The sequence below is a fragment of the Papaver somniferum genome, chromosome 3 (assembly GCF_003573695.1).
Source record: "Papaver somniferum cultivar HN1 chromosome 3, ASM357369v1, whole genome shotgun sequence".
NCBI classification, from domain to species: domain Eukaryota; kingdom Viridiplantae; phylum Streptophyta; class Magnoliopsida; order Ranunculales; family Papaveraceae; genus Papaver; species Papaver somniferum.
In genome coordinates, this window is record NC_039360.1 from 3675640 (window position 1) to 3739257 (window position 63618).

A 63618-nucleotide genomic window follows, 5' to 3' on the forward strand; every position below is an offset into this window, starting at 1 on the left:
ATAAATGATTCCGCTAAGCCATTTTGAATGTGTACGTGAGCGATGGAGTGTTCGACATCAATGCCAATTTACATGCAATAATCATTGAATATTTTAGAGGTAAATTCACCAGTATTATCAAGACGAATAGTTTTAATAGGGAAATCTGAAAACTGAGCTCGTAGCTTAATAATTTGTGCAAGAAGTCTTGCAAATGCAACAGTATGAGTCGAAAGTAAGCAAACATGTGACCATCGTGTTGAAGCATCAATAAAAACCATAAAATAACGAAATGGTCCACACGAAGGATGAATTGGTCCACAAATATCACCTTGAATTTGTTGTAGGAAATTAGAAAATTAGGTGATTCGATGCCAACTTTCATCAACGATGGCCTAATAATCAATTTTCCTTGATAACAAGCGATGCATGGACAATCATTAAATGATAATACTTTTAATCTTTTTAGAGGATGTCCATATGAGTTTTCAATAAGTCGATGCATCATAGTTGATCCCGGATGACCTAAACGGTCATGCCAAAGTTTAAAAACACCGGGATCAGAAGTCTTCGGATGACTCACTACATGTGATTCTATTAGTATAGTGTGATATAATCCATAAGACGGAGATGAAAGCTTTTCTAGGACTTGTTTCTTACCTGAGACAATGACAGTAATGCATAGTTACTCTTTGTTAGCATCATTTGTTGTCTCAATATGATACCCATTAAGACGAATGTCTTTAAAACTTAACAAGTTGCGTTTAGATCTTGTTGAAAATAAGGCATCATGGACATAGATTTTTGTACCATTGGGGAGCATTATCGATGCTTTTTCATGTCCCCCAACAAGATTAGAAGTCCCTGAAATTGTAGTAACATTAGCTGTAGCTAACATTAAATGGGAGAAAAACCTCTTGTTACGAAAATTTTTGTGCGTTGTTGCACTGTCAACAAGACACATATCTTCGTCACTTGTTTTCGGCTTTCCATTGGCAATATCCATATCCCTTTAGAAAAATAAAGACAATAATATAAGTTATGGAGAATAAATACTAAGAAAATAATTTCATTACTAAAAAGAATTTCAATAACTAATACATTAAAATCAACTGCCTAAGAAAAACAATCTCTAAAAAAAATATGAAAAAATGTTGTCACTTATTCAAACCAAACTACTACTCAATCTACTAAAAATAACTGATCATAAAAACAGATAAACTCAGATATCCTTGAGGAAGGAATCCATGTCTTCAAACTCATTTCCATCATTCTTGAAGTAAAAAATATCAAGATGAGCCATATCCATTGGTATGTCATATTGGGCAAAATTGGGTTCAGCCTTATTTTCCTTTCCTTTAATAGACGCCTGATAAAGATCAACAAGTTGCCTAGCAGTACGTCAAACATTTTCCCAGTTCCCTGGTGAACCACAACGGTGACAGAAAGATTCATGGTGCTTTGAATGGCTTTGCGAGCTTTTTTCTTTGTGTTTTGGGAACACATTCTTCTTGTCCTTCTGACGATGGGAATTATTACCAGTCTTCTTTTTGTTGGGCTTCTTAGGGCCTAACCAACGTCCGTGTCCTTTTCCACGGATTTCAGGAACATTGCCACGACTTTCTAAAGCGTTCACCTCTGGAGCAGCTGTTGAACCTGCTGGGTGACTTTGATGGTTCTTGAGTAATAACTCATTATTCTGCTCATCTATTAGAAGGAAATAGATAAGCTCGGAGTATTTCTTAAACCGCCTTTCACGATATTGTTGTTGAAGCAAAATGTTTGAAGCATGAAAGGTGGAGTAAGTCTTCTCCAAAAGATCAGCATCATTAATTGTTTCTCCGCATAGTTTTAAGCGAGATACAATTTGAAATAAACCGAGTTATATTCACTTACGCTTAATTTTAAAATCTTGTAAGCAGAGGTGCATACACTCATATCTAGCTCTTGGAAGGATGACCGTTTTTTGATGGTCAAACCTATCCTTCAGCTCTGTCCACAGAGTGTACAGGTCTTTCAACGTAAGATACTGGGACTTCAAAACTTCGTCTAAGTGATGACGAATAAAAATTAATGCTTTGGAGCGATCTTCGTAGGACTCCTTATTGTCCTTAGTAATAGTCTTATCAAGTGAGCTAGCACCCAGATGTACCTCTGCATCTAGAACCCAAGACAAGTAATTATTGCCGGATATGTCAAGGATTTTTAAGTTCACCTTTGAAAGAGTCGACATGATCTGAATATTAATAAAATAAAAAATGATTAGTATTTTATAAAATGATTGGTAGGTTACCCATGAGGCTCGTTGGTAGGCTAGCACAACAACCTGTTCAATTAATGTAGTAGTATGTCGTTGGAGCTTAGCTTGTTAGGCTTCCAACTAGTTTCATGTAATAATTGTTATCCAATAATATAATAATATTTAAAGATTAACTTGTTAAAAAAAAATAATAATAATAATAATAATAATAATAATGTTTAAGTATATTGGAAATAAGAGACAAACATAATAGAAGCAAAAGTATAGGAGAAGGAGAATCATAGAGTTCCATTCATTTCATTTGTCTTGTATACGTTATATACATAACACTAAATTCATATAGTAGTACAGGTGTTGGGATAATGTATGACATGTGTTTAGTGGGAAAAGAAAACAAAACATGTGTCTAGGAGAAAAGGGGAGGTGCACATGCACTTTGCCACATGTGGTCAGACATTATTCCCTACATATTCCTACAACACTCCCCCTTGGATGACCACCATTACAAACTAACTGCTTTGTCAAGACCTTGCCAGAAAATTTCGTCGAGGTAAACACTGGTCGAAGGAGAAAGACGATATTTGAGCTTCAGGAATGGTGTCAACTGTCAAGACTTTTCTCCTTTGTAGAACTGTGTCAGGGAAAATATTTTGCACAAAAACCTGAACACTCGTAAGGAGAATAACAACCTCAACCAGAGTTGTATTACTAGTGTTTTTGATGTCTCATTAAAAACTTTGCCGAGTAACAAAACCCCGTGGGAAAAAATAACCTGGTGAAGGAAAAGAGTACAACACACTTTTGGCGTCATCATTGTATCGTTGGATACTCCCCCGATGATGACATCCCCATGATTGCATTTCTTGTCTTAGAGTTGTCTCATTAAAACCTTTCCAAGTAACAAAATCCTATGAGAAAAAGTAACTTCGGTGAAGGAAAAGAGTTCAACATTCCACTAGATGTTTTCCCTGACATAGGAAAATTTCTTTAGTCCAATACATTTATGGGAGCTTGGACAATTCCATTAGTCCTATATGGTCGGACTTTTCATTTAGTCCAATGCAGTCAGACACTTCCTTTAGTCTTTTGTATTCATGCAAACACGGAAGTCGGACAATTACTTTAGTCCGGTGCATTTGGGAAATTCCTTTAGCCCTCTTTATGTCAACATCACATCGTTGGATTCTCCCCCTGATGTCGACATCTCCTCATGATTTGCATTTACGGTATTACTGTTGTCTCGTTAAAAACCTTGCCGAGTAACAAAACCCCGTGGGAAAAAGTAACCTCGAAGAAAGGAAAAAAGAGTTCAACGTACATTAGAAGCTCCCCCTGATGTAGGACAATTTCTTTAGTCCATAACGGTCATGGGAGTTTTAGACAATTTCTTTTGGTATTACGCATGCAATCACGAGTTTCAGACAATTCCTATAGTCATGTACTTTTCTCATGTAGTCATGGAAGTTCACACAGTTTATTTAGCCCTATACTTCTCACATGTTTTTCAAATGTGGACTTAGGTAATGACTTAGTAAATAAGTCTGCCACATTTTCGTCAGATTTTACTTTACCGACTTGAATGTTTAGAAGACATTGTTGTTGCTGATTGTAAAAGAACTTTGGTGTTATATGTTTCGTATTATCACCCTTAATATACCCTTACTTCATTTGTTCGATGCAAGATGCATTATCTTCATAAATGCAAGTTGTCTCTTCTATGGTAGAACTCAAACCACCGTCCCTCGAGTATATGTAATGATAGACCTTAACCATATACACTCACGAACCGCTTCATGCAAGGCAATGATCTCAGAGTGGTTCGTGGAGGTATTCACAAGGGTCTGCTTGGTCGATCTCCAAGATATCGCTGTATTCCCTATAGTGAACACGTATCCAGTTTGGGATCGACCTTTGTGTGGGTCTGAGAAGTACCCAACATCAGCAAAACCAACCAAAACATTATTTGAGGTTTCGGTGTAAGGAGTCGCAATTACATTAGCATATCTCCTTTCGTCTTCATTGGGATAAAACAAACCCAAGTCAATGGTTCCATTTAGGTATCTTAAGATTATTATTTATACCAATCCAATGACATTGCGTTGGTGCTGAGCTATATCTAGCTAACAAGTTCTTTGAGAACAAGATATTTGCTCGAGTACATTGCGTTTCTTTCCGCATTCACTAGAGGTCACATATATGTAATCAATTGATAACCTAGTGATATCTTCACCTTGTTGAGTTTCAAGGATATCCGTGCTAACCTCATTATGTCGTGATATAAGGTGCACGACATTTTTGGTACGTCCCTACTTGCACATATTGATCTTAGTTTTGCAGAAACTATGGCCTGTGTGGAGTGAATCAGAGACTACGAAAGATCAAAATGCACCACTTACCCCCATGAATATAATTTCAAAAGGTTTTTTCTTCTTTCCATGGTTAAATAGATTGTTTTGCAAATTCTTCTTTGGGGATTCGATCCACTAAGTAGCATATGCAATGCAGCCTACCAAGTAAAGTTTCTTTGAAAGACCCAATACAGTCTAACAAGTGAAGTTGCTTCGAAACACCCACCTGAGTTTCTTGTCTAGTTACTGATTGGCGTAACACACCATGATGGTGCAACATTGCACCCGGCCAGCCTCCAACTGGCTAATGCACCATGATTGTGCAACGTTCTGTCCTGGGTCAACATGTCCTTATCGCACAACACAAGCTTTGAGATGAAGATTCATCTCATGCCAATGACACATATTTGAGCATACGCCATGCAAAAAGTATGGGTGTTACAACACAACTCTCCGGGTTTTCGTTGGCTCCGGAATGTTATTCTTTATTGTTGGATTCTGTCTGCGAAGACTTTTGGTTGGTATCTCTCCCTAACTCGTTGTTTTCTATTTCTCGTACCTGGGATCTCCATATGCGGCATTAATTCGTTTAGTCATTCCATCACCAGGCCTCTTTCTTCCAGTATCACCTCATTCTAGTTGATTGTCTGCTCTGGTACCATCATGGTTCGTCTTTGTGCAGTAATTCTCTGCTCTGCTTTCTTTCTCGTAGGAAGTTATTTCTTTGCCAGATATGTTATTTTTCCTGCCTTTTCCCCCCATTGTGTAGTCATTCGGGCTTGGACGACGTATCTAGTCACGGCGTCTCTGGTTGTATGTCTTGAATCCTCTTTTCTTTGTTACAGTGTTGATCTGCATCGTTATTGCATGCATTGCTACTTTCGTTGGTCGATCCGACTTTAACATTCCACTTCGCGCTGGCCTTCCATTATTGTCTTCCGCATCATCGTCTCAGCTTTCTCCCTCCTGTTTTCCCTCTATAACTATGGATTTTCCTCCTGATGGGCGTCCCATGCTGATGGTATTTTCCTCCGACTACTAGCTTTCCCGTTGTATCATTCCTTCTAACATCATGACTTAACTTGTGAAGGTGTTGGGGGGTTTTCACTGAGATTGTTTTTGGTTCTTTTTACTCTTTATAGGTTCGTAAGTTTTTTCTTCTTTGCGTCTTCAACCAAGAAGGATCAAAGGAATTTTTCCCAATTGCATAGGGTTAGGTCGTAAGATTTCTTAGTCGGCGCCAAAAAGTAAATGCTTAAAAGCTAACGACTACACCAAAGTAGAGATAAACTCTATGACACCCCAAAGTTTTTTCTGGGGTTTAACTCAACCCCTGAGTCAAATTATGCACTAAAAATGCCTAGAACTTTGATATCAAAGTGTCATTAACACTTTTAGTTTTCTTTTATAATAAATGTTTGTGCCTAAATATAAATGCCTGCCCTAATTGAAATTTTAGGTGCCTTAATAGGTTGTCATTGAACTAAAACACCTCAAATGCACACATGTCAAGTAGAGAGGGTTGAGGGGCTAGTATTGTGGTGGCTAGTATCCGACTACTCTGGAAAGAGATACGATGTATCCTCCCGGTAGAAATAGGGAAATCATTTATCCGATTCGATGACTCTTGTAAACTTGGAAAATCTTGTGAAAATCTGAGTATTATGGTATCAGGCATATGCTCAGAATATCCGAAAAGCTTGATTCCTTATTTATCGATTGACGTATTGGGAAGTTAGAGCTTTCCAAGAGGGTCGTAAACCGACCCATTTGGAACAAATTTTTTTGGTCCGTCACAAACTCACTACTAAGCTAAAACATAAATAAATTCTAGAGAAAGAACTTGTGTTTCATTCATAGAATCTTCTAGTTGGGGTCTAGTTTATATAAAAAAACATGCTACTATTTGGGTGGTATTTATATTTTATAATAGGGGTCCAAAGAGAACGCGAATTTTATTTTAATCTCCATCTCATTTTTACTATCATCGCTAAGTCATAATTCTCAATATTTTGAAACCCTAAACCACCATTTTAAAGAGATTTTAGATAGAATACCAAGGTTTTGAATAATGTTTTTTTTTTTTTTTCTTTTGTACTTGTCACCAAAACAGTCTTTTTGTAACTTGGTCAAGAGTGATAATTTTTTTCCCATATATAATATTGGAACAATTCATTTTATAGACACAGAGAAAAGAGGTCATCGATTTAATCACATAATAAAATTTTCAACAACATTAAGGTATTTTTTTTTGACCCTAAGTACTTGTATAAATCTAGGGAGATGATTTATTTTTACTCCAAAAGTTTGTTTTACATCATGTCTGTTTCACGCTTCCATTTTGTAGTAATACTAATTATCCTAAATTTTTTCCAACTGACCAAAACATGCAACCTTCGCCTCATATGAAACACTTTTCTGATGATTTAATACATTTGTTATTTCTATTTGATTTTCTATTTGATTTTCTGCTTTTGGTTCCAGTTCAATGCTAGACCACCCCCATCCGCATCCCGACAACATGATTCACTATCCTGAACAAACTCAGTCAGCTATACCAGTCTTATTACTGATCCAATCATCATCCTAACAACACGATTATTATCTCACTCAGAAAAGAAAAAATATGGGATCAGACCCTTACTAGTGGGACTCGATCCCCTATTTTCTGAACCTCGCTATGGATCATATGAGGTGTGTTATCCGTTGAATTGTTTTACTGGTAAAAAATAAATAAATAAAGAGAACTTAGCTCGGGGGACTCGAAACGTTGCTGAAACCCCTAGAAGTCTTATCCTAATTCCCCCCTTATGTTGGGAACCATTCTCCTAAATTGCATCAGGAAGACAATCAAAGCAAAAACAAAGGCATGCATGTACAAAACTTCATCCATAGTCGAAGCACAATTGATAAAAAGCAACACAACATGCATGGAAAAATGATTCAGGAAAAGCAAGAAAGCAAAGAAATTACTAACCTCTTGGCAAAGACGAGGCGAAACAAAGAAGAAACTTCCCAATTTCAGGCAAAAAAGATGAACAACTGAGAGAGACGGAGAAATTCTCTCAAAAATACAGAAGAGGAGAGCGACAGTGGGAGAAGAAAAGGTGATTAATGTTTTATGCTTCCTTAAAGTCTTCCTCTTATAGGTGGCTGGGAAATCCAAAATTATAGTTGTCCCTGAATCCAAGGAGTAATTATTATATGGAGTACAAGTGGAGACTACCAAAACCATACGTGCAAAAGTGACAGCTTAAAAGAAGATTTTATTTCTCATCATATCCGGGATGAATATGAAAGAAAATGGGAAACTGTGAATAGCAATTTCTCTTTCAAACGCGTCACGATATTGGCGTCCCTATGCAAGATAGCGAAATAGCCCCAATGATATACGGGATGCTGAGGAGTAACAGATCCCTTCTCAATCCACTTTATCTTATCTTGAGGAGGCTTACCTCGACGGTGAAGATGAAAGACTATGCCTTAGACTAAGGATATGGCAGCTGGCGAGGGGACAAAGGCAGTTGACATATCTAATCAACATTAATTGAAATAAAGCAAATCCTTAGCGTGTGGTTAGGAATGAGATGGAAGGGTCTGACTGGAGACGTCTCGCGGCGAACGAAGGTACAATTTGACCGAAGTTTGGGCAATCTTTGAGGGCACATGGGCTAATGAGGTGGCCGAATCTGGTTCGAGAAGGATGCGGTTGACGAAGGTACCATATGTACGGAGGATACATCAGAACTCGATGAGCCTAAAGACAACGAAGATGTCCCTGAGACCGAAGAGACTATAAATAGAGAGCTTCACCAACACATAAGGGGCTCAATTCATCAAGGAAGATCTAGTCTTAAGCTTATACCTCTTTGATGTCTACAACTTAAGTATTTACTTCAACTTGAGTTATATTTATTACTTTGGGAAGCATTTAAGATCCTCGTAACACCACAATATAATACAAAATCATCACTCATTACCCCTTGGACGTAGACAAATGTCGAACCACGTAAATCATTGTGTCTCTTGATAACTTAACACCACTTACATATTTGAGTATTTATTGTTATCTTGAGTATATTTTATTATTTAGCTTTATCAGTTCAACTGAGATATTGTTACTCCTTAGTATTGGATTCTCAGAACTGTTCATATCACGTAGGCTATGGGAAAAATAGTAGTCACATTTCCAAACATGAATTAAAAGAGAATGTGAATTTTCATCCATCTCATCTTTGCTATCATCGTTAAGTTATAGTTCTCAATATTTTGAAACCGTAAACCACCCTTTTTAAGAGGTTTCAGATAGAATACCAATATTTTGGATTTTTTTTTTCTTTTTGATTTCACCACATTCATTCTTGTCACACAAACAATCTTTTTACAACTTGGCCACATATTTTATCATCATAACAAAATTTTCAACAATGTTAAGGTATTTTTCTTTTTGAGACCCTAAGTACCTATATAAATCTAGGGAGATAATTGCTTTTTACTCCAAGAGTTTGTTTTATACAGCATGCGGTCTATTTCACGCTTCCATTTTGTAATAATAATTATTATCCTAAACTTTTTCCAACTGTTCGTGCAACATCGCCTTACATGAAACACTTTTCTGATGAATTTAATGTTTTTTTTTTCCTTTTTTGATCCCGCACATCAAGGCCTACTTTCCTGAACAAACCCAGCCAGCTAGACCATCCCGTTGTTGATCCAACCGTCGTCCCAACAACATGATTCACTCTCCTCAACAAACTCACCCCCAACTATAAATCTAGGGAGATGATTACCTTTTACTCCAAGAGTTTGTTTTACATCCTGTCTATTTCACGCTTCCATTTGATGTAGTAATAATAATTATCCTAAACTTTTTCCAATTGACCCAAACGTGCAACCGTTGCCTTACACGAAACATTTTTTTGATAAATTTAATGTTTTTTCTTTTTATCCCGCACATCACGACCTATTCTCTTAAACAAACCCAACCAACCAGACCAGCCCCAATATTTATCCAACTGCCATCCTCCAACATGATTGACTCTCCTGAACAAACTCGACCAGTTATATCGGTCACATTATTGATCCAACCATCATCCCAACAACACGATTCTTACCTCACTCAGAAAAGAGAAAATATGGGATCGAACCGATGGGCCCTTATTAGTAGGTATCGATCCCCTACTTAGCTCGGGGTATAACATAAGAAATTATTAATGGTATGTTGGGCACGGCTACGATGTGGTTGGGCCACATACTTCAAGTATGTGGCCCCTCTTTAAATGCTGACACCTCATAAGTAGGAAATTTTTTGGAAAACTGTTTTATTACCTAACTGTTTTGCTTTTATCTTTTCTCAACTTCCAACTTTTTCTCAAAAAGTGAAACAGTTAAGGGTATTTAGAGGGGCAGGTGTTTTGGTTGAATAGGTGTCAAAAAAATAAAGAGGGGCCACATACAAAATGGATGTGGTCCGACCACATCGTAGCCAGGGCGGTTGGGCGACTCGAAACGTTGCTCGCTGAAACCCCTAGGGGGCTTAACCTAATTTCCCCTTCTGTTGGTTCCCATTTCTTCTTGTCTTGCGTTTCCTCACTCTGCTGTCTAGGGTTTAAGGACTTTGGAATTAGGGTTTATGCTTCTTCAATGGCAGGTCCAAGTCTCATTCACAACCATTGATTTCCAAACAAGAATTTCTACTAGTATGTGGCGAAACATTTCAAAAGGAGCAGTGACTTCAAGGAAACTAATGAAATCATTTGGAAATTCCATCATACAGGTAAATAATAACACACATTCAGATTTGATTCCGATTCATCACAATGGAAAATCCTGTTCTCAGTGGTTTAGGTTTAATAATGCCTCATTTAGTTTTTCTGAGATGTTGAGTCGTCCTAAAGGTTATGCTAGTGTTGCCAAGGCCATTCCGAAAAGCGATACTGAGGATGATATAGAAATCAAGGAATTGGTGGGAGAGAAGGGTCGAGAGGGATCGAAAATGGTGTCTGGAATCGGAAATTATAAGTATCGTTTACTTAGACGGAGACAGATTAAGATTGAGACGGAAGCGTGGACACAAGCGACGAATGAGTACAAGGATCTTCTTGCAGAGATGTGTCAGCATAAATTGGCACCAAATCTGCCATACATGAAGTCATTGTTTCTTGGTTGGTTTGAGCCGTTTCGTGATTGCATTGCTAATGAACAGGAGTTGTGTAAACAAGAGAACAAAAGGGCTAATTATGCGCGTTATTTTGGTCAGTTGCCGGCTGATATGATGGCGGTTATTACAATGCATAAGTTGATGGGATTGATGATGACATCGGATTATCATGGTAGTGCTAGGGTGGTTCCAGCTGCTTGTGTTATTGGTGAAGCCATTGAAAATGAGGTTAGGATATATAATTTTTTGGAAAAAACAAGAAAGAAGAAGTTGGACGAAGAAGATAAAGCGAAAGAAGGCGGCGAAGCTGATCCTGAAGCCATAAAGCAAGCACATTTGAGGAAAAAAGTAACGAATTTGATGAAAAAGCAAAAGCTACGGCAAGTGAAGCACATAGTAGAGGGACAAGAGGGTTTCAAGCCATGGGGACAGGATGCTCAAGCTAAGGTTGGGAGCCGTTTGATTGAATTGTTGGTTCGGTCAGCTTATATACAACCACCTATCGATCGATTAGATTATGGTCCACCTGATATTCGACCAGCATTTAAGCATTTTGTCAAAGTCGGAAAGAAAGATGCACAAGGATCTAGTAGAAGGTATGGAATTATTGAGTGTGACCCTCTGGTTCGCCAGGGAATGGAAAGAACAGCAAGGCACATGGTGATTCCTTATATGCCCATGTTGGTGCCACCAGAAAATTGGATCAGGTATGACAAAGGGGCATATTTGTTTCTACCATCTTATGTGATGCGCACACATGGATCAAGGCAGCAGCGTGAAGCAGTCAAGAAAACACCACAGAAGCAGCTTGATTCAGTATTTGAGGCCCTGAATATCCTTGGGAATACAAAGTGGCGGGTGAACAAGGTGTTACTTGACGTAGTTGACCGTATATGGGCTAAAGGAGGCAAAGATGCTGGTTTAGTTGAACGTGCCGATGTGCCTCTACCAGAGAAACCGACAATAGAAGATGAAGAGGCACTCAAGATCTGGAGACAGAAATTGAAAGGCATCAAGAAAGAGAACAGTGAAAGGTATTCTCAACGGTGTGATGTGGAACTCAAACTTGCTGTAGCCCACAAAATGAAGGCCGAGGATGGTTTCTACTATCCACACAACCTTGATTTCCGAGGACGGGCATATCCCATGCACGCGTACTTAAACCATCTTGGATCAGATTTATGCCGGGGTATCCTTGAATTTGCGGAGGGACGCCCTCTTGGAAATTCAGGTTTGCGGTGGTTGAAAATACATCTGGCCAATTTGTATGCTACTGGTGGTGTTGATAAACTATCTTATGAGAGTCGAATAGCTTTTACAGAGAGCAACTTGGATAACATATTTGATTCTGCAGACAGACCACTCGAGGGTAACCAGTGGTGGTTGAAGGCAGAGGATCCATTCCAATGCTTGGCAGTTTGCATCAATCTGTCAGAAGCATTGAGAAGCTCTTCACCAGAAGCTACTATATCACATATTCCTGTACACCAAGATGGTTCATGTAACGGCTTACAACACTATGCTGCTCTCGGAAGAGATAAATTGGGAGCAGCTGCAGTAAATTTATTTGCTGGAGAAAAACCATCAGATGTTTACTCAGGCATTGCCGAGAGAGTTCGTGAAATTATGCAGGAGGATGCCCAGAAAGATCCTGGTGCTTACCTGAACGCATTGCATGCCAAACTGTTAATTGAAAAGGGGTTGGTGAACAGGAAATTGGTGAAGCAGACTGTGATGACATCAGTGTATGGTGTTACTTATGTAGGTGCCCGTGATCAGATCAATAGGAGGTTAAAGGAACATGATCCAGCCACTGATAATAAAGAGCAGTTTACTCTAGCTTGTTATGCAGCAAAAGTCACCTTAACTGCCTTAGAGGAAATGTTTGAAGCCGCACGTCGTATCATGAAGTGGCTTAGTGATTGTGCAAAAGTGATTGCCTCGGAAAACCATCCAGTGGAATGGATCACTCCTCTTGGACTTCCTGTTGTCCAGCCGTACCGCAGACTGCGAAGGCATAATATTAAAACTTCCCTTCAAGTTTTAACTTTACAACGGGAAACTGACAATGTCATGATTCAGAAGCAGAGAACAGCTTTTCCACCGAATTTCGTCCATTCCCTTGATGGGTCCCATATGATGATGACAGTACTTGCTTGCAAGAGAGCTGGGATAAACTTTGCAGGAGTTCACGACTCATATTGGACGCATGCATGTGATGTCGATGAAATGAACAGGATACTCCGTGAAGAATTTGTCGAACTCTATGAGCAACCTATACTAGAAAACTTACTGGCGAGTTTCCAGAAATGTTTTCCTACAGTGGAATTTCCTCCTTTACCAGAGCGCGGAGACTTGGATTTAAAAGAAGTTCTAAAGTCACCATTTTTCTTCAACTAAGATGCAGTAGCCAATGCAGTATAGTTTGGAGTTGATATGTAAAATTGGTGCTTGACATATTCTACTATCTATATGGGGATACATTTATGGGTCTTTACAAGTGGCCTGAAGAGAATATTCTCTTGTCCGCCTTATGAGATTAAAGTTTGAAGTGTCAAGGAATGCAAGTTTATGGACTCCAGAGATTGAGTTGAGAAATTTAGGGTTATGCATACATCTGGCATAGAGGCTAATCTGCCACAAGACTTTAAAGATAAGCTTGGTGGTGGAGTGGAATTCCCAACATTCTCAAACTTGTGACAACCATAACCATCTAAATTGACAGAAGTACGCTCGGGTCCTAGTGATCGAATTGGTAACATTTCAGCGCAGCTTGTTAGTTGGTAGTCTTGGAGTGGCGATGGGGGAATCTTTGAGCAAATATCAGGTGAGTTTTCATAAATTTTTTGTGTTCTCTTTGATCTATATGATTATTTATATAAGTGTATATACAAAGTCAATTATGCAGAGTGAAATATTTGAAATATTATTGGCCAGTTCTGGTAGTTTGGCGTTTGTCAGTAAATTTTTATTCCGTTTATTTCAGTAATTACTTGGGGTTTTTCCCACTCAAATATGAAGATATGTTTCATTTTAAAAATCTTCAGATGAATGTTTGGATCGCCTTGGATTCGAAATTGAGTCAAGGCCATTTGGCTGATTTGCGATACTCTTGGGAGTTTAACAACCATGTTAAGGGTAATGGTTAAACTCATTTATTGTTTTATATTTGATTACTGCTGAAAATCAGGTTTTGAGCTCTTTTCTCAATCTGTTTTCGGCTTTATAGTAATTAAGTCAAATCTGAGTGTGTTTTATCTTTTATTGTACAGAGGTGGCAGGCCAGGTCTGGGAGATCTTGAGTGACAATCCACTCGTTGATTTCATAACGTAGCATCTAGCAACTCACTAAGAAGAAGTTCGATATAGGTATTCATTCTCCCTAAATAAGGCCATTTATTCGTGTTCTCGTGTATACAACCTGTCTCCAAGTGTATCATTCAATATCTGAACTTCAGTTCTGGTAGTGAAGGTGATTCTTGCGAGTATAAACCTATCACGAGTGTGTCAACTCTATCCCTGATTATCAGTTGTAGATACTGTTATTCCCGACTATATCAAATTTGAATTTTCACATAAAAACCTTTCAGCTTTTTAATTCATTGCCTGCCTAAGTATCGTAATGTGACACTGTCACTTCAGGTGAGTGTGCTTCTAATTTTTCTATTGGTTTGAGCACGGATGGAATTCACGACGTTCTGCCATTGAGGCTGAGTGGATCGATTCTCTTCACACAAAATTTCCCTTTTGAATCTTCAAAATGTGTTGGAGACATTCTGAATTATTGCTCACCCAGTCAGAGGAGTACCATAAATCTTGCTCAGAGGGTAAGGAGTACCATCTCTTGGTTCAAAGAAGGTTGCATCACACACGGGAGAATAAGGTGACTGGGATGCCAGTACAAATTATTTTCCCTTCATGAAACTATCATATGATTTTGAGTCGTCCCTGCTCCATGACAATATAGTCGTACCATCCACCTATCACCAATGTATGAAGGCTATTCATGAAGGTAAAGTAATTCGTATAATGGAACCTATCACCTGTCATATGATTGCATTTCAGTCAACATTCTCCTGTGTATGATGCAACCTTCTTAAAACCAAGAGATGGTACTCTTAACCCTCCGAGCAAGATTTACAGTACTCCATTGCCTTGATGGGCATCAATTCAGAACTCTGCTGATCTACCGTCTCCAATGCATTCTGAAGATTCAAGGGGAAGAAAAAAGTAGTTTCGAAGAGCATGTTTAATTTTCAGCCTTCTATTTCTGACATTCACCAGCAACATCTCTACTCTCCAAATCTACACAAGTTACTCTCTTATGCTAAAACTAGCTCTTCTCCTCTTTTGCGGCTGGCGAATACTTGAACGGTTCTTAGGCAAGTGTTTGATATCAATCTCTTGTAACCCTATAAACCCTAACTTCAATATCCTTCACTTAAAGACAGATGAAAATTCCAGAGAAAGCATGGGAACAAGCTGGACGAAAGAGTATAAGGGCCTTTTTTTTTTGTGGGTTCTCGCCTTTAGATGATTTCTGATGCTCTCCTCCCGTCTCTTTCTTACCTGAAAGGCTGAAACCATGTAGATGAATCCTGACATCGAATTTTTGTACCTTAAGACGGAACCTTTTATTTTATTGTACTCTATTAACCTCTATTTGTCATCTGTAGCTTGCAAGTTGGAGTGTGAAGGTGGAGTATGCCAGATGTGATAGCTTAAAAAAAAGTGTACATGCCAGATGTGATGGCAGCATTGTGACTGCATGGTTGGTATTGGAGCGGGGTTGCAATTGAAATTGGATACTTAATTTAGCTTGTTCAAGGAGAAATTGGGTATGGTATGGTAAGTGATGCTCTTTCGTACAAGTTTCCTTCTGCATTTGCGCGGATGAATCATTTGAGCGGAGGACCATTATTCAGAATTATGCTCGAGGTACAAGTCATTTACTGGTATTTGTTCTTTACCTATTTTTTTGCTTTAAAATTTATCAAATTTGAGTTTCAGTGAAGCTCACATTAACTTCTTTTAATATTCCTACCAGATTGGCGTTAAAATGATCACAAGGGATTGCTCACTAAACGTTGGACACCTTCCCATCAACATGCAGCTACTCTGACGCCGTCTAAGATAAAAGTTATAGAAAGGTATTCTTTTGCTTTGCATGGTGATTGTATCCAGTAAGATAAAAGTTATAGAAAGAAAAGTTGTTTCCAGTTCCCTGATAGAGATATTAAGAGTACATCAGTCTTTATAGAATTTGGAGTTTCCCAACACAGGCTAAACTATTTAACAACAAGTTTGGGCTTATGTGCCTCTTCTTCGTCTCCACTTTGACGATATCAGGACTTCATCTTTCTCTGTTCATAGCATCTTCATAGTAGCCATGTTCTGAAATAAGTGTCTTTGTTTGTGGTTTTATAATTTTTACCACCACTATTTTGCATTCCTATTAACATGACCACACCAATTTTTTATGCGATTAACCGTCGATACTTAGAAGACACGTAGGGTCACTCCATCAAGTTGGCAAGAGTGTCATGGTAATGTACTGAGGTGCGGGGAGGAATCATAATGGGTCATTTGACTCCTTTCCAGACCTCCAAACTTAGAGTCGTCTCTGATGATTATGTGTTGAGTTTTTGGAATGCCCCCAGGGTTGGATTTCTTTGCACCTCCAAATGCTTGACATAAGCAAAGCAATTATCTGAAAAGTTAGGATTATATAGTTTAAGTCATATCATATTGTTTAAGGTCAATTATTGTTTGGCTATACATGCGAATGTCTGAATCATTGAACGAATGAATGTGACTTTTAGTTGGTCCCAAATGGTGCATAATCATAATGGGTTTCTTATACACATTATAGTGTTTGTTTTAAACTCTGTAGGGATTCTCCACCGCTCTTCTTCTTGTGACACAATGGATTGATCTTGTCTCTTATATTATATATAAGCAGATATTTTGTTGTCCTAGGACCATATAAACAAGCAATGTATAAAAAAATCAATGAGATGGTGCAGAAATATGTAATGCAGTTAATTGATAATGATTGTTTTAACACTGTCCACGACAAATAATAGAGTAATATTTAGGTCGATGTCGGATATTAGAATTCTGTCGTATTATCTCTCTTCTTTTATTCCAACCTAATCTGATCTCATTCACTACTGGAGCATACTTCATTTAGTATGGTGTGCATTCTTAACTAAAGGCCGATTGCACATGGATACCCGTGCTTAGGAGCATCTGGGCGGTTGTTCCCCAACTTGTCAATGGGGGTGGCCTATCTTTTCTATCTTTTAATTCATTGTTTGCTTCCTGTATGCTCCTTCCAAAATAAATACTTTGATCCTTCCAGAATTAATGATATGCTTACGCTTGATGTGGGGCGTAGTTATAAAGAGCGCTCAGAATGGGCGTAGTTTTAATTCACGCCTGATGTCTAGGCCTTCACCCCATACATGCGCAACTTTAATCTGCGCCTGAATTTCGAACGTAACTTGAATGTTCGCTCCCTTTGAAACGTAATTTATAACTTCGCCTCACCTCTAACGCAATCTATACTTACGCCCGACCAAAATCAAACTAAAGACCAAATGTAGTTCGGTTTTTGGTTTTAGTCTGGTATTTGATCTTCACTCCGTTCGATAGTGATTAGTTTTTTGACCAAATATTTGGTTTTGGTCGTCGACTGTGGTTGTTCTTAGACCGTTTGTTATTTGTGGTCATTACAGGTTACAGTTGAATTTGGTAACCCGCTATTAGCAGTCTTGCTATTATATCTTCTTAAATTTATTTATTTAGGTATTTATTCCTCTTTATTATATTTAGTGTAAAAGCTGTTGACACTTTAGAGGTCAATTTAGACCAAGTTAATTGCAAATTGGGTATGTGGCTGCAAAATGTGTTTACTAATGGAAGAATATTCTTCTGTGGATCAATCAAGGTGCACGCGGCAGTCAGTGATGTTAGTGTTTGGAATCTTTAGACAAAATATTATTTTCCTTCCTAGTGATAATTGGATTTTTCTCTTTAAATTAGATTTGTAAATTAACTTGTAATTAAGAGTGCAGTAGGCCAATAGTGCGCTGATTAGGCTTTTCGTATTCAGTAGTTCTACACCAATCTGAGAAAAAAAAAATCAGGTAGGTTTTAAGTTACCTGTGAAAGTCATAGACCTTACTGGTACAATCAACGACCAGATTTATCAGCAGGAAAAGCCTCGAGTGAATGATTTTTGTTTTCCATCTGATCACTGGAAAGTGTTGTGTCATCTTTGATTTAGAATAAAGTGTAACGAGTTCGACGCCTCTGTTGGCTTATAGCTGGTTGCAGGAGCCATCTTAACTTTTGAAATGCCCTTTGACTATTTTTCACATTTATTCACTCAATGCCCTTTGACGAAGATGTCTAAATAAGTACATGACTCAATATTATTACAAACTTTACCAGCCGTATGAACGAGCTTAAAGGTGGTAAACTCTTTGAATTAGTAGTAAATTACACATGGGTGATTGTGCCGAGACCCCTTCCAAAACACTAAGCCGAATTTTGGCAATGGCGAACCGTTTTAGATGATAAATTTTCAGAGTTTAGGTAATTTTGTAAGCATTTTTCATCGCCTGCAACCAATAACAAAAATAAAATAAAAATACATCATATGAGCAGATAAGCAGAAAAATATAAACAGACCGCGCGTTAGGATCCGCCGTCTGTCTCACAAGAAACATTAGCGTGAACCCTATTCTAAACCTATTCTTGTTAAATGCGGGACAGACCGCAGGATTCAACCCGGGGTGTGTATCAGTTTCGGCAGATAAGCAAACAAAAAACTGCCAGGTGGACCCTTGAAGAAAATATCTGAGTTGAATCTTGATGAGTGAACACCAAATAGGGAAAAACAAGCAACCTTTGGTGACTTGGTCTCTTTAAAGTGTGACTTGGTCTCTTTAAAGTGTGACTAATTCAGAGTGGCATGCAGTGATTGACTAGAGCAACTGGGAAAGTGCCGTTCTCATTAGACGCGTTCTTTAATGGCCAAATAAACATTGACAGCGCACACATAAGTAGTAACCATGCACCTTCTTTTTTCTTCCACCACCTTTCTTGACTTACATATTCCTCCTATCCTTCTATATATATATATATATATACCCACTCACCACCATTCTTTTCTTCTCATCAGAATCTTCAACAAGAAAGAAAGAAAGAAAGTTGAATACATACACTAGAAAAGATCAAAACTTTCTTTCTTTCTAATCAATCAAATTTCTCTTGCAAATAACAATGGCTGGTTCGTTATCAAACACCAAAATTGTTCTCACTGCTCTCATTGATGGCATCTCTCTATCTATCAACAGGTACACACACAATTCACCCCGTTATGGAATATTATCATACAAATTTTTCTGATTTGTTCTTCATTTTTATAGTTTTGTTATTGACATATATAGATGATGTTTTTGTAGATCTCGAGGTATTACAACAGTAGCATCACAAGCCGCTGGATCAAGTGTTGTAAGACAAGTAAAAGTGAAAAAACCATCAACAGCAGGGACGGAAGAATCTTCATGGGTTCCTGATCCAGTTACTGGTTATTACAGACCAGAAAACCATGCTGATGATATTGATGTTGCTGCACTTAGAGAGACACTCATGAACCAGAAGATCAACCATCACTAGAAAGAAAAAAAAAGAAAAGGAGAAGAATTGGTTTCTATCTCATAAGATCAACCATCATGGCACAAGTTTGATATTTTTTATGTTTTCACCAAGCATGATGAATTTTGTTGGCCGGAACTTGCAGTTTCTAGGAAAGGCCTACTAAATTCTGATTTTCCACTTCGTTGGTTTTGGGAGTCCCTGTACTACTCTCTATACATCGTCTCTACGCAGTTATTTACACGTGGTTGTTACTATCTTGATATGTGAATTGTTGTGTTACTCAGAAATTAAAATTGTTACGTCGATCATGGTCCGTCTCTACAGTTTTGTATGTGCCTGTTATACGTCTCCAGTCCACTATAATGATATCAGGACTTCATCTTTCTCTGCTTGTAGCATCCTCATAATCATGTTCAAAGATATGTGCCTTTGCTTGTGGTATTATAATTTTTTCCACCACTATTTTGCATGAAATTAAATACCATCCCCCAGTTTCCAGCAAATATTTTTTTTTATGTGAAACAATTGATACTCAGTTGTGGTACAATCACTAGGTGATGATAGCAGTGATCTGAGTTTGAAACTCGTCAGCACCATATTATTCACCCATCAAAAACTAAAAAAGAATAGATACTTAGAAAACACGTAGGGTTACTCCATCAAGTTGGCAAGAGTGGCATAGTAATGTGGGTGAGGGGAGGAATTAAGAGTCAAGACCTAGGAGTATATGCTTCCAATGGAAAGGTCATTTGATTCATTTCAGACCTCCAAACTTGGGGTCATCGTCTCTGATATATTGGTGGGGCGTTGAGTTTTTGCAATGTGCCACCTCCAAATTCCTTGCATAAGCAAAACAATTATTTGAAAAGTTAGGATTCTAGTTTTAGTCTTATCATATTGTTTGGATATACATGGGAATGTCTGAATCATTGAACTTTTAGTTGGCCCCAAATGGTGCGTAATCATAGCAGTACATTATAGTGTTTGTCTTTTCAACTCTGTAGGGATTCTCCACCGCTCTTCTTCTTCTTCTCATGACACAATGGTTTGATCTTGTCTCTTCCATATAATATAAGCAGATATTTTGTCGTCCTTGGATCATATAAACAAACAATGCATAGAAAAATCAAGAGGTAGTAGTGCAGTGTAATGCAGTTAGTTGACAATGATTGTTTGCTAATTGACTATGACAAATACTAATAGTTATATTTGGGTCGATATTAGGATTCTGGTATATAACCTCTCAGTTCTCGTTCATTATTGGGGAGAACACTTCATTAAGTACGGTGCAAGGCCAGTTGCACATGGATGCTTGGGCTCAGGGTCGTCTATGCAAGGGGAGGTTGTTCCCCCACTTGATGGGTTGGACAATTTTTCATTGTTTGCTTCCTGTCATGCTCCCACCACAATGAATATTTCGTTCTGCTTGGCATTGATTCGTAGATTCATTGTATTGGAGTGTTTTGATGCCCCGTTCTATCTGTGATTCTTATGGGTTACTAAATTTCATGACAATAACGAATCCTTGCAGTAGGCTTGGTGTTATTTTTTTGATTAAATTTATTTATTTAGGTATGTATTTTTTTTCATTTTATTTGATAAAAATTGTCGACATTTGATAGGACAGTTTAGACCAAGTGTATTGCGCATTGAATAAGTGGCTGCAAAATGTATTTGGATATGTGGGTGAAAAGTGTATAATGGGAGGATATTCTAATGTGGATCAATCAAGGTGCACGCGGCACGGCGGCAGTCAGAGATGTTGGTGTTTGGAATCTTTAGATTAAATATTATTACCAGTTTCCTTCTTAGTGATAGTAATTTCCAATAATATACCCAGATTATTAATTGGGGTATACCAAATTTTAGGTGGACTCTTTTTAAGGGCTAAGGGGGAGTCCTAATGGGTGAAGTTAGAATACTACCCTTACTCTTTATAATTCTTATTATCCTAAATCAGTTTTATTTTTTCATTTCATCTTCTACTCTTCTTCTTCTCCTCCTCAAACACCTTACCGGCTCTCCTCCATCCCCACCACCGAAACTCGTCGATTAATCTGTTGTAATTGTCGATTCGAAAATTCCGATTAATCTTCAAACATGGAACCATCACGGCGGAAGGCTACTCGTATGAAAGAAGCTAATCGAAAACCCAATGAATATAACCCTGGATTTGCAAATTTAGTTCAAAGGAAAGTGAAGAAAAAATCGTCGAAGAAGAAGAAATAAACGCCGCTAAAACCGACGAAATGGTGCGAATAAGAAAGTAATGGCCTACTTAAAAAACTCACTCCAGTACTTCAATTTCATGTTTGCATGCCAAATTAGGTCAGAAAAATCAAAATTGTGAATTTGCAGTTATTCAACTGACAAGGTGTTTGTTGACGACCTTGCCGACATTTCATAGCTAGGTTTAGTCGGCAAGCTCTTAGGTTGAAGATCTTGCCGGATGTTTAGTATCTGTAACTGCTACTTGCAGGGTCGGCAAGGTATTCAACCTAGGACCCTGCCGACGTCAGTATTTTTTTTAGCCAGTGGGTTATAAATTTGTACCCTGTCGGCTGTATTTCAATTTTTTAGTATCTCTTGATGCCTTGAATGTTGAAAGTCGGAATGGTATTTAAATACTATCCTGACGGCTTTATGTTAGCCGACATTGTTTTGATTATAGAGCCTGCCGACTATTGATGTTGAAAATACTGTGTTCAAGTTGTTATAAGCCGACAGGTTATTGGAATAAGACCCTGCCGACTTTACTTTAGCCGACATGTTGTTTAGATATCGACCCTTCCGACTTTTGTGTATCCGGCAAGGTTATATTTGTCGACCCTGCCGACTATTCAAGTTTTTAAAAATTGTTCTTGTTTAGGTCGCAAAAGGGAAAGAATAAAACTGCTACTCCTCCTTCAAGACCTCCGCATGTTGGTGAAAAACTCATGACTGCAACACATCGAGGGGAATTCGTTGAGCCGGGGACGCTCAAGATCCGTGTACGAAATGATTCTCAACCACCATCGGAACCAAGTGATTCGAATGAAACTCCAGATGAAGACCAATCAATTCCATCTGGTAGAAGAGGTGATGATGATGATGTTGTTGAAAAACTCCGACTGCCGGAGGAGGTGACAATGATGATGGTGATCAAGACATGCCACATGTTGGAGGAGGTAATGATGATGATGATGGTAATGGAGATAAAGATAAGAATATCGAATATGAAATTGTTGAAGAGACAGTGGAACAAGAAGAAGAAGAAGAAGAAGAAGGAGATGGAGAACAAACTCAAGCTAATGTTCAACAAACCCAAGCTTCAACTTCAAGTGAAACTGGAAGACCGAAGAGGGTTATCACTAAACCAGTTGATTCTCACATGCCTCCCCCTCACTTGAAGGTTAGACTGAAACTAGGTGAGCCTCCAAAGGGGGATGAACCGCTGAAGTCGCGAGTGTTTCGACAAACTTACCTCCCGTTCCAGACGGGGGATGAACCGCTGAAGTCGATTCGGGCCACGACTCCTATGTCATGTACGAACTCGAGGGGCCGAGGCGATATCACAATCGCCGTCCTTCTCTGCAAATAATTTAATATTTAATACTACCCTTCCGTAGGGTTTAAAAAAAAACAATGTCCAAAGTCCAAGTCCAAAGTCCAAAAAAATAAAGTGCAAAAGGAAAAGAAAAGTCTAAAAATAAAATAAAATAATATCTAAAAAATAAATATGTCTCTCTTTTTTTTTTCTCTTTTTTTTTTATTAAATAAAAAAAAATCTTCTTCTTTCGCTCCTTTCGCTTTGCCTTTTACTCCAAGTCTTTAAGTATTCACCAAAAGCTTTGGCAAAATATTCTTTCGCTCCAATTCCAAATTCTGTAAGGAAAAGACAAAAACCCAAAAATGTAAAGAAGAACAAATAAAATAAAACAAATAAAAACCTAAAAAAGAAAAAACAAATCTAAAAACTCTAGCCTAAAGACAAGTCCGCGTCGGCGGCGCCAAAAATTGATGGTTATTTTCAATGATGTTGTAGTAAAAGGTTCGTTGAGACTTGTGAAGGAAGATTTTTTTTGACTTAATTTTTATAAATAAAAATAACAAACTCAATTAAAAAGTGTTGTAAAAATTATGGAGAGACCGGGGCTAGGATTCCGCCATTGGTCGATATTAGTGATTTAATAAAACAATAATTATGCAACTTAACATTCAAATTGATTCTAATAGTATTGCCTAGACATGTAGATTTTCAAAAGAATAGATGTTAATCCAAGCATAGAATATCAAAACCCTAAAGCAAGCATATTCTATCAAGAGAAAATACACCTAACTAATTAAAATCATATAATCAAGTTTTAATTCAAAGCAAAAATCATAATATAGTTGTTATAATTAATTAAAAATAGAAATGTATCACTTTTACCGAAACAACGGCTTCCTCCATAGCCCCAAGGATTGGGGTCTAGATCCGCATATTGGAAACACACTCAGAATAATTTTTCATTGCTCAAAAGTGTTTACAAGTGATGAAATGGGAGAAAATAATGATTAAACCGGGTTTGCTCTAAACGATCCCCAAACTCTCCATCCCCTCACTGATACCCAAGACACTCTTATTTATACAGTGAAGCCAATCTTAGGTCGACAATCATCTCAATTACTCCAAAAGATCTTTGCAGTTAATGAAAGTATTTCACGGGAATATTTCCTCTCCATTTTCACACGTCTGCTGAGTTGTATGGTATATCCAAATCTTCTCATTTAATTGAGCCAAATAATGAAGAGAATATCTTCAATTAATTCCGTGAATAATTCCTTCCCTGTTTTCGAAAATATCCAAAAGTATACGATTTCCTTCCATTCAAGACACGTACAAAATCTTACTGTCATGGTAAGAAGATAATCATGTCTTAAAGACACAAATATCCCCATAATATCATGACTAGAATCTCACACAGTTGAGATTTCTTTTCCCGCCAAATATCTTTCCCGTGAAGAAGATGGGTGCCCCCTATCCGGTCCTGGGGTGCGAATAGAAGATGCCATGGGGGTGTGTCTGATCAGCTGCTTGGGTGCAAATGTCCTTTGGGTACCCCTTATCAGTTGGGCGCCCCTTATCCAAAAGTGAGAGTCCGAATAACATGTTCCTTCCGGTGCTTTAGACGACTTTTCGAGCCGATTTTTCCAGTAATGTTTATTTCCAAAAATACCTAAAAACACATAAAATACCATAATAAGTACAAAAATCGAGTACCAAGAATACATGAAATTAAGGACAACGTAGACACAAAAATGTGTCTATCATTGGGCTCTTCCTACTGTGATTAGGGAAATGACTGCTGAAGAATTGGCTTGTAAGAGGAAGATGGCATCGAAAGACCCCGCAACAAGTCTTAAGTTCTTTGTAAGTATTTTTAGAGTTGCTCTTACTGTTTTAAGATTACATTATCGAATCATTCTATTAATTGTTTGTTATTTAATTGAAAATAGAAGGAGCATGTGAAGAACCTTGTGAGGGTGATGTGTTGCGCGAGAGAAAGAGGAGAGCCTTTGTCGATTGAAGAGCAAAGTAAGCACATTGACTATGCTAGAAATGTTGACAATGAGGATGCATATGAATTTTTCAAGCAAGCTGATGCTGAAGTAAAGAGGGAAGAAAAATCCAGGAGGGAAGCACAAGTCAAGATGAATGCTGACAAAAAGAGGGGTCGTTCCCGTGGTGGTGAATGTAGTAGTAGTGGTGGTGCTCCTAAACGGGGCCGTAGTTGTGGTGGTGAATGAATGCAGTCTCTAGTTTATTTCTTTATGTTGTGGTAGACAAATGTTAAGGTTAACAGTCAGACAAATGTTTTTTTTTTAAGGTTTATGGGACATGTTCTCGTATTTTGGACAAAAAGTGTTAGATTTCTAGTTGTTGAATGAATGGTTTGTTTAGATATGTAAAGTTTCAATACTTACGCCGGCATGCTTTTGCAAAGTTACACTGCCGACTAAACTAGGGTCGGCAAGGTTGTGATTTGTCAGACTGTTGATAGGCCCCGAAAAGGGTGTAGAAATTATCCCCGGCCAAAAACTTGGTGGGCCCGGAGATGTGTATAAAATTAAGCGCAATAAAAACGGGGGCCTACAGTAATACCGCAAGTGCACGGTCGTCGGTTGTAGCTCGTGCAAGTACGGGTCGATCCACAGAGACTGGGTGTGTTTTGTAGTGTTCTAACTATTTTGGGTTCTAGTTGCTATTGGGCTATGAAGCCTTTTGGCTTAAATTGGGCTTTGAGTACTAATGGGTTGGAATGCCCTTTGAATGAATTGGGCTCAGTGTCTTTTGTTGTGAACTGGGCTTTGGATTCAGTCAAGGTTCTGGGCCTTTGGGATGAAATGTATTGGGCTTGGCTATTGAACTAGGCCTTTGGTTGGCTGCAGGAAGCAGTAGCAACAACAGCAGCAGCAGCTTGGCAGAGGAAGAGAGCAATGCAGCAGTGGTGCTGCAGCAGACAACAGCAACAACAGCAACAGAAGGGCAGCTGCAAGGGAAGTGGAGTGGCAGCAGGAACTGCAGAAAGGCAGCAGCAGCAGCTGCAAGGGAAGGAAAGCAGCAGCACTGCAAGTGTAAGGGAAGGCAATGCAGCACAAGTGCTGCACAGCAGCTGCAGGGCAGTGGAATAAGAGAAATGCAACAGAGTTGCAGCAAGCCAAGAAAAGAAGTAGCAGCAATAACTAAACAATGCAAAGCGGCAGTGCAATGCAGTGAAAGAAAGAAAGTAGCAACAACAGAGTTGCAGCAGCAGCTGCAGACAACTGCAAGGGAAGTGACAACAAAACAAATAGCAGCAAAACAGTGAACAAAAGCAAAACAAAATGGAGCAAAGTGAAAGTGACACAAAGGCAACTAGCCTAAGGCAGGGGAGATGGTGAAGCTAACTTGGAGCAAAACTAAGGCACTCTTTTAGAGTGGGAAGAGAACTAGCTTGCTCATTGTCACAAGTGAGCACTAGTTTCTCCCCACTACTCAATTAACACTATGCAGCAAAGTTTTAATCTAACACTCCATTACTTAACATGTATCACAAACTTAACAGGAGCATCCTAAACTTAACAAACTTAACAGGAGACAAGCAATTTTAACAGGATAATCCTAAGCATAACAAGAGCAAACAATTTTGAACATAATCATAACATGAACATAAGCATAACAGGAAACAAGCAGGAAATTGAAACTTAACACATTAACAGAAAAATAGTAATCAAGAACATGAACTGAAATTGAGCTGTGAACTGAAAATTAACATTTTAACAGCTTGAAAGTTCTGGATGCAGGCTAATCCAAACATACTTTTACAACACACCCATAGTTCCTATTTATAGTTTTTACAGGAAAACTAGATTTCTACAAACCCTAATTGGAAAATCCCCAAATTAGCAGGATTAGGGTTTCGAGAAATAATGAAATTAACTCACCCTCTGATGCAATTAGACTCGACCCATGCTCTGAATCGTCCTTATGCTCCCTCTACTCGAACGCTGCTCCAATTTCCTTCTTCTCTCCACTGTGATACCCTAGCTATGTTTGTCTTCTTGGTAGCATCAAAAATTAATGCTAAGAACAAGACAGACACGACTAGGGAAGATGTAGGTGATGGTGGTGGTGTCCTTGTGGTGGCGGAAGTGACAGCGGCAGAGAGGGGAGGTGGTGGAGTTGCAGAGCTCTGCAACTGTCGGGTGAAGGAGATGAAGTTTTGGGGCGATGGGTTGTTTGGGTGGATAATAGGATTCGGTGCTAGGGTGTGAAGCGGGATCATCTGGTTCGATGTTTGGCGAGCTGAGCCGCTGGATATGGAGATGGTAGGTAGATCGGACGGCTAAGAGAGAAGCAGTTTGTAGCGACCGTTGGATGTGGAACACAACGAAGTCAACGGTGCTAGATTAGGTTAGGTGCTGTAGTGTTGGGCGGAATCATCGGGATTTGATGCACAGTGATAAGGTGACCGTTGGATGACAAGATGGATCCAATATGACGGCTCTCATGGAAATGGGTATGGATAAAGGAAATGGATTTGGGTAAGGGTTTTGGGCCTTGGGTATGCCAAGCCCATATCTTCTTTAAGAACAATTCTTCCTTCTTGAGCCCATTCCTAGCTTTTTGGTCTTGTGCGCAACATTCTTCGCGGCTTCCTTGCGTAATTCCTCCCGGCTTTTCACTACTTTTCTGCTCTTTTTGCTTCGTAATTCATCCAGACTTTATTTATTACCTAAAAATGCAAAATTAATTAATAAAAATATTTATTCTTGAAAACAATGAAAATACAGAATATGGGATAAAATGTAGAATTAATGCACAAAAGATGAGTTAAATGCCAACAAAAAGGGATAAATATATACAATATTTGGCACTCATTAAATACCCCCAAACCTGAATTTTACTTGTCCTCAAGTAAAAACAAACTAAGGAAATCCTACCTATACCACTGTCGCTGGTCTCTCGAATGCATTTAGCGTATGCACTAAGCCTTTTAAACCACTAAGTGTCCCTAGTGGACGAGTTGAAGTCTCGTGAAGGTTTACCAGAGGTGTGCCTACAAAACCTAAGGACAAAATATAAGCTCATATTCCATCAAACGTGACATGTGCAAAACAGTTTAAGCTCACAGCAAAATGGAGATGTCAATCTAGCTATCGAAGGCACAATCCTAGCACTGATAACAAAAAAAGACATGTGATAAGAGTGTAAAGTGTATCTACACATGTGTAAAGAAAGATCTGAAGTTATGACTACTAATCACCAAGAGATAGTTTCTCAGGCTAAGAACTGAGGTCGAAATCTAGCTAGCTGTCCGGACTTTACGAGAATTGTGAATGAGTTGGAGGTATTTCACAATTACTCGCGTTGTACATCAATGGCATACACCCTCCTTGCTTATTACAACGAAACACAAAAGAACTCTTTACATGACTCTTATTTACATTGACAAATCTCTTTTTATTTTTGGAACAAGAGATGATGGAATTGATAAATACTTGATTTTTTTGGATTTTTCTGATATTTTTTTTTTCTGAATATATACATCGTTTTTTTGAACAAGGAAACACTTTTGATACATATACAAAAGGGAACAAAAGATTACATGACACTTTGCAAGAGGTAGCCCTTTTTGATGCACCCAGTTAAATTCGATGGTTGTCTTTCTTAATGTAACCTCCACCTTCTATCCCAACCAACCAAAGAACAAGCTAGTCAAGTTTCGTTCAGTATTCTAAAGTGATTGGCAATCGTAACTTCCTATCAAACACCTTGAAGATCGAGGCCATACATGTATTGGTAGATCGTGCGCGTGCAAATTTCTTATCACTATGTGAATTGTGCTAGAATCAGGGTGCCTAAATATCTAGACTAAGACTCCTAATAAAAATACATATTTGCACAAGAGTCAACATTTCAAGGTAAATGAGCTCCATTTTTTATGATTTTTAATTTTTTAATTTTTTTGAATTTTGATTTTTTAAATTTTTTTGGAATTTTTCACTTTTTTCAAAAAGAAGAAGGAGTTCGTTTTTAATTATAGCATATTATCGTGGCATCTACTCTATACCCCCAAACCTAAACTAAACATTGTCCTCAATGTTTCAAAACATGGAAAGAATTAAAATGCAACATATGGAAAGGGACATGCTGAGTAGAGTAAAAGGAGAGAGAATACCCGATTTCGGCGAAAGCAGAATTAAAACTCCGTTATTCAAGGCAAAAATCCAACATATTTCAGCCGAGATCATATTGGATTAGCAAAATATATACAAAAGGAACAAAAGGGTTTTTAAAATTTTATCTACTGGATTATATACAAAAATTCACCATACACTAACAATCTAAAGAGTTGAGGATCAACCCAAAAGAAAAAGTGTAGAGACAAAGGAAGTTTCAAAACACTAAAATTGGACTTAAATGGGAGTGAGAGTGAAAAACCGAATGAATCATCCCTAAACCTAAATTGTTCAACAGGTTTACTTTTAAGCACAAAATCTAACAATTTTAAGGGTTCAGGATTCAAAAGGTCTAACTCATAATGGACTGTTTTCGGGATGGGCAAACATGCAATTTCCAACTGTGGCTCTTTAAAAGTGTTATATTTTGAAGCAAAATAGTCCAAAAGGACTTGGGAAGCACACAGTTCCAATCCTAGATTAGGAATTTTCAGAAAAATCGGTTTGACAATATGGGTACAAACCAAATCTAGGTTGGGTGGAAGGTCACCAAATTGTGACTTAGGTAGAAGAATAGGCATATCATTATCAATCAAATCAAAATCTCCTAACTCATCTACACATGTCACATCATGCTCACAATCATCAATCAAATTGGCAAGATTACAATCAGAATTATCAACATCATCAACAGATTTATTCTCGTGTATCGGCACATCAGGGGAAACATCACATGGAATACTAGAAGAAATATCATGCATTAAGGTCGGGGCAGAGAAGCCTAATGTATTTGAACCCACAGGTTCCATAACTTTTCAGTATAGACATGTTCTTCTAACATACCATCCTATCATCATCTCTCATGATAGGAATTTTCAATCTAGGATAATTTTCAATCCTAAGGTCGGAGTTATTACAAGAGTAAAACTCTAATTCATAGGGTGACTCATATCATTGGTGTTGTTCCTGTTTCCCTAACGGATTCCCATTGATGGTTTTCTCTGCAATCTCGGCTAAAAATTCCATGCATCATCCACAGATTATCAATAAACTCACCATTACACATAGACTCAACCATGGTTCGAGATTTAAAGTCTAGTCCCTCATAGAGGATGACGACAAGTCTCCACTTCTCAATTCCATGGTGCGGACATTCACTCAACAAATCATTAAAACGTTCAAAATAGTGAAAAACAGTTTCCTCATCCAATTGGACAAAACAATTGATACTTTGACGAATAGCGATGGTCCTATGATGTGGAAAAATTTTTTGGAAAAATTGATTAGTGAGTTGTTCCCAAGTGGTGATTGATTGTGGTCTCAAACCGTAAAACCATGTTTTGGCCCTTTCCTTTAAAGAAAATGTAAACAAACGCAATTTCAGAGAGTCTTCGGACATATGATCAGGTTGCATAGTCCGACAAATTTGTTCAAACTCTCTTACATGAGTATAGGGGTTCTCAGAATCGAACCCTCGAAATATAGGAAGTATTTGTATCATGCTTGCATTTATTTTAAAAGGGTTATTGGTTTGAGGTAATACAATACATGATAATGGAATTTTATTGGGATACATGTATTCATGGAGAGCACGAGGTTGGTCCATTTTGAAATGACACAAAGCCCACTATTTGGTTTTAATGGGTTTTAAAAATTTGGTTTTTGATGGGTTTGGATTTTTGGGAAAAATTTGGTTTTGGTGGGATATAAAAAAATTTGGTTTAAAATGGGAGCAAAAGAAAATTTTGGTTTTTTTTTTTTTTTTTTTTTTTTTTTTTTTTTAACAGAAAATAAAATTTGGTTTTTGAATGGGGAGCACGCCCACTGTTGTCCTCTAATGGAATGGAAGGAAGCGGCCTACGAAAATCCAAGTTTTAATTTTGAAAGTTTGATTTGGCCCAGTTGGTTAAGGCCCGACGTTTGTTTTAAAACTTTGGTCTCGAGGTTCACTCTTGAGTGGAAGCAAGCCCACAATCGGTTACAAGCTCAGCTGGGTTTAAACCCAGAGTCCAAAATACAAGTCCAATGAAAGAATTTAAACAAGCCCACACAAAATAAATACAAGCCCACAAATTAAACAACAAGCCCACAAATAAATTATTACAAACCCAAAATAGAAAAATAAAAAGCCCAAAAAATTGGGTTAATTATTACAAGCCTACAATTAAAGAAATTTGGAAGCCCACAGGTTGGGTTCTCTCAATGGAATGGGTTTAGGCTTACCTTTTTAGCACAGCCCAGCTGCTCTGATATTGTTGCAAAAACCCAGTTGGGTTTTGGTTCTTTTCCTTGGTGGCGTCCCAGCAGAGGAAAAACAGGCTCAGAACAGCAGGTCCAACAGCAAATGAAGTGAAGCAGATGCAGATGCAAATGCTATGAAATGAAATACAAAATAGCTAAAGAAAAACACAGATAAAACACAGCACCAATCCCCGGCAACGGCGCCAAAAACTTGATAGGCCCCGAAAAGGGTGTAGAAATTATCCCCGGTCAAAAACTTGGTGGGCCCGGAGATGTGTATAAAATTAAGCGCAATAAAAACGGGGGCCTACAGTAATACCGCAAGTGCACGGTCGTCGGTTGTAGCTCGTGCAAGTACGGGTCGATCCACAGAGACTGGGTGTGTTTTGTAGTGTTCTAACTATTTTGGGTTCTAGTTGCTATTGGGCTATGAAGCCTTTTGGCTTAAATTGGGCTTTGAGTACTAATGGGTTGGAATGCCCTTTGAATGAATTGGGCTCAGTGTCTTTTGTTGTGAACTGGGCTTTGGATTCAGTCAAGGTTCTGGGCCTTTGGGATGAAATGTATTGGGCTTGGCTATTGAACTAGGCCTTTGGTTGGCTGCAGGAAGCAGTAGCAACAACAGCAGCAGCAGCTTGGCAGAGGAAGAGAGCAATGCAGCAGTGGTGCTGCAGCAGACAACAGCAACAGCAGCAACAGAAGGGCAGCTGCAAGGGAAGTGGAGTGGCAGCAGGAACTGCAGAAAGGCAGCAGCAGCAGCTGCAAGGGAAGGAAAGCAGCAGCACTGCAAGTGTAAGGGAAGGCAATGCAGCACAAGTGCTGCACAGCAGCTGCAGGGCAGTGGAATAAGAGAAATGCAACAGAGTTGCAGCAAGCCAAGAAAAGAAGTAGCAGCAATAACTAAACAATGCAAAGCGGCAGTGCAATGCAGTGAAAGAAAGAATGTAGCAACAACAGAGTTGCAGCAGCAGCTGCAGACAACTGCAAGGGAAGTGACAACAAAACAAATAGCAGCAAAACAGTGAACAAAAGCAAAACAAAATGGAGCAAAGTGAAAGTGACACAAAGGCAACTAGCCTAAGGCAGGGGAGATGGTGAAGCTAACTTGGAGCAAAACTAAGGCACTCTTTTAGAGTGGGAAGAGAACTAGCTTGCTCATTGTCACAAGTGAGCACTAGTTTCTCCCCACTACTCAATTAACACTATGCAGCAAAGTTTTAATCTAACACTCCATTACTTAACATGTATCACAAACTTAACAGGAGCATCCTAAACTTAACAAACTTAACAGGAGACAAGCAATTTTAACAGGATAATCCTAAGCATAACAAGAGCAAACAATTTTGAACATAATCATAACATGAACATAAGCATAACAGGAAACAAGCAGGAAATTGAAACTTAACACATTAACAGAAAAATAGTAATCAAGAACATGAACTGAAATTGAGCTGTGAACTGAAAATTAACATTTTAACAGAACTTGAAAGTTCTGGATGCAGGCTAATCCAAACATACTTTTACAACACACCCATAGTTCCTATTTATAGTTTTTATAGGAAAACTAGATTTCTACAAACCCTAATTGGAAAATCCCCAAATTAGCAGGATTAGGGTTTCGAGAAATAATGAAATTAACTCACCCTCTGATGCAATTAGACTCGACCCATGCTCTGAATCGTCCTTATGCTCCCTCTACTCGAACGCTGCTCCAATTTCCTTCTTCTCTCCACTGTGATACCCTAGCTATGTTTGTCTTCTTGGTAGCATCAAAAATTAATGCTAAGAACAATACAGACACGACTAGGGAAGATGTAGGTGATGGTGGTGGTGTCCTTGTGGTGGCGGAAGTGACAGCGGCAGAGAGGGGAGGTGGTGGAGTTGCAGAGCTCTGCAACTGTCGGGTGAAGGAGATGAAGTTTTGGGGCGATGGGTTGTTTGGGTGGATAATAGGATTCGGTGCTAGGGTGTGAAGCGGGATCATCTGGTTCGATGTTTGGCGAGCTGAGCCGCTGGATATGGAGATGGTAGGTAGATCGGACGGCTAAGAGAGAAGCAGTTTGTAGCGACCGTTGGATGTGGAACACAACGAAGTCAACGGTGCTAGATTAGGTTAGGTGCTGTAGTGTTGGGCGGAATCATCGGGATTTGATGCACAGTGATAAGGTGACCGTTGGATGACAAGATGGATCCAATATGACGGCTCTCATGGAAATGGGTATGGATAAAGGAAATGGATTTGGGTAAGGGTTTTGGGCCTTGGGTATGCCAAGCCCATATCTTCTTTAAGAACAATTCTTCCTTCTTGAGCCCATTCCTAGCTTTTTGGTCTTGTGCGCAACATTCTTCGCGGCTTCCTTGCGTAATTCCTCCCGGCTTTTCACTACTTTTCTGCTCTTTTTGCTCCGTAATTCATCCAGACTTTATTTATTACCTAAAAATGCAAAATTAATTAATAAAAATATTTATTCTTGAAAACAATGAAAATACAGAATATGGGATAAAATGTAGAATTAATGCACAAAAGATGAGTTAAATGCCAACAAAAAGGGATAAATATATACAATATTTGGCACTCATCAACTGTCGGCCCTGACAGCGGAATTGGTGTAGTTACCAGGGTCGGCAAGGTAAGCAGATTAATACCTAGCCGGCTGTTGCACAACCAACAAGGTATTATGTTATCAACTTGCCGACTATGTGTTGCTGAAAATACCTTCTCCTGATGCCTAAAATCATCATAAGGTCGGCATGGTTATAAAATATGACCTTGCCGACTATATGATAGCCGGTACTCTAGTGACCAAATACCTTTCCTACGGTTATACAGAAGAAAATGAACTCCTGACGCCTAAAATCATCATAAGGTCGTCATGGTGACAAAATTTCGACCATTCCGGTCAAACTTAGTCGGCATATTGGGGAAACAAAAACCTTGCCGGCGAACTTAAAATTCAAATTTTTGCAAGTACAATTGCATTGATTGACTGCCATAACGACCAAATTTGGGCACCATCCTATAAATACACTACTTTTCTCTACAAAACAATACACAACTATTTGTATATACTCTCCTAAGCTCATATCATCATACACTCCATCTAACTCACCCAATAGCTCTCTACATACAACAATGGCATCATTTGATTCAAATGAATATTTGACAATCACCAAAGCTTGGTACGCGGAAACTCGAGTTAGACATCAGTCCTCTGTAAGGGTGGATGTCGTAACCTTTTGGGCTAGGGTACACAACAAATTTAGGCAAGAGTTTGGGAATCCTAATGGAAGAAGTGTTCAACAAGTCCATGATAGGCACCTAGTCATCGAAAATGCGATACTTGCTTATTTAGCTCTCCAACCTCGGATTTTCAGCGCTACCAACTTCAACTTTTCCATTGAACAATTTGTAAGTGTTTTTGTGGTTTATTTTACGTGATCCATGTTGTTTGATCTTCCTACTAAACACCACTAACAAATTAAGGTTGTGTTTTATTTTTGTAGCATGAAGTTGCCAAAGCGCGCTACTTGGAGGAAAAGGGGTAAGCATTCGCATTCGATGCAAGCTATGAATTCATGGTCTCCAAAATCCCGGAGTATGCCCCGGACTTCATGCAGGCCGGAGATGACTGAGATTCCTCCAACGAAGATTGATGGTTTTAGTGTAGGTTTTGTGGGTAGATCTCTATGTAAACCCTCACGAGACTGTAACTCGTCCACTAGGGTCGCCTAGGGGTTCAAAGGCTTGATGCACATGCTAAGTGCATTCGTTTTTCCGTCGACAAGGAGTTAGATTTTATGTTTCAATCAATGTAGTAAACAAAATTGCATGAATAAAGTAAATTACACCATCCCATACACTGTTTTCTGTTGGGTATAATTACAGGTCGGCAAGGTTACATTGCCGACTTTCAATAGCCGACAATGTTAGAAATTATTAGCATGCCGACTTTTCAACAACCGACAATGTTATAAATTATGTGCATGCCGACTATATGATAGCCGACATTGTAGAAAATATTTACATGCCGACCATAAGATTGCTGGCCCAAGATAGTCGACATATTCTTTATTCAAAGACCCTTCCGGCTAAAAAATGTCGACGTCCTCTTCATCAGCGGACCATGTCGGCTACACTTAGTCGGCACCCTATGTAAATGTAGACCATGCCAGAGAAACCTAGTCGGCACCTTATTCAAACGTCGGCCTTGCCGACCTTTCACATTTTCAAAACCAAAATTTTTGATCGAAATCGAACTCATAAGACAGACAAAAAATTTAATCTACTAAATTCATAATTTCAAAATTTTAATCTACTCAATTAATTAACTTAATCAGAATTTTTAGTGTTAATTAAACAAGAATATATTATCCATTTAGAAAATACAAGATTAACGGATGGCTTCTTTTACTTCAAAATGTTTTGGGTTTTGTCTCATTAGGTATACCCCAATCAAGCCAGGATAATATACTCTACTATATAATTAGATATTTAGATTAGTAAATTAATTTGTTGTAGTAGGCCATAATCTGACTTTTTGGGGTCAGCATGTCCGTAGTTCTACATCCGGCGAGGGAAAAAATCAGGCATGTTTTAAGTTGTTTGTATAACCTATTGGCTTTTACAGCCAACCAGATTCACCTGCAGGATTTAAATTTCCTATGATAGATCGGTTAATCATTTTTGTTTTGCATCTGATCAATAAAAATTTAGAAGTATCATGTCATCTTGATTTAGGTCATATTGGTTTATTGGTTAAGAATCCGGTTTTAGAATAAAGTGTAACAAGAAACCTAACATCAAGGCAGTGGGTGATGAAGATAGATCCACATGTTTCCTACTTTTGTTTATAGGTACGTATAGCCATCAAGTAGGAGAAAAGATTCATGATTCAAGCATGAATTGATCGACAACTTTTTTGGCTTATAGCAGGTCGGAGGAGCCATCTTAACTTTTCCAAGATGTTCTTTGACTATTTTTCACATCATTCACCCAATCCTCTTTGACAAGTTTTAGCACGTCGACGTAGATACATTGGCCATCCCTTGCATGATTTTTGTTACTCCATCGTGTGATCTGTCACGCCTCTCACAGCAGTGGGATTTTTCGACTCGTGAACTAGTAGGGGTTGGCTTTTTGGGCCATGGGGGTTCCACTTTTGTAAGAAGAATCAAACCTTGGGATACAGTCCATGGGTTTTTCATGTTCGTTTGCTCTTAGATGCAATGATAAGTATTTTTCTTATTGTTATCTCATGGCCATAATGATTAGTATTTATTTTAAAGGTAAAACCATTGATTGGTCGAAGGCTAAATCCATTGCATAGTGAAAACAAAATTTTATTGTGATAATTAATGTATTTCATTTAGTTTTTTATTTATTTTGTAAAGTTTTTTTTTTAGTTTTTTTTATAAGAAGAGACAGGTTACCGGTCTAAATAGTAACACAAAAATAGAAAAATGAACATCCCACTAATGTGAGAACAAGTTTTGATCAACTTGTTGTTATTATTACCCAAAGACTTTACCAGTAGTCTCGTTGTGTCCATCTCCACTTATTTGAGTTGGGTACAAGCAGATAAGCAAGCAAAAGACTGCAACGTCGATCCCTGGAGGAAAATATCTGAATTGGTTATAGTTGAATGATATATGAAAAGCAAGCAACCTATAGTAGTCTCTTTAATGTGTGTGTGACTAATTCAGAGTGCCATTGATTGACTTGAGCAAGTGCCGTTTTCAAGCCTACTATAGATTTAACGCGTTCTTTAGTTGCCTTCTTGAACAAAATAACATAACACACACAAGTAGAAACTAGCAGCCATGCACCCCCTTTCTTGACTTACAACCCTATTCTATACTCTTCTATATAAACCCCCATACGCCCTTCCTTTCTTTCTCATCAGAATCTTCAACTAGAAAGAAAGAAAATAAGAACACACAATAAAAGATCAAAATCTTCTTTCTTTCTAATCTATTTTCTTTATAACAATGGCTGGATCATTATCAAACACTAAACTTGTTCTCACTGCTCTCGCTGATGGTATCTCTCTATCTATCAACAGGTATACACACAATCCACCCCATTATGTTGCAAATATTTTTTAAATTTCTAATTTGTTCTTCATATTTATAATTTTGTTATTAACTATCTAGACGATGATTTTGTAGATCTCGAGGTATTACATCAGTATCAACACAAGCCGTTGGATCAACTGTGGTAAAAGGTGAAAAGGTAGTGAAAAAACCATCACCAGGAGGAGCAGTGACAGAAGTATCTCCTTGGATCCCTGATGCAGTTACTGGTTATTACAGACCTGAGAATCATGCTAATGATATTGATGTAGCTGAACTAAGAGACACACTCCTCAACCAGAAGACCAATCATCACTAGAAAGATCTACGCCGGCTGCCAGCAAGGTCTCATAAATGTCAGGGACTGCTACACTTATCCAGTATCGATCATGGCAAAACTCTATTTAGAACTTGTTGGCCGGGACCTATATGGGGAAGACCTACTAAATTCTGATCCAGTCCTTGTGAAGTTGTGCTTTGTATAAAAAAATATTAATGAAATCTTAAACACGTAAATGAAATCATATTAATGATTTAAGTATCTTGTATATTTTGTGATTTCGGAACGAATGAGTCTTGTTAAGTTACGATTACATATAAAAGCCACCGTGGATAGAAAAAAAAAATAACATTATCCAAGAAGAAATGAATGACCTTCCGTTCATTGAATTACGGCATAAACAATTTTGCGCTTGCTGCATATTAGTTATAAATTAAGACAACCCAATAAAGAAAAGGAAATGGTCGATCGACATAGAAGAGAAGATGGTGGGATCATTAGTTTAGCAAATTGTGATGATAGATACGTGTCCGAGAACTCAATTATTTATCAGTTTGATGGCAGAAGTTCAGCTATTCTTAGTTTAATGATTAGATCATAATTTAATATTAATAATCCTCCTAGCTAGATGATTAGGCTCCCCATTATCTTCGATGTCGCTAATGAGGGTGCCAATCTGTTTGGGGGTGTACTAATCCAAAGACAAATGATTGTTTTGTCTTATATATAAAGTGGTACACCACAAGTAATTCGGTATCCCTATTAGAAATCTTGATTATCTTCTTGTCTCTTCCAGCTCCCCCGTATCCTTTCATTTTAAAATGGTATGTCCTACTCTCTCCGTCCCTAATTAGATGGTCTATACCATAAATAAGTGGAGTAATAGATTAGTATTATTATAAGAAATATGTAAAATTTGATAGTCATATTTATATTCATTAGATAGGTGTTTTAAAATGCTTTCCAATGATACAAATTTTACAAAAAAATCCGTTATATGGTTTGAAAGATAAATCAATTCTAAATTTACTAGTAAATTTTAACTAGGTCATCTAATTAGGGGCGGTGATAGTATTATTTGTGAGACCATTTGACAATATTAGTTAGTTTTTTTTTGTTTACGTGAGTTTGTTAGACCCCTCCAACTATTTGCTATCAAACTTGGACGATTTCTTTGAGCTTCTTTTCCTATTTTTTTTTTCTTTTTTTTTGCAAAGAATCACTATTGCAAAACTATAAATTCCATTGGTTTTTGACAAAAATATCCGATTTGGTTCATCTTTGACATCCAGAAGTCAGAAGTGTGATAATTTACATACATTATATAATACAGGGTCGGTTGACACTTGACAGTAAATATTGAGAAATGAATTGGTAAAAACCTAAATTCCATTGATATATGACCTTTGATTGGAATTCTATGATACTGACCTTTATTATGTGGTGATAATTGTGTCACTCGTTGACTTTTAGTGCTTATGATATTGATCAATAAGCATACAACAGATTGCACCGTCGATCGCTTCAGAAAATATCCGAGTTGAATGGTATATATACCATATACGGAAAAGTAAGCAATATTATCCGAGTTAAATGTACGACTATTTCAGAGAGTGCCACCTATTGATCGACATGGGCAAGTGACATTGTCAATCCCTACATTGTCTTTATGAACAACAAATTAACGTAATGCAGTGATGCACCTTATTTCCCACCACATTTCTCTTCTTGCGTTCTTCTTTCATCGATAAAGAATTTGGTGTGGACCGATCAAGTCATTGGTATCCTTATATGAAGAATTTGTCATTGCGCTATAACAGACTTTTCTCTGATCTACATTCTTTTTCCTTTCTATATCAATGTAAGAGCAAGTCTTATGGTGGAATTCAAGATATTCTAAGCTTAGAAAAAATGTTAAATGCCAAATCTAATAGTTTCCAAGTTGAAGACATCCATTTTTTTTCTCAAAATATGTTCTAAGGTTTCTTCTAAGAGGGCTTGGAATCCAAGTAAAAGCAAAAGTCCAAATAACGTTTCAGTCCGGTTGAAGTAATGCTGGAAACATCCATCACTAGACCTGTTACAATTTTTACAATTTTTTTCAAATTTCTAACTTGTTCTTCATATTGATAGTTTCGTTATTGTTTTTTTTAACCAAGGAAAGAACTTATATTAAACATGAGTAATTGATACATCACAATTTATGTAGGGAATTAACAAAGGAGGTGGATGAAACCACCAATCCCCACATAGATTATGCTTATAAGCTGCCTTCGCTATTGCATATGCATCTTTATTACCAGACCTATACACAAAACTACAAGACCAACCAGGATTAGTATTACATATGTTTACACATTTTCGTAGAAGAGGCATACTCTGCCAGTGAAAAAGAGAAGATTGTTGTTGAAGAAAAGAACAAATTCCCAGATTATCAGATTCAAAAATCACATGAGACCAACCATTTGAATCTGCCAGTTGCATAGCCTCCAACATTGCCCATGCTTCGGCCTGTTGAGCGTTACTAGCTCTTCTCAAGGCTCCCCTTCCCATGACATATGCCCCTGTAGAGTTCCGAATTGTAATTCCAATACCAGCTAACAAAGAACTAGAATTATAAGAAGCATCGATATTAATTTTTAGGTACTGCAAAGGAGGAGGATCCCATTTATGATGTAAAAGCTTATTATGAACATTAGGATGATTGTAGTTAGCAGGAGAGTTTCCTAGATGATGCTGGAGAATGTATGAATTGACCTGATGGACTACAGAGTTATGGTTGGGAGTGGTATTGTTAAAAACAACAATACATCTAAGCTTCCATATGAAATGCATGATGCACATAACTAAGTGAACAATCTCAGGGGACTTCTGGATATTGATGATGGAGTCTTTGAGTTTCCAAGTCTGAATCCAAGATAAGAGAGAAGAGTGCTGCAAAATAAAGTGAAACATATGAGGTAAAAAATACTGCCATATTGCCCTAGAGAAGGGGCAATGAAGTAATAGATGGTCCAGATCTTCCATTTGATTGTGGTTGCAAAGTACACAGTGTAAATCAACATTATGCACATGGGTGAAAATTCTTGCTTTGACTGGAACAACATTGTGAATAGCTCTCCACAGGAAAATCTGAAACTTGTAAGGTACTTTCAACTTCCAAAAAGATAACCAAAAATGTTGAGATAAACCCATGGAGTTATCTGTTAGGATATCTTTATCACATAACATCTTATAAGTTGAGGCAGTAGTAAAAATACCAGTGGTTGTAAAGGGCCAGATTAATTTATCCTCTTGATCTAACTGAATGGGAATGGTTAAAATGGAGTTAACCTGATCAGCTGTAAAAAGAAGGCGAAGAAGAGACACATTCCACTGTTCAGTATCAGTATCTATAAGATCAGAAACCAACTGGTAGTTAGAAATATTCAAATCTCCCCAGTCCTGTACAGCAGAATTCAGAGAAGGAATCCAGTTAGAAGTCTAGATGTTGATATGAGCACCATTACCAACTTGCCATTTAGCATTTTTCAACACAATCTCGAGCCCGGTAGAGATACTTTGCCAAATACAACTTGAATTTAAGCTAACCGGAGGAGGGAAGAAACGCAGGTCATGATGAGGAAAATGTTTACCTTTCAATAACTTCTCCCATAAAGCATCTTGGTTATGTAACAATTGCCAAGCTAGTTTCGCAAGAAAAGCTAAGTTATAGTTACTTAAATTTTTAAGTCCTAAACCACCTAGACTTTTAGGTAAATATACCTTTTTCCAAGAGATGTACTTTTGAGAACGTGGCTTGATGTAACTGTTCCACCAATAGCTTCTCTGAATTCTTTCCATTTGTTGAAGAGTTGCTTCAGGTAGTTTGAAAATCTGCATTTGATACATACCCATAGAGATTAGAACAGAATTAACCTGAGTAGTTCTTCCTGCTTGATTCACAATTTTGCTCTGCCAGCCCTGCAATCTATTATTCATTTTATCAATAACCCCCTGACAGTTCTTATGTATGGATCTATGCAGCAGAAGAGGTATACCCAAGTATTTTTCGCCAAGTCCCATAACTTTCATACCAAGAATACCAGTGATATAAGACTTATGAGCATTAGAAGTGTGCCTGCCAAAAAATAAGGTTGATTTTTGCATATTTATTACCTGACCTGAAGCTTGTCCAAATATATGAAGCAAGTGTTGAAGCTGCTTCATTTGAGTAGAATCAGCTTCCAAAAATAACAAACAATCATCCGCGAAGAACAGATTATTAATTGAAGGGCAGTGATGATTAATTCTAATCCCTGAAAGACAACCGGGGTCCACATTAAGCTGCAAAAGTCTAGAAAAAGCTTCCATAACAAAGAGAAATAAAAAAGGAGACAGCGGGTCTCCTTGACGAATACCCCGAGTCGGAGAAAAAGTTGAAGAAAGACTGCCATTGATAAGAATGGAAATATTTGAAGTAGAAATACACTGCTCTATTAAACTAATCCAATCATTATGAAAACCTAATTGCCGAAAGATGGAAAGCAGAAATGACCATTCAACCCTGTCGAAAGCTTTCGACATGTCTAATTTCAAACCAACCAAAGCCTTCTTAATCTTTTTATGTTTCATACTGAACAAAATCTCATGAGCAATAATGATATTGTCATGGATATGTCTTCCTGCAACAAAGGCAGTTTGAGTGGGGGAGATAATATCAGGAAGAAGGGGTTTAAGACGGTTAGCTAAAATTTTAGAAATAATTTTATAGCTAACATTGCACAGACTTATGGGTCTATAATCAGCAGGAGTTTTTGGGTTTGAAATTTTAGGGATTAAAACCTGATAAGTATGATTGATGGCTTTGAGCATATGTTTATGAGTGAAAAAGTATTGAACCATGGAGATTACCTCAGTGCCAACAACATCCCAACAATGTTGATAAAATCCAGCTTGGAACCCATCATTTCCCGGAGAAGCCCAAGGCTTGATTTGAAATACCACATCCTTTATTTCTTGAGCATGAGGCACCTGGATAAGGCAATTGTTCTGTATTTCTGAAACACAAGGTTGAAAAAGCTGCAGAATCTCATTATTAATCTGAGGTTTAGAAGAAGTAGCAATATTCTTAAAATGGTTTGTAAATATAGCTTCAATATCACTTCTGCTTTCAAACCAAATGCCCAAGGGACCCTGGATAGAATTGATAGTTGATCTTCTCTTATTGTAATTGACTATCGAGTGAAAATAAGAAGTGTTTCTATCTACTTCAAGAAATTTATCACCTGCTTTTTGCATGAAGATTTCTTTTTGAATCAAAAGCCATTGCTACAAGGAAGAGCTAAGATGCTTAACTTGAGGATTAGAAGAAGGCAAATTGCGGTCATAGCAAAATGGTAACTGCTTCTGAATATTTTGAAGGTTATTCTCGATGTTTCCAAAAGAAAGTCGTTTCCATATCTGCAGCTGAGTTCTGGTTAGTTTTAATTTACTAGAAAACTGAAACGAAGGAGACCCCGAAAATCGATGCTGCCAGCTGCGTGCAATAGTATCAGTACAAGAATCCATTTTAAACCAACACTTGTAGAGTTTAAAAGGAGAATGTTTTGTAGCAGAAGGAACTGTATGTAGAAAAATCGGGCAGTGATCCGAAGCAACAGGTACTAAATGTTGAATATGTGCATTTGTGTAGAGGTTGATCCAGCGATTATTCACTAAAGCTCTATCTAGACGAGCAGAGACATGATCATCTCCACTACGATGATTTGACCAAGTTGTGTCAGCTCCTGAGTAACCTAAGTCAATGGGACCTAGTTGCTGAACAAAATTTCTAACATGTCTAGCATGATGAGGATGAGTGACACTAGAGCTATGAGTTTCAGAGTCCTGCATGGTGAAGTTTAAATCACCAAGAAGAACCCAAGGAAGATCAACAAACAAATGCATATTAATAAGATATTGCCACTGATTAGGATTTTCTGTATCATCATGAGCACCATACATGAAGGTTATCAAGAAATCCATATTATTATCATGAGTATGAACAATAGCATGGATAGTTTTAGAGGTTGTATGCATGATTTCAATATCAATTCCATTTTTCCAGCCAAGAGAGATACCTCCAGAGAGACCCAAAGAGGGATGAAACCAGTAATGAGGATAATTAGTTTTAGAAAGATAAAATATCATATTATTAGACTGAGCTTTGGTTTCACACAAGAAAAAAATATCAAGGTCATTGTTGGTCAAACAGAATTGAAGATAATCACGGGTATGAGGGTTACCTATACCTTGACAGTTCCAGGAAAGAATTTGCATGACGGTAATAACAGAGAAATTCAAAGAAAGACTGCAAGAAAACAACAAAAGAAAAAACAAAGCAAAAATGAATAAAGAAGGATACAATCACATGTTGCCATGCATCAGTATGATTCTGTGCATTATAAGCAGAGGCTGCAGCAATGTCCCAAACATTATCCATGGCTAAAGCAGTGGTATCATCTTCAACAGAGACAATATCATCCACTTGAGAAGTAACCACATTGTCATTCAAATCAGCATCAGGAGTATGCGGCTCAGAATTTATAACCAAAATAGGTGTACGACGATATCTTTTCTTAATACCACTAGTACTAGCACCGTCACTAGTCGTAGGATAAGATGGTCTCAAAGAAGGAGAGGTCTGAGCTTGATTGTGATATGAAGAGGAAGCACCAGAACCTGAATCAGTGGCCGAGAAGATTGAAAGGCGCATACCATCAAAGGGTCTAGGTTGTTGTTCAATAGGTTGTCGTAGTCTATCACGCCTCTGAGATCCATGTTGTAGAAAGAGTAGTGCTTCTTGCTCAGGATTCCTTTGAGGAGGAAAAATTGGCTCTACAAAACCAAAACCACGAACAATTTCTTCCATCTCATGACGGGTATGAGCCATATTAGCACAGTCAACCTCTTCATGATTAGGAACTTTACATTCAGGACAAAGACGATAAGGCTGTTTCTCGTAAAAAAAACCAATCCACCTAGTTACACCAGCATCATTAGCAGTAGTTATACCAGTAATAAGGGGAGTGTTAACATTAATGAGAACAAGAGCTCTATACTTAGAGGATGTAGGAGGGTTCACACCATCTGTTTCTATAACTCTAACTTCCCCAACAATGTTACCAAACATTCGAAGAATATCAACATAGGTGAATTCAGGTAAAAGATATTTATACTCTAACCAAAAAGGAGAAACCGTAAAATCCAGTAGATGATAATCCATAGTGGGATTCCAATCCTTTAAAACAATCAAATGACCATCAAGGTTCCAAGCTCCACCAAATAAAATTGCATCTTTATCTTCTGAAATTTTAAACTTGATAACAAAAATATTTGGCTCTAAACCACGCACCTGGACAAACCATTGATTGTGTCTTCGAAGATGAGGCCAAATAAATTTAGCTGCACGTTCAGCATCCTGCCAAGACATAACCCCCGGAGCATAAATCTTACCAGCAAGACTAAACTGCCAATCCCTAATTCCATCTAAGATAGCAGTGTTAGAATGCATAATTACTCTTCTCCTAACAGGATCTTCACTGATAGAAACACTTTCCATTTGGTGAGCAATATTATTCAAAACAGGACGAGCCATGAAAATAAAGAGAAAGAAGATGATAACAAAACAGAAGAGGGTATGAAGAAAGAAGAAGGTTGTGAGGTGGGTTTTATAAACAAAATATGAAGGAGGTGGCAAGAGGTAAAAGGGATAATTATGGGTTAAAGGTTTAAGAAATTGGAAGAACAGATAAAAAGTTGTAGGATTCAAAGCTCCTCATGGACCTCAGCCTCACCAGTCACAACAGTAGAAGATTGCTTGGGCCCAATTTTCTTCTTCTTCGACACCTACAAACCAGTACACGTTCCAACAAAGGCTCATTTTCTCCCTCACTTAAAAATTTTTCAACCAAGGAAAAAAAGGGGGCAAATAGAATATAGAATATAAGAAGAAACCGTACCTTGGCAGTAGCAGCACTCTTCGGAGGAAGGGTAGAACCAGAACCCTCCTCCTCATCTCCATCAACGACATCAAGAACGTAAGGAAAATTCATGCACGCAAAATTCAGACGCCAAGGACAAAAATCTCCATAACGAGCAGGAGGAGTTTCACGAGGCTTGCTGTTTTCAAAAGGACGCCAACCGCGCGGTCCAGGAATCCAACCGTAAGCCCAAGGGCCAACAACTTCAATGACAGTGGCATGCCACTCATAATCATGATCACGCTTAATCCTTTCACGAGCAGGAAAAAGTTTCCATTTAGCAGATCCCTCGGTGCCAGGAACATACTTCAGCTTGGCATCGCTCACCTCGCTTAAGAGACGAATTTCACCCCGAGGAGCAGCAATGTTACGAAGACTAACACTCCACGGTTTACAGTTCCTACTGTTGACATAATCCCCAAAGGAGCTATTAAAATTTTGAGGAGTGTACCACTCTCTCTCAGCAGGATTTGGAACGTAGCAGGTCATCATCGTCTCCCCCTTGCTCCGCAGATAACATTCCTTCAGTGCACGAAGATAATTCCCAGACAATTGCGACACAGAACGATTATGAGTGTTTGTGGAAGAACCTTCACGACCAGCCAGCGCATCATAATAAAAGGAGTCACCCGACTTATACAGGGGAAACATGAGACCCGCCTCGAAGGCTCCAACCGTAGTCAACAGATGAAACTCATCAAACTGATACTTTGAGATGAGTTTGTAAGTGATATCATCATCAGGGGCATAGAAGCGAACCTCAAAGGCTTGAAGCTCATGTTTTTCCTTGAACATCTCAAGGTCAATATGCTTGAATATGACCTTCTTCTTACCAACTGAAACGCTGCGTATCACTGGGGCAGCCTCTTCCTCGTCTACGGAATCTGACGTGAAATATTTAGTGGGACTCAATTTTGAAGCCTTCCTTTTGGAAGGAAGATTTTTAGGCGGATCAACTTTCAACATAGTATCCTTGGAGTACTTCCCCTTGAAACAAACTGTTGGAGGAGGCGACAAAGGATTCTGTAGGGGCACTGAAGGAGGATCCATGGAACGAAGAGGCGTAACGTCCAATGTTTCACTACGAGGAGGAGGAGCCTGCGTACTCCTAGAATCATCACGAGGGGAAGCCTGCGTACTCCTAGAATCTTCACGAGGACGATAAGGAGCGCGGTTAACAACGTACCTAGACCCAGAAGGACCCTTCGGCAGATCCCCTTTCTTAGTAGGCAAAGCCTTCATACCAGAAGAAGATGAAACCATATGACCACGAGGATCCGTTTGCGAAGATTTAGAGGAACCTCCCCCAAGTGGAGATATATCAGAGTCTCTACGTGGAGAGGATCTTGGCGGACTAGACGGCGGGGTCTGGTAAGGAACCCGCGGACGATCAGACATAGCTACGAGGAAGCACAAAAACAGGTTAGAGGTGAATACGAGGGGGCCACCAAAGATCAAAAAACCAATAAAATTGACAGTTCATCTTAGCCTCTCCCCAAAACCCTAAAACTAGAGAACAATCAATCAATCGAAATACTGGCCTATTCACTTTGTAAAGAAGAATAGAGGCAAGCATATATGCTTCGACATATGTGTTCTTCATCACAAAGCAAACAAGTTACAGCAGCAGAAGATAAACAAATCGATACAACAACGGAAGATTGACAAACCAACAGCAGAAAAAGTGAAAAAACCCCATACCTATATAAAAGGAATCCACAACATCACAAAGAAGAAGACAAACACCAACAAACGGGCAAGGGGCAGAAGAATCAGAAAGAATCAGGAGCAGGGCGTGATTAATGCTAGGACAGGAGCAGTTAATAGCTAGAGAACAAGGGGAAAGAACAAAAATCTCTGAAAAAAATGAAGACTGACAGAAAGAGAATGAAATTTATTTCTAAATTTTTTTCACATGCTCTCTCTTATTTATAAGCTTGGGAGAAAAACCATAACCGTCCCCTCCCTTTAAGAGAGCACTTATTGCATGGGGTGGGAAACATGCCCAAATATTTAGGGGAAATTATTAGGAGAGAGATGAGGAATATGTGACGTTATTTTTCTTCTAAACTTCCACTAACACCCGAGTCAGAAGAAAAGGGGAAAATTGTGTGTATATATTTCACCATCAGCCATGTGTTTATGAAGAAACACGTGGAAGGCATGCGAATCAAGCCATCAAAACATGATGAGACACGCTTACAACCAAGAAGCATATCCCATCAACATCAGATCTTCGTCCAGATAATCCGATGGCAGAAAATCAAGGTGTACCGAAGTATGATGTTTCTGCGGAGCACCAAATAGCTCCCAAAGATCTACTTTATCTTATCCCCAGAAAGAGCCAAGATCAATGGCGAGGAGAAATCTGACTGACACGGATGTGACAGGGGAAGAAGACACTTGTCTGACACGAGCAAACATCTCAACTACCCGCATTAAACACTCTGAGCAGTGTACGTGTCAATCAACATGGAACGAACGAGGGAAACCCTTCGTGATCAAGCATGGAACGCAGGGGGCATCGTAAAGGACGAAGACCTCTGCGTGATGGACACAAATCACAAGAAGATAAGGTTGCAACGACTCTCAGAAGTAGGCCCCACGGTCCAACCCTATAAATACCCCTCTTTACCAAGAGAGAAAGGGGTCGACCGAGTTAGAGCAATTAGAGGAGAAGATAGGAGAGAGACAGAAATAGGAAGAGTAAGTATATCCTTTATCTCCGCAGACCTATGTACACTCTAAAATCATTCGACTATCTTTGTAACCGTTCAATACATAGTGAAACACCAACCCCGTGGACGTAGGCCTTAGTGCTGAACCACGTAAATCTTTATCTTATTTATATTTCAGCACTTTATATTCATCATTATATTTCATGAGCATTGCATTTATACTTCTATCTCTTTATTTTCTTCTATATGAACAGTACTTGTGATGATATTCGACTAGGCAATGACGAGCCCAAAGGCTTTGAGTCGATGAATCAATATAATCATCTCCTTTGCACATACAACACATAGTTTATGAACTAAAGAGTATGCAAACATTGTTTGTGAACACGTGGAGGCCCTCGTGATTTATGTGTTCATAGTAATGTTCTATTAAACTAGATTCTCTCAAGGGAGAGGTATGGATGGGTTAAGGATGGTTAGTTACTGATTTAGTATCTGATTTTATAGATGCGGAGAGTGCTAAAGTTACTAATGAATTGATAAATGTTGATTGTTGAATTAATGGAGATGGTCAACAAGAATTTATTGCTTAAGAAGTAAGAAAGGATATGTAATACATCACCACTTAGCTCAGCCCTTACCATTCCCATTTGTCATTGCATGTGCTTATAGTACCATGGTAATCTTGTCAATAACTGTTGGCTAATTGTTAAAGTACATATTTCCTGGGGCTCTCTGGTTAGCCCGACTCTAACAACACCATTTCCTCAGATGTCAAAGGAACTGTTTAGTATTTATAATTGTTTTAGAAATGTCTGAAATTTCTTACTTGATTTCTATATTTGGTTTTGAAAACCTACATACTAAATATAATGAAACAATCGACCAAACGAAGTTCATATGTTGATTACATTTAGTAACTAGATGCAGAGAACATATGAAGCCCACCACCCAGAAGAGATTCATCAGACAGGGCAAGTCTCTTAAAGCAGAAAACAAAGATGTCAGCCGGGGGAGGAGCCAGAGATTTAACTAAGGGGAAGCAAAAAAAATAAAAAAATAAAAAAATCTATATTGTAAAAAGAAGTGGTGTGTGTAGTCTTATAAATCCGACCATCGATTTCGTCATCCCACGATGAAGATTGATCGGTTATATGTCCTATATAGACGTCCGTCCGATCCCTTGACTTCCTAATAAAAATATGATTCTAAAAATTATTTAACGGCGTCGGATCCTTGGATTTCTTAATTTGACTGCAGCGTCGGATTTCCTAATTTGACTAAGTTTCCGTTAATATAGGCTAACACTAAGTAGATGTATTTATAGAACAGAAGAGCGTCATTCTTTAACGGTTTCACCAACAGATGATCTTCTATCTATAGTTCTTCCCCTCCATTAAAGACTTCTAATTCTTAACTTCGCCTCTCTATATCATAATAATACTGAGTTATTAATACTAAGTTATTATTATGGATGATTTAAAGGATGGATACGGTGAAATAAAAGAAAACAGAGCTGATGATTTAAAAAAAAAATTGGTCTAAAGAGGAAAGGAGAAGAAAGAAAACCTAATAGAGGAAGAGGAGTGAATTGGGTAAGAGGTTTTATGTTTAATGCAACCAAATATCTCCTTATTAATACATCTTCACGGAAAATATATGGCTAAGGGTCTGTTTGGCTTATGTTTTGTGGATGATCCTCCATGAAGATTATTCGTATACACCAGATATACTCTGGTCCATCGAACGTTCAATCATCCAATAAGCATAATGATTTGTACCATAACTTTCTCAAGAAAATTTAAGTTAGCCTCAACTAATCTAAAAGCTATTTTTAAAAAACAAATAAAATAAAAAACATGGTAAAGATTTATGTGCGAGATTTAAGTGTCACAACCCCGACCAAAAAAACATTAGGGAATGTTTAAGGGCCACGGTCGGGGCTGTAAGCCCCAGCTAATTTGACCTGACCAACAAAATACTATAGTATTCTCAAAGGACCACAGTCCCGACTAATTTGACACAACCACAAATACTAGGGACGCAAGTCCGAACTAACTTATAAGCTCGATGTTTGACAGTTATAATCTAATTAGTTTTGCGAATGACTAAAAAAGATTTTGGTAGAATACGGACCAGCAGATCAAACAACAAAACGAAAACGAAAAAGCCCCGGCCGTAGGTTGGGGTGATACCTAGTATATATATATATATATATATATATATTAATTAGGGGCTTAAAACGTCCATTTGGGGTGCAAGTAGGGGTGAGCATTTGTCCCGTAATCCACGGATTTAATCGGGACCAACCGTTCTTTTGCGGATGGATGTCCGGACCGTTCGTTAATGGGTTGGATGCGGATGAAATTTTTGAAATCCAACGGATAACGGATCGGGCCCGATACAACCATGAAGATCCGTTAGACATCCATATCCGTTAAATTAAGGACCTTTATATAGTTCTAGAAAATAATATGAATCATTTAAGAGTTTTTAAGATGTTTGCTTGGGGTGTTGTACATGACATTTTTATATTTGTATGCCTATATAAGATATGTAGGTTTTATAAGGAGTCATTTGTGTTAGCTTTATTCTCTTTACCATAAATTTTAACTAAAACAAATCCATTGGATTATCCGCACCCAATCTGTCCATCCGTGCATCCATTGGATCTGGATTGGATGCGGATGCCAAATTTGAAAACCGTTGTGCAATGGATTGGATGCGGATGAGGCGAAAACCGGTCCATACCGGCCCATACTCACCCCTAGGTGCAAGTATGATGAAATGGGCTTAAAACCCCAATTTGTTAAAAAACAAATTGGGCTTTGGAGCCAGTTGGGCAGGTTGCGCAACTGCACACCTTGCTATACACTGGCTCCGCCCCTCCTGCCAGCTAAACAAATCCAAACTTCTATGAGTTGCTATACACTGGCTCCGCCCCTGATGTCCTGTAAACGAATCCAAACTTCTATGAGTAGCTTCAGATAACCTAGAACGGTATTAGCTTATTCTGCCTCTTCACCGATTGACAGATCAAATAATAAAGATATCAGTTCTTCTGTTTGCAGTTTCAGCAAACATGGCAGAGAGGTTACTCTGCAGAATGATCATTTCTTTCAGATCTCCTACAATGTCATGACCGCATGGTATGCATCACAACACTAGGCAATTCCTGCAGCTGTCATCAATATTTTTGTGTTGACTGCCGGCCATAGATCATTATAGGATAAGCCGTGTCCGAAATAGGCTATAGCTAATGGTTCGGTTCACATACATTATTATGAGACCTCTAAATCCATCTTCTTATGTCTGTGTTTTGTATAGAGTCCAAAAAAAACACATCCCTTTTGTCCTCTCCCTTCTTGTCTGCTGATGTAAGAACTTATGCTCTAAGAAACCAACCAAATAACATGTATCTAGAACAGCCAGTTATATTGTAACTAGAATAGGCTTCTGAATTATCGAAAAAGGCTTCTCTATTCTGCTGTTTGAAAACAGATTTTTCTCCATTGACTGTTTTGACTTTGAGCTCATCTCAGGAGCCATTTTCATATGAAACCAAATCTATGTCAGCAAAAACATACCTTCATCAGCATTATCACCCAACTGAGTAAGCACCACTATCTTGGATATTCTAACATCCATGATGGAAAAAAGTTTATATGTTGATTGCACTTACTAGATGCACAGAGCATATGAAGTCAGCATCAAGAGATTCATCAGAAAGAGCAAGTCTCTTAAAGCAGAAAACAACAGATGTAAGCTAAACAAATCCAAACTTGTATGAGTAGCTTCGGACAAACCAAAACAATACTAGCTTATTCTGCTCTTCACTGATTGATAGACTGAATAATAAAGATATCAGTTCTTCTAGTTGAAGTAATCTTGTGTTGTTTCAGCAATACATGGCAGAGATGTTTTTCTGCAGGATTATATCTTTCAGATTTCCTAAAATGCATGATATGTGGCATACCACTAAGCAGTCCCAAGAATGGTGTCCTTGTTGTAGAAAGGAGCAGGCGAGTTAAGATACATACAGGTCCTCAAGGTTTGGCCCTTAATCTTAGAGTATTCTATCCCTTAGCTAATTCGGACTAAAGTGGGCATAAGTTAACATTAGCTTGTGCAACCAACAAAAGTAAACCAAATTATGCTACATGGAGTTACTAGTTTGAATTAGCTACACCAAGAGCCGATGCCAATACAATACTTAAGATTCATATAAACATTAAGAGCCTAAGATACTCTACCAATATATTTTTGGGTACCAATTATAATTTCAAGCAATCAAAATTCTGTTCCATCTTGTAAAAATCAAGTTGCAATACCATTTTCTAAATCATACAGTGTATTCCTAGCAATGTGTAAACCCTACAATGAGTCGCTACATATTCTTTACTTTTCAATTCACATTCCTTACGATTGTCTTCCACCGGGTTCATCTGGTCAAACAGATGTAAACTCACAACACCCAAATTTATCACTAACTGAATCAAACACCCTAAACAAAATACAAATCAGATAAAACAAACCCAAATTGAAACATGATATATATACCCAAGTTATATTTCATCGAAACATAATAAAGACATGTCTTTCAGTTATTTTATCAAACACATAAAAGATACTTACAGACTGAAAAAAAGAAAAACCCTAAGAAGAATCAACAAAAGAAGGATTTCTCAAACTCATCCTTACTTGTTTAATCTCTGCTTTCTGATCACCATCATTAGAAACAGAATCACCACAATCCAATCCACATCCACACTGAGGTTGTATTTCAAAATTATCCAAAGCAAAATTAGCAGAAGCAATCCCAACTGAGAACTCAAGTTCATCACCTTTCCTAACAACTTCAATGATATTAACCCAAAACAACAATATCTTCACACTTACACCTTCAAGATTTGTAAGTTTATCCTTTGATATAACACCCCGTATAGTCGATTGATATCTCAATTGATAAGAACCTTCAAGTGAAAAACTACATGTTTTCTTCATTGATGCAGAGAACTTACCAGTTTGTTTATCTAATGTGTACCCAGTTACCCCTTTTGGGAGTAATCCAATTGGGAAATCGAAATCTTCAAGAATCTCATAGGCTGAAGGTTTATCATCACGAACACCAGTTACTTCTTCACCAGGTCCATAATCTTCGTCTTCACCAATACCATATTCTTCTCCATTAGACGGTGTAATTAAATAGAGAAATAGACATAGAATTGCAATTACAGATCTGGGGCTTCTTCTAAAATCGAAATCCATGTTTCTTTTGGTGATCTGAAGATCAGAGGATGATCAATACCCAGAACAGAGTTTTAGGTTTGTGATTTTGACTGACTTTCTTTTATTCTTGTTATATGTCTGAGGATATATCAGAGGATATATCAGAGGGTGGTTGAGCGACACATCGGAAGGTATTTAATGAAGATGTTAAGAGGGATTCTTTCTTGTGGGACCCGCTAATGAATATCAGTTTCCAAGGTGAAACGGGATTCGGATTAACGGTTAAGATCAATGGTTGGTAGGGTTAAGGTATGAAAAGGATCCACGTAGTTTGGATTTTGACGTTTTGTTATAGCTGATGGCGGTGGATGAATGCTGTCCACCAATCAGTCAAACTGAAAGGAGACTTTACGCTATTTGTTGCTGGTCGGGTTTTTGAGTCAGATGTGATGAGTCGGTTAACCGGGTGTTGTTTTTTGGTGATTCGATTTTTGGATCTAGCTCGTTCCCCGATCCGACAGGAATTAAATGTGGATGTCAGACTATTTAGTTTTCAGTTTGAGTCAGATATGACTAGCTACACGCGACCTGACTCAGATTTTATTTCCGATTCGAACTTATTTGGGTGAGAGAATAAAATGTTGTTGATTCATGGGACCAAACCACTGATTTGCATGTTTTTGAGGGTTTTACGAGAGTGATAGGACAAGAAGAAATCTGGACACGCCTGATAAATTAATTGTGAAACTTCCTTTTTATCGGAGTATGAAAAATATGCTCTTGTATACGTTGTCGTTCTCTGGGGCATGGGTGATAAAGTTATTGATACAGTCAATTAAATTGGCTACAATTTAGGATTTTTCTTTACTGCTTGTTTACTGTTTCTTTTTCAGTATTCACGTTTCTTAGTTGTTGCTTAATTGTAGGAGTTTGGTGTTATGGGTTTGTTAGCAAAGTTTTAGGAGTTGTTGAAGTCGTGGGAATGCCCGCTAGCTGTTTGTTTTTATGTTATAAAAGAGATGGAGTCTGTCAGTTCAGAGCAAGAAGATTGTAAGCCATTTTTTTCATCTTAATACAATCAGATTTCATCTTTCAATTGTTTTGTTCTTTTCTATCTTTGTAGTTGTACCAACAAAATTGGTATCGAGAGCCTAGTTCGATTTTAATCTGGCGTTTTATTGTTTAAAGATCACTTCCGCTGATGTTATCGATCTTCACTGAATCAAGGTGTGCTTTTATTTTTGAGACGATTTTTTTTCTATTAAGTGTTCAAGATGGGTAGGAACACTGTCAATATCTTCCAATCCTTGGTTCATATTTTTTCTGGTGACAATTATGAGTTTTGGAGTATTAAGATGAAGACTGTTTTTATTTTTCAAGATCTTTGGGAACTTGTTGAGAAAGGTTATGCAGATGATGAGAGAACAAGAGGGAATCAAACTGATGTGAGGGAACTTCGTAGGAAGGATGCAAAATATTTATTAACTATGCAGGAAGATGCCACAGATCCAATCTTTCCCTAAGATTTCAGATTGTACCAAGTCAAAATATGCTTGGTTAATCTTGAAGAATGCTTTTCATGGTGGTGATAAGGTTGTTGTAGTGAAACGTCAAAGTATCCGTAGAGATTTTGAAACCCTCTTTATGAAAGGAAATGAATCTGTACAAGATTTCTTTTCTAGAGTTTCAACTATTTTTAATCAGTTGGAAACTTATGGTGAGGTTATGACTGACTAAAAGGTTGTAGAAAAGGTGTTAAGGAGTCTGCCTTCGAAGTTTGATCATGTTGTAACTGCAATTGGAGAGTCTAAAGATTTAACTGTTTATTCAACTAATGAACTAATGGGTTCTCTTTTAGCTTATGAAGAAAGAATGAACAGGTCAATGGAGAAATCTATTGAACATGCTTTTCAATCAAAAGTAGAGGTCTCCAAGAAGAAGGAAAACAACGAAAGTTCATCTAACCACAAATCTGTCGGACGAGGTCGAGGCAGAGGTGGCTATCGTGGTCGTAGAAGAGGACATAAAATATCTGGTCATGCTAAATCAGATTCTGAAAAAAGCAACCAGAGTTATAAGTGGAGGCAGTGCAACTATTGTAAAAAATATGGGCATAATGAGGACTATTGTTGGGAAAAGAAAGGTAAAGAAGAAGCAAACTTTTCTGAACAGAAGAATGAGAAAGGTAACCTGTTTCTTACTTGTGTTAACTCAAAAGACAGTAAGATAGATGTATGGTTTGTGGATATTGGTTGTAGCAGTTATATGACAGGTGCAAAGGGTCTTTTCCGCAACATTAATGAAGATGAAAAGTTGGAAGTTCGTCTTGGTGATAACAAATGTGTTCAAGTTGAAAGGAAAGGAACCATTGCAGTAAAGACTAAATCAGGTATAAAAGAACTAATTCATGATGTTTATTATATTCCTGGTTTAGCTCAAAACTTGCTTAGTGTGGGAGAATTAATTCGAAAATGGTATTATTTATTATTCTAAGATGGTGTTTGTGTTATTAAAATACATGGAACACTCATTTTCAAGATCCATATGACTGAAATAAGATGTTTCTTCTTCTTTTATCTAACATCGATGAGTTAGTCTTATTTGCAAGTACTTCTGATGAATCTAGGATTTGGCATGGGCATTTGCATTTTAATGCCTTGAAATTGTTAAATCAGAAAAGTATGGTTGTTGGTTTGCCTTCTATTGTTTGCATTGATGGTGTTTGTGAAGGGTGAGTTTGTGGAAAGCAGCACCGTTTGCCATATCCGGTTGGAAAAGCTTGGAGAGCTACCAAGCCTTTATAATTGGTTCATTCTGATATTTGTGGTCCTACAAATACTTCTTTGTTTACCAATGATTTTACTCGCATGAGTTTGGTTTATTTTATTTCTTATAAATCTGAATCGTTCAACAAGGTTTTGGATTTTAAATCTTATGCAGAAAAGCAAAGTGGCTTTGTTATTAAAACTCTTCGAAATGATAGGGGAGGAGAGTTCTGCTCTAATGAATTTAATTCATTTTGCAAGTAAAATGGTATTCTTAGGCAGTTAACAGTGAGGAAAACTCCACAGCTAGCTGGAGTGGCTGAATGTAAGAATAGAACCGTCGTAGAGATGGCAAGAAGCATGTATAAAGAAAAACATCTTCAAAACATATTTTGGGCAGAAGCGATGTCGACTTCAGTTTTTCTTCTCAATGTTTCTCCTACGACAACGGTAACGGGTATGACTCCTTATGAAGCTTGGTGGAATCGAAAACCCAATGTAAGTTTCTTACAGGTTTTTGGTTCTATCGTTTATTCGTTGATTGATTTCAGTGATCGTACTAAGTTAGAAAACAAGAGTGAAAATGTATACTTGTCGGTTATTTGATGAATCAAAGGCCTACCGCGTGTATAACCCAGAAACTAAGAAGTTGATTACTCGTCGAGATGTTGTGTTTGATGAAAATAGTTTTTGTGTTTGGAAGGAAGAATATCATCATCTTCCTTTTGTAGAAGAACCTTTGAATGTAGACGAAGTACAAGTACTTCTTCCTTCTCCTCCTTCGTCTCCTTCTTCATCATCGTCTAGTGGTTTTTCATCAGATTCAAGTACTTCTGGCTGCAGTATTGTTCCTACTTTGGATTCAGATTCTCCTCCTCTAAGGGTACGTTCTTTAGCTGATGTTTATGAATCTTGTATATTCGTTCTTTTGGCTGCAGAACCCATTAACTTCGAGGAAGCTCAAGGAAGCAAAGAATGGCATATATCAATGAAAGAATGGATTGCTTCAATTGAGAAAAATAATACTTGGGTGTTGGTTGATTTACCACCTGAAAAAGATGTTATTGGCGTCAAATGGGTTTATAGAATGAAGCACAATGCTGATGGAAGTGTGCAAAAGTTCATATCAAGGCTCGTCGCAAAAGGGTATGTTCAAAAATATAGTATTGATTATCTTGATACTTTCTCTCATGTTGCTAGACTTGAAACCGTTAGAATTATTTTAGCTTTAGCAGCTCAAATGAAATGAAATGTTTTTCAATTTTCTGTTAAGTCTGCATTCCTTAACGGTTCTTTGCAAGAAGATGTGTATGTTGGACATCCCCAAGGTTTTCTTGTTGAAGGGAAGGAAAAAAAACTTTACAAAGTGATACAAAGCTCTTTATGGACTTAAACAAGGGCCTAGAGCATGGTATAGTCGACTTGATTCTTATTTTTCTAAGAATGATTTTCATCGTAGCAAAATTGAGCTTATTTTATATGTGAAAGTGAATGGTAGTGGTGGTATTCTAATTGTATGCGTTTATGTCGATGACATTATATATGTTGGTTCATCTAATACTCTCATTCAAGAATTTAGAGCAAGTATGATGCATGAGTTTGAAATGTTGGTACTTGGTAGTCATTTTCTTTTGTTCTTCCAGTTTTGAGTGTTTAGTCTTTACTATTATCACACTTAATTTCAATGTTAAGGAGGCAGATGTCTTTTCTTTTCTAGTTTTGAGTGTTTTATTCTTTACTAATATCATATTTAATTTCAATGTTAAGGAGGCATAGACGCCATATTTCGCGCAGTGTGAGCGTTATATATTTATCCTTGTTCCAGTACTTTCTCAGTAAACTTAGTTTGAAAACTTGCGATATCAACTTCTGCTTAGGTGGATGTAACTTTGTTAGTCAATCTGCAAGTTTTCTAATGTTTCTTTTTCACTTAAATAAAACGTAGGCCGACAAAGGGAAAGTTCTACACATATTTTCAGTAAGAAGACAAATCTTGGAATAAGCTCTACATCTGCGTTATTATATTTTGTAGCATCCAGATATGAGGACACGAATAACTCTTGGTATGATCTCGCAAAGTGCACATGCTAACTGCATTAATATTTTGAAAAAAACTTAAATGAAGCATATGTTTGTGCGCTTTAAAAATAGTCTTCAATCTTCATGAGCACACAATATTCCTTTTGATTAATGACTGAAATATTTGCATGTCGTCTTTACTTCTAAGAAACTAAGATGACGAAACTACCAAACCAGTGATCCATCATCTTCTTTAACAAACCAAAAGACTATCTTTCCAAATCTCGCTTACCCCGGATATCGAGCAACATAGCTTTCACACCATCTGGAGGAAATACAACTTCTGAAATCCATGATGCCAGCTTAATATTCTCGTTCATTCTGGAAAATGAGAAACCAATGTTTCAGTAAACGAGTCAAGAAAAAAAAATCTTGGCAGGTTACAAATTTTGGTTTACCGATTTTAGATGACGTGTTGTTCTTGTTCTAATGGAAAGTTCATAAAGTAGTGAATTCTTCATCACTTACTTTATGATTTAGCATGACAGAGTTACCTAGTCAGACTGTTGATAGAAGCAAGCGAAGAATTTAGAGAAATAAAACCAAAGGAAATAGATCTCGGTGGAAAACTTCGCTGTAAAATCTAAACTAAATCGCACAGAGAAATTTTTGAAAAAAATACTAGGGTTTGTTCTTCACGGCTTGAGTTGAGGAGAAGAAGGAAATTTTTGTTTGAGATATAGAAGGAATCAGTGTTTGCAAGGTACTTTACGGTAAATTTATCCGATTTAGTGGATAGTTTAGACTCGAATTCATTTGACGAGTTAACTCCTATTTTCCCACTCCCTTGATCCGAAAACCTCCTTCCTATAACAAAAGTGAGAATTAAACATTTAAGTTGACTTTGTTAGTTGGTTTGTACGATCAATGGTGAATCTATATATAAATCGGAAGAGGAACACTATATTTAGCCAAATTGAAACTACGGCTGAAACTTCTTTTATGGTTGTTTTTCTGTTTGTGTTGATGGTTTTCACCTCGGGGTAAGTCAACAATCCCTACTTCCATTTCTCTTTCTTGTTCCCTGTTATTCTTTTTGCATTTGACATATACTTGATTAACTGTTTACACGCACAAATTATAAGCCATTTTTCTTTTCCTTAATTGCATATGGCGCGGATTAATTGCACCATGAAGACCTCTTCCGAAGTATTAATTAATAATATGATTTCAGGTGAATTTCCTTTTGCCGTGATTAAAAGCTGAATAAAGTTCTCATTTTAGAGCTTCTGGTCCCATCAGAAAATATTTAGACCAATAAGAATCTTCTTTTTTTTCACACCACCACCGATTATTTGAGACCTAGAAAAAAACGAAACTCGCGTCTGAGTTTATTTTATTTCTACTACTAAACACCACAACTAATCACAAATCTCTCCTACTACAAACTAAACCCTGATCACCGATTAACTAAACCCTAATCACCAATGATTTACCAAGACGAAAAACATCATGCGATACGAAGAACAACAAAATAGATGCTCAGATAAAACTCAAACCTTATCGCGTTTGGTAAATCCTAGCATGTTATCTATTGTTAAGTTAAAGATTTAACTGTTTTTACCGAGCAAAATTAAAAATATAAACAAAAAAATTAAATGTTTTTAGTATGTTCGCTTTTCTTCCATCCAGTTACTGACTTAAATAAAATTGCAGAGCTTGACGGTAATACGGAGAGGAAAAGTTACAAGAGGAAAAGTGACAAGACCGCAGACTTGGCTGCAAAGGAGTTAGAGTTTATCTGTTATCTTCTATAATTATATTTTGATCTGCAGGTAAGTTATTTTCTCGGATTTATATTCTAATGTTTTTGTGTGTGTTTGAAATCACTAATGAGGTTTTTGTTTAATCAGGGTTTAATGATTAATTTTTGATTCTTATTGTTAAACAGTTTAACGGGTTCTTCTTGAATGAAATCAGTTTGCTGGGCGTCGTAAAGCTTTTGTCCCTTTTACATCAAATGAGTCGACCTTAATCACCTTTAACAATCAGGTAAAACTTATCCTGTAGTTGGGGAATAATGTTATACCTTTGTACTTTGAGAACAAAATTTGAATACAACTAACAGTTTTTCAAATGATAAACTTATCTAACATATCAAATTCTTCTTTGCAGGTAAAAAGACTTGGTAAAGTTGCGGCGGATAATGGTGATGATTCTCACTTTAGGAAATACATTGAATAAGGGCACAACACCAGGTAGCTAAATCTAGCAAGAAGCTGTATTCAGTAATACCAAATTGATTGGCCAGTTGTTACTTTTTTTCTATATTCATGCAGTGTCTTCCATTGGATCTAAATTTGACAGCCTTCTTAAATTGTTCGATGCTCAAGCAAGAAACAATAAAACAACATTAATGCATTATTTATGCAAGGTAAAACTTCAGAACAAATTCTACACACATAGGCCCTAATTTGGAATTATTTTGAATCTTATTACATTCAAATTGTTCTTTTCAAGTCGAACAATAACTCAAAAACTACGAGAAGATTCTTTTTTTTTTTTTTAATTGGAGAAGGTAAAAGTTCTAATCGATTACTTCATATTGCGGTTGGTTAAGCGTAGTTGTCATATACGTGCTTATTTATATCTTAGTTTTGATTATCATCAGTTGTATGTATAATAGGCAAAAATGCAGACTACTGTACAGCATTATGTTATCAAGACGTGTACAAAAGGAAAATCTATCAACTGATCTCAATTGTTAGCAATTAATGGTTATTGATAACATATTACAGTTTGGATTTCCTTAAAACTGATCTCAATTGTTTAGAGAAACTTAATTTTTGGTCTTCTTAGCAGTATTTAATTTACTTAATTTCATGTAATTTTAAGAAATAACTTGGAATAGTTTCTTGAGTGATTTGAACCTGGTGATGACACTGACACTACCTTTCTCTTAGAAAGTAGCTTTTCTTGGGAAATTTTTAGTTTGTGAGAAATAGATTTTTATAGGATTACCACAGCTCATTAAAAAGTTTAAACAATCAAGTTATGGATGTTTCGTCCTAGATATTCTGATTTGTTGGCATGGAATGAAGAAATTCATTTTGTGAACACCATATTTTAGGTTCACAATCAAATAATTAAGATGATATAGCAGTATGCAAAATAAGATGTAAATAGAAAATCATGATCAAGAATGTAAGATGCAGAGAAATACAGAGACAATAGCACAAGCAAGTTAACGTGGTTCGGCTAAGCCTACATCCACGGGAAGGTAAAGGAAAGTTTATTAAGTCTTTGATCTGTTACATATGATAAAATTGAAGCATCGTTCAAGATGGTATGAAAGAGATATCTTCGTATCTCTGTAATGTGGGATATCTTCAATTATGAAGCCTTGACAGAGATATCTTCATATCTCAGAGATAGTATCTCTTTTGTCAAGGATATTATCATTCATGAAGATATCCAATTTAGTGAGCAGTAGAGGGAGGAGAGTTGTAGGGGAAAGAGATAAAAAAAATGGGTCTTCAAAGTGTCGATGGGAAGAAGAGAAGAGAAAAGTCCTCCCCTCTGCCCGAAGCTAATTGCTCCCTATTTATGGGCAAATTATATTCTGGAAGATTACGCTTTTATCCTTAGCTTAGGATTGAAGCTGTGTTGGGGTTGATATGGTGCATGTTGCTGTAGTCTTGTATCCAGCTTCAGCTCATAATCGCCGTCCATGTATCAAGATATTTTTTGGTGTTCACAATTTGCCCCTTTTCTTGAGGGTCGTTGGTGAACGATCCTTGAGAAAAATCATTTCCATCTTATTCGCATTGCATTGGTTGTTGTTTCCTTCCAATGCCCCTTGCCGAGAAGCTTTTGCATCCTTTGTGGAAGAATTTTGGTAAAGAATATACTACGACAAAGTATTAATACTTGCCCCTATTCTTTACCAAAATTCAGGAATATCCCTGCAAAACAGAATGTGCCTTACCCTTTCTTATTGGTTCAAATACTCTTCGTGGCTCACTTGCCCCGTGTCAGGTTCGTGTTGGGAGTACTTCTAAACATCATCCATCTGCGGTTGATATGGTGCATGCTGCTGTAGTCTTGTATCCAGCTTCAGCTCATAATCGCCGTCCACGTGTCAAGATATTTTTTGGTGTACACAATTTACCCTTTTTTTTGAGGGTCGTTGGTGAACGATCCTTGAGAAAAATCATTTCCACCTTATTTGCATTCCATTGGTTGTTGTTTTCTTCCAATGCCACTTGCGGAGAAGCTTTTGTATCATTTGTGGAAGAATTTTGGTAAAGAATATACTACGACAAAGTATTAATACTTGCCCCTATTCTTTACCAAAATTTAGAAATATCCCTGCAAAACAGAATGTGCCTTACCCTTTCTTATTGGTTCAAATACTCTTCGTGGCTCACTTTCTTATTGGTTCAAATACCTATTCATAGTGACATAGGTAGCTAGGACTTTGTCTTCATCATCATCGACAAATATGCTTTTACTGGTTATTTGAGATTGCTCTTTACGTACTCCATGTTATAGGCGGGTCTCACGTTGGGTCATCACGAAGTAAGTAGCAACGGCGATAAAATAGTTCCAAAGAGCATCAACAGCTGCGCTCATTCCTTCGTGGCAGCATTTCGACCGCAAGATCAACAGTACAGTAGAAGGCAACAAGCATCAACAGCTCTCAGCACGATGTCGACTTCTATAAATGGCTTGGCCCCTTTGTAGAAGAGCTTTGGTAAAGAATATGCTGCACTGAAGTATCATAGGTTTGGGTGCTTGGTTACAGGGGGCAAGTCCATCGTACTGGTTGGATTGGTCCATCGGCAGTATGTAAACTGGAAGCTTTATGAAAATAAAATTGTAGAGCCCGTTCGAGACTTAACATCAGCATTAGCGTTATTCGGACTCTGCCCCTGAGTGAGCGAAGATAGGGAACGAAGGCTCTTCCACCTTCGATCCCTTACTCCCTCTTTTTCTTGGTTCTTATACATCAGGTGACTTCATGTACTTTTAGCATCGTCATTGAACCTTCATCCTTGTGATCGGGCTTTGCGCCTTCGTTGTTATCGGCTTTGCACCGATGGATGAACTTCGGGCCTGAGCTGGCCGCTGGATGAACTGTGCTTGAAGATTTCGTCATCAGCTTCGGGTTTTGAAGTTTCGTGTTTTTGAAGCTTTCGTCATTAGCTTCGTATTTTGAAGCTTTTGT

General features: G+C 37.8%; 5 protein-coding genes across 6 annotated transcripts; 3 read left to right on the forward strand and 2 right to left on the reverse strand.

The window, feature by feature from the left end:
• Window positions 1-1201: 1201 nt before the first annotated feature.
• On the reverse strand, window positions 1202-2212 carry LOC113358931. The gene is made up of 3 exons (XM_026602640.1): window positions 1876-2212; window positions 1484-1686; window positions 1202-1348 (listed from the first exon to the last, which is right to left on the reverse strand). The coding sequence occupies exons 1-3, from the start codon at window positions 2210-2212 to the stop codon at window positions 1202-1204; spliced, it is 687 nt and encodes a 228-aa protein (XP_026458425.1).
• A 7944-nt stretch (window positions 2213-10156) lies between these two features.
• Window positions 10157-16261, forward strand: LOC113355169 (DNA-directed RNA polymerase 2, chloroplastic/mitochondrial-like). Of its 2 annotated transcripts, none has more exons than XM_026597958.1 (5): window positions 10157-13574; window positions 13795-13885; window positions 14020-14116; window positions 15424-15685; window positions 15795-16261. In XM_026597958.1, exon 1 carries the CDS (start codon window positions 10220-10222, stop codon window positions 13145-13147), a length of 2928 nt encoding a protein of 975 aa, XP_026453743.1. In that variant the 5' UTR covers window positions 10157-10219; the 3' UTR covers window positions 13148-13574; window positions 13795-13885; window positions 14020-14116; window positions 15424-15685; window positions 15795-16261. The 2 variants fall into 2 exon arrangements, with proteins under 2 accessions (XP_026453743.1, XP_026453744.1); XM_026597959.1 differs by having other exon boundaries at window positions 15424-15702; window positions 15795-15966.
• A 2645-nt stretch (window positions 16262-18906) lies between these two features.
• Window positions 18907-19871, forward strand: LOC113355171 (late embryogenesis abundant protein Lea5-like). The gene is made up of 2 exons (XM_026597961.1): window positions 18907-19113; window positions 19222-19871. Exons 1-2 carry the CDS (start codon window positions 19040-19042, stop codon window positions 19433-19435), a joined length of 288 nt encoding a protein of 95 aa, XP_026453746.1. The 5' UTR covers window positions 18907-19039; the 3' UTR covers window positions 19436-19871.
• Window positions 19872-37144: 17273 nt separating this feature from the next.
• Window positions 37145-37997, forward strand: LOC113355170 (late embryogenesis abundant protein Lea5-like). The gene is made up of 2 exons (XM_026597960.1): window positions 37145-37404; window positions 37511-37997. Exons 1-2 carry the CDS (start codon window positions 37331-37333, stop codon window positions 37731-37733), a joined length of 297 nt encoding a protein of 98 aa, XP_026453745.1. The 5' UTR covers window positions 37145-37330; the 3' UTR covers window positions 37734-37997.
• Window positions 37998-52880: 14883 nt separating this feature from the next.
• LOC113355172 lies at window positions 52881-53781 on the reverse strand. The gene has a single exon (XM_026597962.1). The coding sequence runs from the start codon at window positions 53641-53643 to the stop codon at window positions 53032-53034; it is 612 nt and encodes a 203-aa protein (XP_026453747.1). The 5' UTR covers window positions 53644-53781; the 3' UTR covers window positions 52881-53031.
• Between the last annotated feature and the right edge of the window lie 9837 nt (window positions 53782-63618).

Coding starts and splice junctions, on each gene's coding strand:
- LOC113355169 (XM_026597958.1), top strand. CDS start 10,220: ATGCTTCTTCAATGGCAGGTCCAAGTCTCATTCACAACCATTGATTTC.
- LOC113355171 (XM_026597961.1), top strand. CDS start 19,040: ATGGCTGGTTCGTTATCAAACACCAAAATTGTTCTCACTGCTCTCATT. Junction 19,114..19,221: donor ATCTCTCTATCTATCAACAG/GTACACACACAA, acceptor ATGTTTTTGTAG/ATCTCGAGGTATTACAACAG.
- LOC113358931 (XM_026602640.1), bottom strand. CDS start 2,212: ATGTCGACTCTTTCAAAGGTGAACTTAAAAATCCTTGACATATCCGGC. Junction 1,687..1,875: donor ACAAGATTTTAAAATTAAGC/GTAAGTGAATAT, acceptor TCCTTCTAATAG/ATGAGCAGAATAATGAGTTA. Junction 1,349..1,483: donor GTCAGAAGGACAAGAAGAAT/GTGTTCCCAAAA, acceptor GATCTTTATCAG/GCGTCTATTAAAGGAAAGGA.
- LOC113355172 (XM_026597962.1), bottom strand. CDS start 53,643: ATGGATTTCGATTTTAGAAGAAGCCCCAGATCTGTAATTGCAATTCTA.
- LOC113355170 (XM_026597960.1), top strand. CDS start 37,331: ATGGCTGGATCATTATCAAACACTAAACTTGTTCTCACTGCTCTCGCT. Junction 37,405..37,510: donor ATCTCTCTATCTATCAACAG/GTATACACACAA, acceptor ATGATTTTGTAG/ATCTCGAGGTATTACATCAG.